Raw genomic sequence first — 72089 nt, forward strand, 5'->3', positions numbered from 1 at the left:
AGTACGAGTCCCTTTTAAGTGTTATTCTTTCATTCGCAATAATAATAGTTTCATGAACCACTATAACTGCGTTAACCGCGATCACAAGTCAGATCTCTTTTATGTATTCGTTATTACAAAATACATCGTTTGTAAAAGTCTTTGTTTGATAATTTATATTAGGTTTTATTGCTTTCAATTTCAGGCAAATACCAGGGGGATCCAGGGGACACACTCGGCGCACGCCCCCTCTAAATCCGTCCAAGTTTTACTTTTTATTTCAATATAGGAGAAAAAGGACTAACACACGTCCTAAACACTCCCCTGACAGCACTTCATAAAGTTTAAACCAAATAGAATTCGGTTCGGAGGGAGGGTTGCAAGTTAAAAGCTTACGCTCCTAAGTTACGCCAAATCCTGTATCAGCCTTTATAAATACTTAAATTTTATTGAACAGTTTTGTGCAAAGAACAAGCTTTTATAAGACAAATATCGCATTCTCATTTCGGCATGCACACTCGGCTCAAACCATTTGTCAAAAGTTAGTGTATCCAGTATGAACGGGCGTGCGACTATTTCTCAACTTTTAACCATATTTCCTTAGTCGAATATAGTTTCCATTCAAATAGTGAATAAATGAAATAGCTGCTGAGAGATTGACTTATACACGTTAAAATAAGAATTTCTAAGTCGAATAATAAACCCAAACTGCCCAAGAGCCATAATTAGCGTTCTATACAAAACAGTGATGTCTTAATTGATGGGATCTTAGTAGGTGGGATAGTTGGGAACACATGTCTAATGATTCAATGCAGTATATGATGTATCTGCTGAGCACATGCCTTTAACTTGCTTGCATGGAAAATGTTAACCAATGTGTAACTCCGTTATTGTACTTCATTAAGTAGGTTGGATAGTTGGGAAATCATGCACAACCTTAAAGGCCTAGTTTTAAGCCTTCTATAAGTGACCCCCCCCCCCTCAAAAAAAAAAAAAACAACAACAACAAACAAAACTGTGTATAATACACAACCTCTATTTATTGATCTTAATCTACTTGCCTTGATCCCTCTTATCAGATCTCCGATCTGAGTATCCTGCTGTGCAGTTTTATAAGTTTGATTATTGAAATGGACCCTAAATGGCCCTGAGCCAATTATCAAATGCACAGGAAATTGGCCCCTACTTTGACACCAGTGCAATTAGCAGGAGATGCACAGCAGGGGATTATCATGCCAAACATTCCTTAAACTAGGCCTTTAACTAGGTGGGACGCCGACGCTAGGGCGAGCAGTATAGCTCTCGTTATTCTAGGAATATTCGAGCTAAAAATTGACATGTCCCAACGGTATCCAGTGATGATTTAAAGAACAAACTCCAAACAGATGATACACGTTTATTGTTTTGCCCTGAAGACCTACACAAAGAATAAATGTACCCAAATTGGTAGAAAAACAGAAATAACATAAGCGTGTTAGACAATGTTTTTGCATAGAAGCCCGTGGGACAACCCACTAACGCTTACCCACAAATGTCAAAATCAAGTGTTCCAGCGATTAAAACATAACACCAAAGAAGAAAATGTAAGTATAATTTTCAAAGGATTTAGTTTTAAAGTGTTTTAATGCAGATTTCAGAAATTGACTAAAATACTAATTATAGATGTATCCAAAATAGCAACTAGTGTAACAATCTTCCTTTGCAGTCCACATACAAACAAAGGGGTCTCTGACTCCCAAACTGGTACTCGTCTATGCATTTACACAAATACAGTGTGAAAAAGACATGAAGTGTGATAAATATGATAAAAAGTCCACATTTCTAGGTATGATAATAAGTCAACATTACAATGTGAATGAGAAAGAAATGTTGGTTTATAGTTTGACTTTTTATCAAACTAAACCATGTCTTTATGAGAAATGAAATGTTGGTTCAGTATGATAAAAAGTCAACATTACTACGGTATGACAATAAGTCAACATTACAATGAGTTAATGAGAAATGAAATGTTGGTCTAGTATGATAAAAAGTCAACATTACTACGGTATGATAAAAAGTAAACAATACAATGTGTATGAGAAATGAAATGTTGGTACGGTATGATCAAGTCAACATTACTACGGTATGATAACAAGTCAACATTACAATGTGTATGAGAAATGAAATGTTGGTATGGTATGATAAAAAGTAAACATTAGAATGCGTTAATGAGAAATGAAATGTAGTACGGTATGATAAACAGTCAACATTACTACAGTATGACAATAAGTCAACATTACAATGTGTTTGAGAAATGAATGTTGGTATGGTATGATAAAAAAATGAACATTACAATGTGTATACATGAGAAATGAAATGTTGGTACAGTATGATAAAAATCCATACACTTTATAAGTACACACTTTCATTATCAATTAGCAATGAGCATGGAAGTAGACGATAAAAGAAGTGATGAAAAAATCTCAAACCATTACAACATAGAACAAGAGATGTTTGTCAAACATTATGCCCCCTGAGCGCCAAGTTGCCAGAAATATTTGGACAATTGAATGAAATATGCATGGACTGAAATGACAGCTGATTTGTCATTGGATGCATATGAGGCAGGTCATCTACTTATGATAACTTAAGAAGGCAAATAAATGCCCAACTAAAATAGTAACATAAAAGAAAATCATTTCTATACAAACATTTATACATCAATCCCAATCATCTGTGCATGCATTAAAAAAATATGGACAATCAGAAAACCTTTTTTCAGCTTACAGTCACACTGACCTTGACCTTTGACCCACTGACCTCAAAATCAATAGGGTTCATCTGCTGGTCATGACCAATAAGCCTACCTAGTATGAGGTCCCTGGGTCAAAGCGTTCTCAAGTTATTGATCGGAAACCGTTTTTCATGTTAAGGTCACACTGACCTTGACCTTTGACCCACTGACCTCAAAATCAATAGGGTTCATCTGCTGGTCATGACCAATACACCTACCAAGTATGAGGTCCCTGGGTCAAAGCGTTCTCAAGTTATTGATAAGAAACCGTTTTTCATGTAAAGGTCACACTGACCTTGACCTTTGACCCACTGACCTCAAAATCAATAGGGTTCATCTGCTGGTCATGACCAATAAGCCTACCTAGTATGAGGTCCCTGGGTCAAAGCGTTCTCAAGTTATTGATCGGAAACCGTTTTTCATGTTAAGGTCACACTGACCTTGACCTTTGACCCACTGACCTCAAAATCAATAGGGTTCATCTGCTGGTCATGACCAATACACCTACCAAGTATGAGGTTCCTGGGTCAAAGCGTTCTCAAGTTATTGATCGGAAACCGTTTTTCATGTAAAGGTCACACTGACCTTGACCTTTGACCCACTGACCTCAAAATCAATAGGGTTCATCTGCTGGTGATGACCAATACACATACCAAGTATGAGGTCCCTCGGTCAAAGCGTTCTCAAGTTATTGATCGGAAACCATTTGGTATTCCTACCGACCGACCGACCGACCGACAGACAGACAGACCGACCGACCGACCGACCGACCGACATGTGCAAAACAATATACCCCACTTTTTTCAAAAGGGGGCATAAAAAAATAATTACACTATGAAGTTTACAAATGTGAGAAAATGATAAAATTATGGCGAATGATGATTGAAGTAATATACAAGGAAATTATTTACAATGCAAAATGAAATGTCCTGTAGTCATTATGATGATAAAAATGTCCGAGATCATAAATACTAGTAATTTATGCTTGGGTAAAATATGAAGGATATAAACAAACTTGATGCATAAAAATAAAATATCAAATTAAAAGTGACGATAAAATGAAAATTCATACATAAGATCCAATTATTTCGTAAAAAAGCCATTGTTCATAAAAACTTATTACTTGTTACATACATAAGGTTTAATAGGATAATTTTGTTTGAAAAATACTAAAAACCGATTAAACTTAGTGTATGTACAGATGTAAAAGAATAAATACAGTCATCTCCTATGTTCATTTCATTTAATAATAAATAATTTTCTATAATGTTATTGTACTATACACATGTTCAGTTTGTACTGAACTATCGGCGTGCCCTTGTTACACGTTTTGTGGCCTTGATGGGTGTTTTCTTTGCTGCCTTCTTGGCTGGGGTAGGATCTGCTGTTGGTTCATCTGCAGTTTTCCTCTTGCGGGAAGCTGGTTTGGCCTTGATAGGAGTGGCGGCCTTCTTGGGACTGGCCTTGACCGTCCTCCTGTTGGAGCGACCCTTCACAGCTGGGGACACCACTGCAATGAAACATGAAGGCTAGGTGAACACTTCTAGGAGTTGAAATTACACTTTGGGTATATATGTAAGTGATCAAAATTCAGCATTGCTTATAACGAAAAAAAAAAAAATAATAACATTCCGGGGTTGTACCTTAATTCTATTATTTATACATATTGTATATTTTGGGTGACCAATATTTTAGTATATATTTAACAACATAATTGGTGAAGCGAAAGAATTTACGAGACATGAAAAGTAATGTATAAAATCCAGAATTTGAGTCAGTCAATCTTAAAGCACACAATAGTATTAAGTTAGGCAAAAAAAATAAAAAATGTCTGGTTCAGAAAACCCGACCGACCCTATTTTTTACCCGCCGACCATAAACTTTTTTTCGAAATCGCGGCCGAAAACCGCTAAACTGCGTATTGAAATATTTCTTTTCTGTAGTTATTGCTCTTTGGGTTAATAGAGCGCGTTTATATCGATCTTTGGGTTAATAGAGCGCACAACAATGGCGGCGCCCATGGCGTGTTCACCAGTGAACATGGAGCAAAGCGGCAGGTCATGAAAGCGGTCCAGCATGGTTGCACAGCTTCGGAAGTATTCGAGGAGCTCCATGGGCCAACCAACCCCAAACTGTTTGCCACCAAATATGAAGCCGCAAGTAGTTTAGGCCCGGGCGGTTACAATGACAGAATTCACAAAAGAGATGTATTAAAGTGACTTATCTTTACAAGATATTTTAAACAAAATTGTCGACAGAAATCTTTAAAAAATGGAATTTTTATAAAATACTAGGTTGTACATGAATCTCTTTTGTGAACTCTTTGTGCAGGTTAGCATTGTACAGAGGGTGACTAAAAGGCATAGGGTACATAAACAGCAAGCATAGAAAAGGAAAATAATGTGAATAAACAAAGATGATACATGGTTAGATAGATTAGATAGATTTATTTGACATAAAAATTGCATATAACATGACAAATACAAATTTAAACATGTATAAACATATATAACATTTATGTCAAGGATAACACAAAAAAGAGTTAAAATAAAACCTTATTTCCATTGTGGTCCTTACAGATAATACAGGGTTGAAATGCTCTGTTATTATGTGGTTAAATGACTGCATTGAAACAAGCACACATCACAATACCACATGCTGGGAGTTACAAAGTGATCTGACTGCTCTGTGCATCGTCTACACATAGACAACATACGTCCCAAAAAAAAAAAAAAAAATAAAAAAATAAAAAAATGGAAAAAATGCCTACCCTCCTAATTTTTTGGGACAACGTTTCCTGAACCAGACATTTTTTTTTTTTGGCCTTAATAAATTTCAGATCCAAGCTATTATTCAATCGAGTTAAACCTACCTGCTGCTACTTCTGGAACAGTTTCAGCACTGACTGGTGCAGCACGTTTTGAGCGGCCCTTCTTCAGGGTAGCAACTGGAGTAGCTGCTTTTGGAGCAGCACTTGTCGAGCGAACCTTTTTAGGTGTAGCGGCCTTTGCTGGTGTAGCTGCTTTTGGGCCAGCCCTTGTAGCACGGCCCTTTTTAGGTGTAAGTGCCTTTTTTAGTGTAGAACGACCTTTTTTAGGTGTAGGGGCCTTTGCTGGTGTAGCTGCTTTTGGGGCAGCACTTGTTGAGCGGACCTTTTTAGGTGTAAGGGCCTTTGCTGGTGTAGCTGCTTTTGGGGCAGCCCTTGTAGAGCGGCCCTTTTTAGGTGTAGAGGCCTTTGCTGGGGTAGCTGCTTTTGGGGCAGCCCTTGTAGAACGGCCCTTTTTAGGCATAAGGGCCTTTGCTGGTGTAGCTGCTTTTGTGGGAGTTCCGACCTTCTTCGGTGTGGCCGATTTTGGGGCAGTCCTTGTAGAGCGGCTCTTTTTGGGAGTAGCAGCCTTGACTGGGCTGGCTGCCCTTTTTCTCTTAGTACTTTTCACCTCCATAGTTGCTGGAGCTGATAGAAAACAACATTTGTTAAGTAAGAAAATTAAAATTTCACAGAATTAGAACAATACAGTATAACTTCCAATTCTGACACGGTTGAAATTCTTACAGGTTTTTCTCAAAATTGAACATATAAGCAATCATCGAATTTAGACTTTTGGATGAACAAGCCCAAATACTTATGGTCTTGTTTAATGTCAATTCATGAACAAGCCCTGCTATATAAAATCAAGAATCTGAGCAAGCCCAGAAAGCATTTTACCAGTGCAGGGCTTGTGCTTATTTCGACCACTGTATAAGGGCTTATAGTCTACATTCTACAGTATTTGTAATTTAATGCTAAGGCCTAAAAAAAAATACATTTGGTTCGGGTAACCCGACCCTACCTACGGAATAGGCGCCGACCCCACCATTTTTATAGTCAGTTTGAAAAAAAAATGAAAAACTAAAAAAAAAAAAAATCGTTTTTTTTTTAATTGCTTTTCAATATGTAGTTTAAACCTTAAATGCTTATACAGAAGATAGCTTTAACACCATTCTCCAATGATGAAAATGATATTCTTATATAAAGCCTAATAAAAAAAAATAAAAAAAGAAAGCCTACCTACTCTACCTATTTTTGAGAAGGATGTAACCCTAACCAAACAATTTTTTTTTTAGGCCTAAGCACAGTTTTAAGTTTTCAAGAATCACGAGTTAAAAACAGTTTTCACCCTTCGTATGAATCAAACAGAAAAGAAAGCAGGTTTACCTTCCGCAACAGTTTTTTCCTTTAAAGGGGCTGGGGAAGCCACCTTTGGAGCAGCTCGTGTAGAGCGGCCCTTTTTCGGAGTTGCAGCCTTAGCTGGAGAAGCTGCTTTAGGGGCAGCCCTTGTAGAACGGCCTTTTTTCGGAGTAGCAGCTTTAACTGGCGTAGCTGCCTTAGGTGCAGCCCTTGTAGCTCGGCCCTTTTTCGGAGTTGCAGCTTTAACTGGCGTAGCTGCTTTAGGGGCAGCCCTTATAGAACGGCCCTTTTTCGGAGTAGCAGCTTTAACTGGTGTAGCTGCTTTAGGGGCAGCCCTAGTTGAGCGGCCCTTTTTCGGAGTAGTGATTTTTGCAGGTTTGGCAATTTTTCCTCTCCTGGTGCTTTTCACGGCTGGTGAAGCAACTGGAACAGGCAAAAAAGCAGCCTTAAATTTCAAGATATAGAAAAAAAACCTTACTTCACATCAATTGATAACACCTACAACACTCATTATCAAATTTTATCTGTTAATCAAGAGCGATCACTGGGTAGGATAGTGAACCATAAGATGCATTTCTTACCTTCTGAAACAGTGTTTTCCTGCACAGTGGCTGGGGTAGCCACCTTTGGAGCAGCTTGTGTGGAACGACTCTTCTTCGGGGTGGCAGCTTTAATTGGAGTAGCTGCTTTAGGGGCTGCCTTTGTAGAGCGGCTCTTTTTAGGTGTAGGTGCCTTAGCTGGAGTAGCTGCCTTGGGAGCTGCTCTTGTAGATCGGCTCTTCTTCGGAGAAACAGCCTTAGCAGGTGATGTAGCTGGTTTTCTACTAGTAGATCTGCTGCTGGTTTTGGGTGTTTTTGCTGGTGTCTTAAGCTTCTTTAGTGCGCCTCTTCTCGTTCTAAAACAAAAGATAAGAACACTGATATGAATACCTGCAAACTTCTCGTTCTAAAAAGTTAAAAACTCTTATCATGAATACCTGCAATCAATCTTCTCAATTCAGTGTTGTAAAATCTGTGATAATAAAAGATTGATAACGTGATCTACTGATTCACTATACCTGGCTGGTTTTGGTGTAACTGGGGCAGGGGAGACAACTGCTGCTTGCTCCGGGACTGCCTCCACCTTCTGCTTCTTAGCTGCAGGAGACTTTGCTGGTGATGCAACACGCTTCCTTCTGTAGAACAAAACAACACCCTAATAACAATCATGTTACTCTTGTCGGGGAGAATTTCTTATCAATTTTTATTAATGAAGCAATTTTATGAAACATCAACCCCTTAGAGCAATATGTGATGCTTATATACATACTGCCAATCAGAGTTTTCTTTTCCACCACCTAAGGCTTCCCAATTGGGAAAAATTTCTGACTTTGGTCAAATACATCATGCAAAAATATCTGAACAAATATACATGTATTTACCTTATTGTATTAGAGCAAGCCTACATACATGTAGCTTTTAAAGAAATACAATTGCTTTTTTATTCATCCAGGGAACCTGTCTGACAAATTGGGGTAAGAAGACATTTTGGGAAAAGTTTTCACTATTTCCAGGAAAACAGCATTTGGAAATAAGTATGTTATTATTTATACCGAGCAAAAAGAATCCTAACAGTTAAAAAAAAAATTCTTTAATCAAAATAAGCACCCAGTGCACATTACAATCCATTTATATTTAAACCTTGAACAAACAAAAAATTACCTGTAATAGCAATTACAAAGATACTGTAATGTTATTAGTACTGTAAGTTTACCTTTCGGACATAGGTGACAAAACTTTCGGACTGGCTGCCTTCTTTGTTGTCTTTAATTTCTGAGCCGATGTCTTTTTCACAGACTTGGCTGGAGTGGATGCCTAGACAAAAAAGAAAAATTCATATGAAGAAAAAGATCACCTCATTCTTTGTATATGGCGAAATAAATATAATATTATTTGTTTAAACAGGGATCAAAACTTTAATAATCATATTTAAATGAAATCCATCACAGTAATAAGCAACAAGAGATGTTAGTGAAACATTTATGCCCCCTTGGGAGCCAAATTGTTAGTAGGATCTGCTGGTCATGACCAATAAGCCTACCTAGTATGAGGTCCCTGGGTCAAAGCGTTCTCAAGTTATTGATCGGAAACCGTTTTTCATGTTAAGGTCACACTGACCTTGACCTTTGACCCACTGACCTCAAAATCAATAGGGTTCATCTGCTGGTCATGACCAATACACCTACCAAGTATGAGGTTCCTGGGTCAAAGCGTTCTCAAGTTATTGATCGGAAACCGTTTTTCATGTAAAGGTCACACTGACCTTGACCTTTGACCCACTGACCTCAAAATCAATAGGGTTCATCTGCTGGTGATGACCAATACACATACCAAGTATGAGGTCCCTCGGTCAAAGCGTTCTCAAGTTATTGATCGGAAACCGTTTTTCATGTAAAGGTCACACTGACCTTGACCTTTGACCCACTGACCTCAAAATCAATAGGGTTCATCTGCTGGTGATGACCAATACACATACCAAGTATGAGGTCCCTCGGTCAAAGCGTTCTCAAGTTATTGATCGGAAACCGTTTTTCATGTAAAGGTCACACTGACCTTGACCTTTGACCCACTGACCTCAAAATCAATAGGGTTCATCTGCTGGTGATGACTAATACACATACCAAGTATGAGGTCCCTCGGTCAAAGCGTTCTCAAGTTATTGATCGGAAACCATTTGGTATTCCGACCGACCGACAGACAGACAGACCGACCGACATGTGCAAAACAATATACCCCACTTTTTTCAAAAGGGGGCATAAAAATAGCTTTTCCAAAGATGCTTTTCAGATCCAAGCTTAAATCTGGTTATGATTACAATGACAAAAGCTAGTAAAAAAATGTATGTGTACCTTTGGAGTGGCATACAGTCTTGCAACTCCTGAGGGACTGGCAGGGCTCGATTGTTTGTGGGTCTGCATCAGTCTCTTGACCCCAGTGGGCGTGGCAGGGGAACGACCCTTGCCTACTGCCTGGAATAGGTCACGGACACCCACCAGGTTGGTACTGCGCCTTGCAGACTTCTTGCCTGAAGAGAGTGGGGAAACAAACATCTCGCCAGGGCCGTTGGGTGTGTCTGGAATATCAGCATACAACACGGAGTCTGTGGTGGTGTTGCTGGAGGCAGACATGTTCAGGAGGGAGGCGGGAGACTTCTCCGGGGGAGAGTTAAACAGGTCACCGACACCGCCTAGACTTGTCCTTCCCATAGACTTCTTACGATCCTTCTGTAATGATAAGTAACAGACCATACTTCAGTCTCATTATTAATACAAATATAGAGTAAAACATAATTCCTTCATTATGTCAATAAAGTCACTAAAATGAACAGTCAATAAACAACCAATAACATGTTAGTACCTTCAACATATTTAGATGTCAAACCCATATGCAAATGTTTCTGAACAAGAGCATCAAAGAGCGAACACTAACGCTTGTCTGTTTTAATATTTTAAGCCATATTTATTGACGTTCAGCCCATATGCGACATTTCTCTTGCAACAAGTATACCAACTTTATTTGAATATCATAAATGTTTTTCAAGTTATGGCTCAGGTTTATGCACAACTATGACAAATTGACTTTCATTCTTTGAAAAACAAACAATATCAAGCTAATAATTTACCGTGATCACACTTTTCCTGCCCTTTTTAGGCAAAAGAGCCTTTGGTGTTTTCGAGAGAACCTTGTTTTTCTTGCCGATGATAATGGTAGCTGGAGAATCAGCGTGGCCTGTTGAGGGGGCAAGGGCAGCTGCCTTAGTTCTTGGTGTCTTCGGGAAAGCCTGGAGAAAAAACAGGTTAATAACATTCAACCAATTTCCCTTTTCACACAAATTTATATAATACATAAAATTTTGTATTATCAAACGCTCATTAAGCAAAGACATAAAAAACATGCACTGAAATGATTCTACTACCATGAAATGAAAATACCAGTAAATCTTGAAAAGCTGATGATAATAAATAACATGTGCACCACCAAATAATTCCAATGCTTTTTACAACATTTCAATTGTCCAGAATTTGTACCTTTTTAGCAGTAGGTGGCCGGGGTGTGGGGGGTTTCACTGTGTTGGCAGATGATGTTGCCTTGGGCTTCCTTGGTGTCTTCTTCAATGCCCCAGGTTTCTTGACAACATCTGCCCAAGTCTTTTTCCCATGCACAGCTCTAAACAAATCATAAGAATTGGTGGCATAAATATTTTTAACAACAAAATGAGTTACTCGAGTTTTAAGACTGAAAGTTGAATCTATATTCAAATGGTACATTAAAGGCAATGTAGTCAAAATTTGTTTTATGTGAGAGCCCTTATACCAACCTCAATGCAACAGCATTTTTGACGGCTGCTGATGGCAAGGGAACATCAGGGGAACCCAGCTTCATTCTTTTTGCTGCAACCGGTCCGACAGAGGAACGTTTCCTCTTCATTATCTTGCCTCCACGAGGCGTCTTGGGAGTCTTCTTGGCCGACTTCACAAGAACCTGATAAGCTGACAGCCGTTTTGCTTTTGGACTAGCCTTCTTAACAGACTTGGGAGTTTCAGGAAAGATAGCAGGTGATTTAGGGCTGGCTACTGGCAATGTAGCTGGTGATGAAGACTTTGCTTTTGATCTAGCTGAAGCAGCTGTTGACACGATCGGGGAGGCAAGCAGATCAGCTACACCTGTGAAGCTCAAATCAGCAGCATTGCTGTTATTCTTATTTTTCGGAGTTTTCATGAGTCTCTTGATTCCTGTGAGCTTGCCATCTCCCATAGACTTTTTGGAAGCCTTTGGAGATGATTTTCTGGCCTCCTTTGATGGCAGGGACTTCCTGGCTGACTTAGCAGGTGATGATTTTCTACCAGAGGATCCTGGGGTAGCTTTAGGCGACAATGACCTAGCTCTCGGGGTTGTCTTCTTAGAAGCTGAAGACTTTGCTGGAGCAGTTTTGGGAGTTGAAGGCCTAGATGATTTTGGTGTTGAACTAGGAGAGCGTTTAAATGGTGAGGTTGATTTTCTTGGAGAAGGGGTTCTAGCTGCCTTCTTTGCTGGACTGGATGATCTACCTCTGGAAGATTTTTTCGCAGAAACAGGAGATTTAGTTGGAGAAGCTGAACTTCTTCTGGGAGACTTTTTCGCAGATGCAGGCGATTTAGCTGGAGAAGCTGACCTACTTCTCGGAGACTTTTTAGCAGAAGCAGGAGATTTAGTTTGAGTTGCAGACACACTTTTAGGAGACTTTTTCGCAGAGGCAGGGGTTTTAGCTGGAGAAGCTGACCTACTTCTCGGAGAATTCTTAGCAGAAGCAGGGGATTTAGTTGGAGTAGCTGATCTACTTCTTGGTGTTGTCTTTGTAGAAGTAGGTGTAGCAAGCTTGCTTTTTGGAGACTTCTTAGCAGAAGCTGGGCTCCTTGCGGGGGATGTTGTTCCTTTCTTGGCAGGGGATGCAGATCTACTCCTTGGTGACTTGGGGCTTTTGGGTGCAGGAATAGCAGATGTTGGTGTCTGTGCAACAGCAACAGGTGAGGCAGGTTTAGTTGGTGTGGCCACTTTTACCTTAACTGGAGACTTGTTGCCAGCCGCCTTGCCAGCAGGCATGGATTTCCTCCCTCTTGCGACAGGGGATGTAGACTTCCTGGCTGGAGAAATGGATCTACTTCTTCCTGCAGACTTCTTTGTTGTCGACGATTTGGACCTTGGCGACTGTGCCTTTTGTACAGGAGTGGCAACTTTTTCAACCACATTCAAAGCTTTTTTCGGAGTTTGTTTAGGAGACCTTGGTGACTTCTTGGGTGACTTGGGAGATTTCTTTGAGCTCTTGGGAGTAGTTGTCTTTCCTGGTGTTTCCTCCCTAATGGGAGATCTCTGCGGTACAGCCATGGATCTCCTCTTCAGGAGAGGGGACTGGGAAGGTTTGGGAGACTCTGCCATTCTTGGCGGCAAAGCACCACGGCGAACAGGAGTCGACGGCGGCAACTTCTTTACAAACAGCTCTGGGCTAAGTTTTGGGCCGAATGAGACCCTCTTTCTCTTGGAGGATGGGGCCACACTGCTAGGCTCCATCTCTGAAGCCTTCCTCTTCTTTCCACTGCTTTTCGGTGTTGCCCCCTTTTTTGCAGACTTGGGTGTTCCTGAAACAGCGGAGAAAGTTGAGGCCAATCAATATTACATTGTCTTACATGAAAATGTAATACATGTAATTAAAAAAATAAGAATGGAAAGGTGCAAACACCAACGCTCACCTGTTTTGTTGTTTTTTTTCAGTTGAAATTGTTTTTTTATATGTGGCTCTGTACAAAGATTCATTTGAATTGCATAAAGGAAAAATGCATGAAAACACCACCAAGGCTTTCAGAAAAGTGTGATTTTTATATATTTATTTCAAACAAACAAGCTAAAAAAGAAAGGAAGTGTTTACCTTTATTAGCTTTTGGAGATTTTTTGGTTGCACTGTTGTTCGTATTGAACACCACCTAAAATACAAAATTCAAAATTATGATCAAATAAACCAACATTTTATACTCAATAGGATTGTCACCTGAACCATTTTTTTCAATAAATTTGATTTACAAGAAAAAAATATTTACTCTTGGTGAAGATGTCCAGGCCAAGGGAGTTGTAGCTTTTGTTGTCCTGGGTGTTGCACCTTTTGGGCTTGCAGCCCTGGGTGTGGCAACTTTGGGGCTTGCAGCTCTTGGTGTGGCTACCTTGGGGCTTGCAGCTCTTGGTGTTGCTACCTTGGGGCTTGCAGGTCTGGGTGTGGCTACCTTGGGGCTTGCAGCTCTTGGTGTGGCAACTTTGGGGCTTGCAGCTCTTGGTGTGGCTACCTTGGGGCTTACCGCTCTTGGTGTAGCAACCTTGGGGCTTGCCGCTCTTGGTGTTGCCACCTTGGGGCTCATGGCTCTTGGTGTTGCCACCTTGGGGCTCATAGCTCTTGGTGTAGCAACCTTTGGGCTCTTTGCTCTTGGTGTAGCTACCTTGGGGCTTGCCGCTCTTGGTGTGGCCACCTTGGGGCTCTTAGCTCTTGGTGTGGCAACCTTGGGGCTCTTAGCTCTTGGTGTAGCAACCTTGGGGCTATTTGCTCTTGGTGTGGCCACCTTGGGGCTTGCCACTCTAGGTGTAGCAACCTTGGGGCTCTTAGCTCGTGGTGTGGCTACCTTGGGGCTCTTAGCTCTTGGTGTAGCAACCTTGGGGCTCTTAGCTCTTGGTGTAGCAACCTTGGGGCTCTTAGCTCTTGGTGTGGCTACCTTGGGGCTCTTTGCTCTTGGTGTAGCAACCGTGGGGCTCCTAGCTCTTGGTGTGGCTACTTTGGGGCTTGCCGCTCTCGGGGTGGCAACTTTAGGGCTCTTAGCTCTTGGTGTAGCAACCTTGGGGCTCTTTGCTCTTGGTGTGGCCACCTTGGGGCTTGCAGTTCTTGGTGTGGCAACCTTGGGGCTCTTAGCCTTTTGTGTGGCTACCTTGGGGCTCTTAGCTCTTGGTGTTGCTACCTTAGGGCTCTTAGCTCTTGGTGTGGCAACCTTTGGGCTCTTAGCTCTTGGAGTGGAGTCTTTAGGGGTCTTAGGTACATTAGTGTTTTGTGGAGTAAATGGACCTTTTGGAGTTTTCTTGACGGCTGGAGTGGATGAAGGTCTTGGAGTTCCAGCTAACTTTGATACTGATTTCATGGAACCAGGAGTTGAAGCTCCTCTAGGTGTCTGAACGGAGGACTTCACTGCAATAGGAGTTTTCTGTTTAGGTGTCCTACCTCTAGGCTGATGACCCACGGCTGGGGAAGCATCCCGGACAGGGGAGCGCGACTGAGCTCTCTTTTTGCTTGAGGCAGAAGAGTTATTTGGGGTTTTAGACTTTACCTGAAAAAGAGAGAATGTCTAGAGTGCCAGGAAAGTCAGTTTAGGCCACAATTAAAAAATTCTTTGTTTGCCCTTTGCCGACCCTAAATTTTAGAGGTGGGTCGGTAGGTAGGAAAAATATTTTATTTTTTTCTAGAATTTGATCTTGAACACAAAAACTGGTGTTTGTATGTTTGAACTTCTTGCATGATTGTAGATCTAGACACAAATGTGTAATATTGGCATTTCTGGATGTGGTTTTTCAATCTTTTCACTGCTAGTCATTTTACACCCCATACATTATCATACTAGAAGAGTGCAAGACAGTCCCAAGTCTGTAGAAAAGGGGGAGGGAGGCATGTTTTAACTATATATGCAAAATAAATTAATTTTGATAGAACTCGTGTTGTTACTTTTAAATGTTAAACTCTGTCAGATGGCAGAGTATTATTGCTTGATTTGGAATTCTGACCTTGACAACATTCTAAGAGTGACATGTATGACCAAACATGTTGCAGCAGTGTTTGTATAAATGGCAGTGTAATTATTGTGAGGTAGAAAGAAACTTCCATTCTGATCATATAAATTTGGGGGAATATGTAAGAATTTCATATCAAGCATGGTCCATCAATGCATCACACCTGGAATATCTATACCATATTTACTTTAAAAAGCAGGGATTTTAAATGTTATTTATTCACAAAGCTAACAACTTTACCATTTATTTATAGCAGAAAACTGAGGCCTTAAAAAAAAAATATGTCTGTTTCCTGTAACATGCTGAAAAAAAGATGGGTCGGTAGGTAGGGATTTTTTTTTTTTTTTTTTTTTAAGTGTCAGAATGATCCAATATTCAAGTTTATTTCAGGTGAATTATTTTAATAAGAATTCAGTGTGATATATAGATTCAATCTTTCTGCCACTTATAAGCTAAAACTGCTAGCTTGACAGCCATCAAAACATAAAATACATCATCATTGTAATAAATCAAGACTAAGTGATTTTTTCACATCTATATATAGGTGAAGCTTGACAAAGAAACAACATTGTTTATCAGTTATTTTTAGCCATGGTACATGTATTTCAGTTGTAGAATGCATCCTGTTGAAGGGCAAGCCATGGGTTCGACTCCCAACTTTCAAAATGCATACATTTTCTAATAATAAAACATGATATTATTGCACAGACTATTTTAAGATAGACTGTGTAATAATATCAAGTTGTAATACAATTAAATGTACATGACAACTATTATAAAATAAAATGATGTTACAACAAGAACAGGCAAGAATCTCCACAAAACATAATTTTATATAAATCAATACTTCGATTGATAAATGACTAGAATCAATGACTAAACCATTTAACTCTTAGAGGCTGTCAGAATTGTACAGATCTTTGGGACCAGTGTAGACCCATGGTCTACGCTGTTCACTGCTTGGACACTTAAACCTTACCTGCTGACTCGACAGCGCACAGTGTAAAATAACAGATTGGACTGGAATATGTTTAAATAGACTAGAATCAGTATCAAAAAAGCTTAGACTGACTAATAAAAAGTAATACCATTTTCTTTTTTAAACAGTAAAACAGCAAAACTAGTACACATACAGTACCTTAAAAAGTTTCCACAACTTATTTTTTTTAACAATTTTCAGTGTTTTAAAAAGATCTGCTGTATTAGATCCACTGTTCATTCTGTAAAAATCTCAAGCACGATAATCAATGTAACTTTCAATAGAATACCTTGTTGTTTTTTCCTTTTTTGGACTTGACTGGACTACGGGGGTTAAAACATTCCCAGAGTCAAAACTTGGTAAAATATGTTCTGACTCTGACGAACATATTATTTAGTTAATGCATCTTCGTTATGTAATCCAGTGCATCCTTGTCAAATTCCAATATGCACCAGCGATTGTTTAGTTGCAACGACATCTTTCTTACTTTAACTTTCACTTTCAGGTTTATCTTTTTTTTCCGGAAGTAAACAAAAACATTTAACGTTCCTATTGCCAGTATTGCAACATCGTATTTTTCATAAATGGCAAAACCATAACATTTTTATTATAGAACCACGGACCTATAAACCAGGTCCGTGATAGAACTAAACTATAACACTGACAACGATCTACGTAGTTCTCCTTTCACTTTCATTAAAATTGACAGGAAGTTAGCGTGCACCTGTTTTCCGTGCTTTTTAGACCATGTGGTATGAACAATGTTTATTTTTCTGTTAACTCATTAAAAACTTATAAGAATATTTTTTAATTAACTGGAGATATAATAAAAAAAACTTAAAATAAATGAACAAAATATATCCTAGCATTGTTGTTTTTCAAAACCATTGCACTTAGCGAAAAAGCGGAAGGTATCCGTTAATTTGCATAATGGGCGGAGTTAATATTACGTCATTGAGTTTGAGTGCTGCTAATGGACAAGGTTACCGATCAGATTCCAGATCGATAATCACTTGTCACTTCGGGTTAAACAAACATTCAGATCATGCATTGAGGCTCCTTTCAGATGATACCGACTCTCACACCGAAATATCCCGTGTCAAAACTGATGCATATTACAAATGGATGATGCGTTGATTTCGGGTCATTTACGATTCCTGTGCGTCAAAACCCGGGAGCTCGGGTCAATTGAAAGCCCTGCAGTTTAATGTCACAGCCATTAAGGTTTTTGCCATTGTTTCAACTTGCCAAACCGGAAACGTTTGTAACTATGCAACGATTCGGACACTACCAAAATATTTAAATTATCGTTGTCATCATAGGCCAGAGATCGCTAAAAATCTGACTTTTCGAATTTTGGGGCATAAAAAAATTGCGGTCGGCGGTAAAAAATTACGGTCGGTCGGGTTACAGGAAACAGACATATTTTTTTTTTAGGCCTGATACACATGTATGGACAAGAATTGTGCACAGTTATAAAAATACTTGTGACATTCTTGGGACAATCCTTTAACAGATACAATTTCTTTAGTTACATGTGTAGAACACACAAAAATGTCTGACTAGAAGACTAGAAATGTCTGACTAGAAAACATACAGTGGCATAATTATCATGCTATTTACATCGAACTTGGTTTTGGAATGTTCACAACTCTTAAAAAAACAAGAACTGTATGGCCAAGAATTGTGCACAATTATTAAAATACTTGTGACATTCTTGGGACAATCCTTTAACAGATACAATTTCTTTAGTTACATGTGTAGAACACACAAAAATGTCCGACTAGAAGACTAAAAATGTCTGACTAGAAAACAAACAGTTGCATAATCATAATGCTATTTATATCGAAATTGGGTTTAAGAATGTTCACATTGAACTCTTAAACAAAGAACTGTCTTAAGAATGTTCACATTGAACTCTTAAACAAAGAACTGTCTTATTAGTACATTATATGTTAGGAGTCAAGTCACAATCCACTGTCTACTTGATAGGATTTCTTTTTGGAATGTCTTTTATCAGTTTGCAAGCTCTACAAACTGGCAGAACAGTCTTGTATTTTTGTAACAATGCAGCATCTCTCTCAGTGCCTCCTTCCCCGCAATGACAACATATGTCTCGAAAGAACTTATTTTATTTTTTGCAATTTGATTTAATTTACCATCAATATTAATAAAAACACTGTAACAAAATGTTAATATGGACGCCATGATGATGAACTGTTTTCTAGACGCTTGCAAATCGTTCACAAAACGTACAACAAGCGCTTCTTTTGTCTTGATTGATTTAAAGAACCCAATGATTGAGCGGAAATAAAATAAAATAAACTAACGGCGAAAAAACAGCGAAAACAAATCGTGACTGCAAAATTGAAAAAAAAATATTCTCACGAATTTTGCAATAAAATATTTTGGGTCGGCGGCTTTTTTTCGGGTCGGTCGGTAAAGGGCAAACAAACTTAATTTTAATTTAGGCCTTACGATGAGATCTGTTGACAGGCTATAATTTTAACTTAGAGCAAACCCAAAAGGCCTTTAACCAGTGAATGCAGGGCCCTGTTAGCTTGAGCTTATCAAGACTTCTGTACTTTTCTGACTTGTTTGTTAGAAATCACAATAAGCACAAATCAACAGATCTGGCCTTGCTTAAAAAAGACACGATAATTTTTTACACATTAATTTATTTGGGGAAATTGGCTATAAACTTAGAAAAACATAAGCATGTTTTCAGACTTGTTTATGAAAATGAAGTCGGAGTGACCTGTCAAGTGTAAATAATTTTTAATTTAGCTAATCTTCCTTTGAAGCCCACAGCAACTGGCTTGGTCAACCAAATATTAAGTCACAATTTACCTGTGGTGTAGAATTCTTTCTCTCTGGTGAAGACTTTTTGGGCGTCATCTTTTTCTGGGGAGTAAGCTGAGGAAATTCCAATCTGAATGATCGATCTATGATGGTGAAGACGTCCTTATTCTTAAGCTGAATTGAGTTTGCTACAGGAGTCCCGTTTACCTCTGCGGGATGTTCTTCATCAAAGTTCATGAGAAATATCTGAAAAAATGTCAAGTTTGATATGCTTTCAACTTTCTTTGATATTTGAAAAAAATACAGGAAGATTGTTTTTGTCCATATCTTAGGAAATTAGTGTACACATGCATTTTTCACTGATAAGGGCACAAATTCCATGTTCATTACTGCAGTTTAAGTTTCGAGGCCGAAATTTAATTGCTCTGTTAATTTTCCAGTTATTAATTTATAAAACTATTGATTACAGGATTCATCTATTGACAAGTTTTTAGCAAAAATATCTGAACAGAAAACTCTGAAAGGGTCAGTGAATGGAATACAGCATATGCAAGAGTACACTTCAAATTGAAGTCCTTGTAGATACCGTATTATACTATGTATAGGAGATACTTTTTTACCCAAGAATGTTGCGTCCTATCTATGCTAAAGTCTTGTACATAGTATAATATGGTATGTGTTCAATTTTTATGCAAATATAGACAATAAAATGAACAGACCGCAATCAAGAGTATTAAATCATAACTTGTTAATTGCAACCTTGTGATGTCAACAGATATGCTTTAATAAACATTATTTAGGTGTGCAAAAAATAAACATACCTCTTTATCTTCATTTACTACAAGTCGACAATGTTCCGGTCCTACTTGTGGCAACTGGATTCTGATGTCACATTCATTAGCTCTGAAACACACGATATATATTCATCATAAGTTTATCTAATTTTCTTTAGAACTTTTCTAATATTGTCTTCATTTCATACTATTTTGTAATCAGGTCTAGGTTGTATTACAAACCATATAGTCAAAAAATTATACACATACCAAATTAATTTCCACACAGCTTTTCCCAGATAGTTGCACATAATTATTATACACATCTTATAAAAATTAAACACCACTGTATTGCTTTGAAAATTGATGGTGTAACCAATGATTGGTTTCTAGATTGGAGAAGCAATTTACCTTCCAAACAAGCATGCGGCTGAAGTAAGAGGAAATGAAGCTCCGTCTGAACCGTTCCGTTTTATGACTACGACGTTGGCAAACAGCATACCTGAAATATTCATATGACTTTTTAAAACTTATCACATCTTTTTTAACAACTGCCACATCATGATTAAGAATAATTGTATCATTAGAAATAATGTAAGCTTGGGAGCAGATGTGACTGTTTACTAGACTGGTGCTTTTACTGAATATCGGGCAGGCGGTTCTTGCCCGCACTTCACTGTCTGCCCCATTTATCTTTTAAGCTCTTGTGTTTACTTCTCACACCGGTCAAAAATCCCTCAGGAGATCAGTCCTAAATGAGGATCTAACCCACAGCGCCCCAAATGTGCTCACCAGTCTTCAATATGACAAGCATTAAAATAAATGCCGCCGATGTAGGCTTCGAACAAGTCCATATGAACAGCCACCTCAGAGTATTTGACAATTTTTGTGACTCTATGCGGAACAAAATGAATGTCCAAATGTTACAAAAAAACATTGAAATTAGACTTTTGGATGAACAAGCCTGAATTCATATACTCAAGCTTGTCATCAAATTTTTTTAACAAGCCCGGAAGACGTTTTACCAGTGCATGGTTTGCGGGCTTGTGTTAATTTCGACCACTGCTATACATGAATTATCATGGCTAGGCTCGGACAAACAACTACCGGAATACAGGCATGGCACTCCCACACAACCATCTAAGCTAAAAAGGTGGCTGCTTCTTACACACCACATTCCTCCTCAATTTACCTAACAGGCAGACCAAATCACTTCTGCACCATTAGAGTAAATCTGGGGGGAAATATGCCCGGTCAAAGGTAGAACCCACTACCTCCGGAACACTTAAACTACGCTCTTATCAATTTAGCAAACCTGACGGTTAGTTCTTACGCACACACAACACAATTACGGCTTACCAAGACCGGGCTTACTATTATAATTGCTTCATAAAACGCCTGTCGACGCCCATTGTTTTCCAACCATTGCAAAGTTTGAAGATCTACGATTTCCTCAAAATATGAATGGATGAAGAACTTCGATGTTAATTTATGTCTAAATGCAATCAATTGTGAACGAGTCATCACAAGCATTGTTTTGTCTACGTTAAGAGTTTTAAGAAATCGAAAAAAGTTACCTTTTTATTCAATGGCAAAAAAATAACATAGTGTTGAAAATCGACGTCCTTCGGATTCCGCGCGCGTGGGTTCTATGGTTTATACTTCCGCGCTGTAAATGTGTCCCCTTTCTTTGCATTAATACCGACAATAAATATCTGTATAATTAGTCGATATTGGTCTTTAAATGATATTACCAGGTTAAATCTAGAAAAATAGTGTAGCCTAGAGTCTGATGTAGTTAAATGCAAAACTCTGAGTAATTATTTGTTTCGGTAATACGGCGGATGAATACGTCAACAAGCGTTGAATTTGAAATGCGCAGGTTCGTTTCTATTGGTCGAAATAAAAGTCACGCGGCGTCAACGACCTTTTCCGTGTTAACTCGGTTTATTCCGGACACTTGAAACAAAGAACAAATATTTACGTAGATGTTCGGGTTTATTCCGTTAAACGGTACGATATAATATATATATCGTAAACAAAGTGCGGGCTCGTCAAAAAAGGTAAATAAACATTCTATATTTAAATCATGAATTCCTTGTACATGTTTTACCAAAGAAAATAACCTGGAGTCGTAGATATAGTCATTAGTTTCAATATTAGAAACGGAAACCGTTTTATAAATAAATGATTTAAGCTTTAATGGTTTGTTCCGTACCCAAGTGTTGTCGTACCATTCTCTTTTAACTTTAAGAAATGTTTGAAGAAAAGTGTTGTTTTTGTTACAGTTCACTTGATGTTTCCGTCATATATTTCTGTCCCTTTTTATTAGTACATACTATCAACAAAATCGTCATTCCTCTAATCCTCTTACTGTATATAATGCCACGCCCACCTTTGCTCTACCGCCACTTTGTGGCTTTCGAGTTTGTAAAGTTAACATGCCTTATTTGTTCTCTCTTTTTCAGGGCAAAAATGAGGACAACTAAGCAAGCTAGGTAAGCTGCACATAACTGTATCAGGCTGCATCTGTTGAAACGTTAAAGACTAGAACATAGATCATCAAGCTATGGTAGAAAATAATGTGCACAGCTTTTAAAGCACCGAAACTATACATATTCCTAACAGCATATTAGGTTCTCATTCTGCACATGTACAGTCACTCTAGTTATAATAATTCATCAGAGCCTGGTTTAGAATCATGTCCTTGAAAAATCAGCTTTCAACGTAAAATACCATAAAATCACGTAACAATTATTCAGTTAAAGATTTTGCCAAAAATCTTCCACCATCCTTTATAACACAACCATACATAAATTTTTACATCTCAGCTTTTTAATGCCTAATTACAATGTAGCCTTATAGTTTTAGGCTGTTTTTGTGTTATTTAGAAGTGTTAGACAACTCGGAATTTGCAAGTATTTTATTGATATCAAAGATGAGTCTGTATGTGGCCGACAGAATTGGAAAGTGAGTAAATACAAACATTTATTCTTATCATTTAAATAACATTTTTTGTAAATGTCAATAATTTTGTTAACTAGATATTACCTAAGATTTACCAAAAAATCACTTCCATATATAATTGCTATTAATAATGGATCAAAAAATGACCCACATATTCTATATTCTTCTTTTTTGATATTTTTCCGTATTTAAGTAATACAATTTAAAATTAAAAAAACAAAACTTACCAGATATATATTATTCATTTCCTTATTGCATACAATACAACACTTTCATTCTCACTTTGGTGTCTGAGGGTTTATGCTGGGTGTAAAGTTTGGCATCACTTATTCAATGCCTGTGTTTTTATCACTTTTGACATCTGAATGTTCAGAGCTGTCATATTTTATTGGACACATCAGAATTTTCAAAGCTGTCAATTTCTTTATTCTTCTAAGATAAAGAGTTAATCAGATATGATAACAGTATTCACATTTTAAGAGTAACTGATGTTATCATATTTTTGTTTTACTTAAGCCAAGAAATACAATAAAAGTCAATTGAGACAGAAATACCTTCAAGCAAAATATATAGGTTTTTTTCATTACAACAAGTAATTTCTGTGCAAATGGATTGTTTAGAACTGTACAACAAAGAAAAGTGAGTTTTGTTTATTTTTGTAATGTTTATTTAAAGTGAGATTTGTTTTATGTTGTTGTTACTCAGACAATTTAAAGATATATACATATTTTCTCAAGGAGGATGAAATACAAATATCAATATGTGCCAAAAAACATCCTGATTTGATAAAAGTGATTTTTTGATAAACTAAAAGTTTCTTTAATGGGACTTCAATTATTATTCTGTTAATTGATTTGCTCAAATAGCTTCCATTTCTATAAATGTTTAAATATTATTATAAATATACCAACAATAGCTTTATCCATATTAAGGAAGATGAAATGTAAAATATCCGACTTAAAGCAATGTCTAGGCAAGCAGGAATAAATTTTACTTTGAACTAAGAACTTTTATATATCAAATCAATATTAATTTTGTTTAAAGTCTGAATCTCAAAATCAGTACAAAATATTTTTTAAGGCTTTTTTTAGGTAGAACCAAAACTATATACAGTACTGATAGAAAGAAGAGATATTAGATGGTAGAGCGTTTTCTCTTTTTTGTGTAAATCCTTGGTTCGGTGTGCCTGTCATGCCTATTTATAATGTCATGTATGTATTATGTTTTATTTACTATACATGTTTTTTTTTAAATGACCATGTATGTGCATTCCTTACTGAAATCAATCTATTTCCTCCTTTTTGATAATAAAAAAAAATGTTAATAGAAAGGTGATATTTCAAAAAATCTTGGTACATTTATTACATTTTGCAAAACCCACAATCAGTCATCCAAATTAGACCTTTGGATCAACAAGCCCAAGTTATTATACTATTGCTTGGCATCAAATTTTTTAACAAGCCCTGCTTTATAAAATTCAGAATTTGAGCAAGCCCGAAAGACATTTAACCAGTGCAGGGCTTGCTGGCTTGTGCTAATTTCAACCACTGCACAATTATATCAACGTTATTATGGATCATGTATAGCTTTGATAAAAGTGCTTTTCTGAGTCTGAGTCTTCACTTGTGTTCCTAAGCATGGCCCCAGAGGCCTTTACTAGTGCTTGCTCAAAATCAGGATCTACATAGAACACTAAGTGGCTTGTTGGTATATTTTTTAATTTTGTTGACTTGTTGTTCATGTACATTTTATATTACATTTCAGTGCCAGTCCAGGGTCACCAGGATGGATGTCTGCCAAGGATATGTTTAAGTCTCCAAAGTCACCCTCACCGGTTGCCTCTCGCACACGCAGGTATGCTGCAAATATTGTTTAAAGTCAACCAACAAGAGGTGGAAATTGGCGCAATCGACCACTACTGGTTGATGGAAAATTGTGTTTGTTTTTATTTAAATGCCTGGTTCTTAACAATGTTTATTACTTGGGCTGTGTTCTTAGAGAAAAAATCTACTTGACAGTGTTAAAGAGAATTACCATTGTTTTTACATTCAAAATATGAAAAAAAGCAAAACAAATCCAACATATAAATGCATGTATGAACAAATTTTTTAATAGCAGATGAATGTAAGATATTTGTTGTTAACTATATTTGTTTTATCTTGAATACATGTTGTTGAAAAAATTCATTCAGAGGATTTATAAATATGAGTGGTCACTCATGTGTTCTACCATGACGTAAATGTCTGAAAAAAAATAAATATAAGTTCTAAGGCAATATATGCACTCCAAAACAATGTGTTTGTGGAATTTTATTATTTTATAAAAAACATCGTTTTTTTCTTCTTTTTTCCAGTCTAACATAAATTTTGTTTGCAAGGAAAATTAAGTAAATGTAAGGCAGTGGTTGAAATAAGAATAAACTCTAGATAGTTGAAATGTTTTAAGGGGTGTTCAAATTAGATTTTATAAATAAGCCAGCTTGTTAGAATTTCATTGCCAGATTTATTTGTGTTACTCCTTATTGTTTTGTTACAAGAAATCAATATTTATTGCAGGACTTCTGTGTACCAGCCTAGGGGAGCTGTGAACTCCAATCCCTTTGACTTTCGTCGACCACCAGGGCTTAAGTCACCCCCAGGAGTGAAGACTCGAGCCACTAGGCGGTCGTCAATATACCAGCGCCGCGGGGGCCAGCTTGTATCTCCGCCCAAAACTCGAACAAGGCGCACATCCATGTATGTTGGGAATAAGAACAAGTCAGAGCAGGCAGAGTTCTTCTCCAAAGTCTGGGCCACTCCTGTGCGAAAACCAGAGCCAATCCAGGAATTGACAGATGCCAAAGTATCCGTCAGAGGTTCACCAAATAAATCTGTAACACCTGCCAAGAAACAAGCCAAGACACCCAAGTCGGCAACAAAATCAACAAGCAAGTCACAAAATACCTCAAAAGTCACAAAAACTCCAATCGAAATAAAAGAACCAGTGCCAAGTCCAGTCAAGCTGAGGGCAAAGAAAACTCCAGGAAAAAGCGTGTCGCAAGCCAGCTCTGCCAAGCCCCCGATGCCGAAGAAAAATTCTCCTGGGTCAAAATCGTCGTCTAAAAAGAAGACACCACCCAAAATGAAGCTTGCTGTTATTACATCCACACCAACAAAATCTCTGGAGGTATTTGCCACTTTAAGTAATTGAGTTTTCAATTTGTTGATGTGCTTTCTATTTGATAGAACTCATTATTGTTTATTTTGACATTGTCCAGCAGGAGCTTCAAAGCCAGACTTTCGGTTTTCTACCAAAAACATTTCGCTCAACAACATTAGATTTTTTGATAAAACAAGCCCAAATTCTTATACCATTGGTTGGCATCAAAATTGTAAACAAGTCCTACTATATAAAACACAGAATTTGAGTAAGAAAGGAAGACATTTTACCAGTGCAGGGCTTGCAGACTTGTTTTAATTTCGTCCACTGCTCTAACAACATGGTTTAGTGATTTCAAACTTGGTAGGCACATTGGTCATAGTCAGAAGATGACCTTTTGGCCACATATTTGATTCACAATTTTCGCAGTCTCAGACATTCTGGAGTTATGGCCTAAATATATTTTTGTAATTGGCATATATATATATATATATATAATTATGTGTGTGTACTGATAGTTCATGTTATTGTGACAGGTGTATATCGCTCTATCTAGTATCTCTAGATCTGTATCTGTATCTGTATTAAAAAAATGAAAGTGAAAATTACTGTATAAATTTGTATACAATTTTTTTTCCTTCCAAATATCAAATACTGTTTTATGGTTTGACAACGTTTTATATCCTGATCATCTTAAAGAGTTTAGCCACACGAGTTTCATGTTATTTCTATTACCTTGTATAAAATTTGCTACTTAAAAATCATTGTTTGTTGCAGGATATCACTGGGAAATCATTCTATGGCACGCCTGGTGAAACGCCCATACAAAATAGGAGAACAGATGAAGTTTTTATATTCTCTGCCATAAAATCAGCAAAAAAGTCTGCAAAAAAGGCCCAATTTTCAACACCCCCATCGACACCAGTGAAAGAATCTGTACAGAAAATGCCCACGACAAAAACGCCTGCAGTAAACAAGATCACATCTGACAAGAAGACTCCCGCAGTAAAACGTAAACGCAACTCCACCGGCGGAGAGTCTGTTCCAGTGGCTAAGAAATCAAGGCAGAGCCCAGCAGTTACCCCGACTGAAAAACGTCTGATCAAGTCTGCAAGGAGAACAGCTAAGAGTCCATCAGGAACCCCAGCCGAAAAGCGTGTGGTCAAGTCTGCTAAGAAAACTGCTAAGAGCCCACCAGAAACCCCAGCTGAAAAACGTGTAGTGAAGTCTGCTAAGAATACTGCTAAGAGCCCACCAGAAACCCCAGCTGAAAAACGTGTGGTCAAGTCTGCTAAGAGCCCATCAGAAACCCCAGCTGTAAAACGTGTGGTCAAGTCTGCTAAGAAAACTGCTAAGAGCCCACCAGAAACCCCGGCTGAGAAACGTGTGGTGAAGTCTGCTAAGAAAACTGCTAAGAGCCCCCCAGAAACCCCAGCTGAAAAACGTGTGGTGAAGTCTGCTAAGAAAACTGCTAAGAGCCCACCAGAAACCCCAGCTGAAAAACGTGTGGTGAAGTCTGCTAAGAGCCCATCAGAAACCGCAGCTGAAAAACGTGTGGTGAAGTCTGCTAAGAAAACTGCTAAGAGCCCACCAGAAACCCCAGCTGAAAAACGTGTGGTGAAGTCTGCTCGGAGAACTACGAAGAAACCTGATGTCAAGACAAACCTTACAGACGTGAAAGCGACTCTCTCTAATATAGAAATTTCCACTATTTCACAGTCAACTAGGAAGATTAGCAAGAGGAAGGCAGAGGATTCAGAATCCCAACGGCCAGCCAAGCTAGCTAAGGTTGAGGCTACCCCTAGGATCATCAAAACAGCCAAAAGAGCTTCTCCAAAAAAGTTGGCAGACTTTGAGAACACAAACAATTCACAAAGTGACAATAACCAGGGTGATTCCAGCATGCTCAACGAAACATTTAACACAGACAGTCGCAGTGGGCGATGTGTTATTTTGTAAATATGATTGGAAATTTGGTTGGAAATCGGGTGCATTTGCCATAATTATAATACACATGTATGATATGAACATATTCATCTTCCTTTTTGTTAATTCTGTTTCAATTTTTACTTTCTTTTCTGTATCTTAACTTTCTCTGTTTTTATCTCACTATGTAGTCATTTCTTGTTGTTTATATATATTTTTTTTAAATCTTATTTACAATGAATTCTCTTTTCTTCGTTTTGGGGTCTGACTTTTTGACATTGATCATTTTAGGTGACTTTGATCTGAAAATATTTTTAACCATCAGTTTTAATAATTATTATTTTATTGCTTTTTATTGCATGTTCATATTTAATTTATTTCATACTGAAGTATATATATAATTATTTATATATATATATATATATATATATAAGGGCATCAGATGTTATGGCAGCTATAACCATGATCTCATGCTATTAAATAAGTTTACTGCATAAAACATCAGTTGAAGTAATGCATCAAGATTTATCCTTTTATTTATTTACTGATTAAGGTAGTGTTAAGTATATTTTAATTTTTTAAACATTGTTGAAGTGAAATTTAGTAAAATGACTAGGTGCACTTTTTTAGTGACAATTTAATGAAATTCATTATTAATTCAATTAAGTTTTGTCATTTAGTTTGATTTTCTTTTGTGGTGACAAGATCAAACCAATTAAAATTGCATTATATTTTGTTTGATTTTGTTTATTTATTGCAAGTCTGTCACAAGCACTTTGAGTGATGGTTGTTTGGGTGAGGTACTGGTTAACTCATACATGTAGAAAAACTGGAGTGTTAGTGAGGATTTTGCAAAATAAAATATTTCATGATTGTTTACAACTTGCTGTTTTTATTTGAAACTTGTTGTATCCCCTTAAAATTAAATTTTAATCAATTTTAATTTAGATGTTATCAAATACATAGCAATTTTGTCACAAATGTGACAAATGCCCCCGGATGGCCTTGTTGAACAGATAGCCATTATTATTTTGACCTGTCTGTACAGAAAGTGTTAAGGGCTAACATACAGGTTGATTACTTTAATGACACCATTAATTTAATCCGGGGAAACTTAATAAATCTATTATTGCATTCATCACTGATATACTCAAAGTATATTGAAAAACATTAACCAGATATGCTCTTCTCAAACACCATAAACAGGGGACATGTCAAAATCATATTTTGGGTACAACTCGACGATGTAAACCATTGAACACATCGGTTCTTTAGCAATCAAAGCAGCATTCAATCACCTGCTAGTCATGACCAACCTTCCTACTAAGTTTGAGATCCCTGGGCCCAAGGTCCTTCAGTTATTGATCGGAAACATACTTTCAGCATAGGGTCACGAAAACCTTGACATATTGACCTCAAACTTAATAGGGTTCATCGGTTGGTAATGTCCGATCTACCTCCCAAATTTGAGGTTCTTATCATAAAGCGTCCATAAGTTATTGATCGGATTAAGATAATCATTACCATGACCTTTGATTCACTGACCCAAAAATCGAACGGTTTTTCCTGCTGAGCATGACCAACCTGCGTACCAAGATTGACGTCCCTGTGGCAAAGCGGCTTCAGTTATTAACCTGAATTGAATTTCTGTTTAAGGTCACAACGACCTTGACCTTTGACACACTGACCTCAAAATCGATAGGGTTTATCGGCTGGTCATTACCAAAACGTTTTCTAGTTTGGGGTCCCATGGTCTAAGCGGTCTTGAGATATTGATCTGAAACCGTGTGCACGGACGGTTTAATTACTATTTGCCTCCCTTCCAGATCATACAAATGAAAAACACAATTGAGTTTTCTTGAGACAAGAAACATGAATAAAATTATATAGTGATAAAACAGAATTAAAAAAAATGATCTGGTAGCAGGATTTGAACCTAGATACTCAAGGTTTACAGATGGACTTCATAATTCCGGAGCTATGTCTGCACAATATTATAGAAGAACACAACCAACTATACTCTGTGCATTTATGAAGCATTCGATAATGTTTTGTGGCACAGTGTTAGGTAGAGCCATAGGGCCTACCATCATCACCACGGACCCTACTATCATAACCACGGTCCATACCATCATAACCACCGTCCCGACCACCATCACCACGGTCCCTACCATCATCACCACGGTCCCTACAATCATCACCACGGTCCCTAATATCATCACCTCGGTCCCTACCATCATCAACACGGTCCCTACTATCATAACCACGGTCCCGACCATCATCACCACAATCCCTACCATCTTCACCTCGGTCCCGCACCTCGGTCCCGACCATTATCACCACAGTCCCGACCATCATCACCTTGGTCCCGCACCTCGGTCCCGACCATTTATATCACCACAATCCCGACCATGATCACCTCGGCCCAGCACCTCCGTCCCTACCATCATCACCATGGTCCCAACCATCATCACCACGGTCCCGCACCTCGGTCCCTACAATCATCACCACGGTCCCTACCATCATCACCACGGTCCCAAAAATCATCACCACTGTCCCTATCATCATCACTACGGTCCCGAACATCATCACCACAGTCCCGACCATCATCACCACGGTCCCGCACCTCGGTCCCTACAATCATCACCACGGTCCCTACCATCATCACCACGGTCCCGACCATCATCATCACGGTCCCTACCATCATCACCACGGTCCCTACCATCACCACCACGGTCCCGACCATCATCACCACGGTCCCGACCATCATCACCGCTGTCCCGACCATCATCACCACGGTCCCTACCATCATCAACACGGTCCCGAACCTCATCACCAAGGTCACAACCATTATCACCACGGTCCCTACCATCATAACCACGGTTCGACCATCATCACCACGGTCCCGACCATCATCATCACGGTCCCTACCATCATCATCACGGACCCTACCATCATCACCACGGTCGCTACTATCATCACCACGGACCCTACCATCTTCACCACGGTCCCTACCATCATCACCACGGTCCCTACCATCATCACCACGGTCCCTACCATCATCACCACGGTCCTTACCATCATCACCACGGTCTCTACCATCATCACCACGGTCTCTACCATCATCACCACGGTCTCTACCATCATCACCACGGACCCTACCATCATCACCACGGTCCCTACCATCATCACCACGGTATCTACCATCATCACCACGGACCCTACCATCATCACCACGGTCCCTACCATCATCACCACGGTATCTACCATCATCACCACGGTCCTTACCATCATCACCACGGTCCTTACCATCATCACCACGGTCCCTACCATCATCAACACGGTCTCTACTATCACTCACCACGGTCCCTGCCATCATCATCACGTACGGTCTCTACTAGCATCACCACGGTCCCGACCATCATCACCACGGTCCCTACCATCACCACCAATTCTACCAGCACAATGGACCCTTCCATCAACACGGACCCTACCATCACCACCACTGTCCCGACCATCATCACCACGGTCTCTACGTACCATCATCATCACCACGGTCCCGACAATCATCACCAAGGTCCCTACTTTCACCACGGTCCCTACCATCATCACCACGATCCCTACCAACAAGACAACGGTCTCTACCATCATCACCACGGTCCCTTTCACGACCACCACGGTCCCTACCATCACAACCGTGGTTCCTACCATCATCATCATCATCACGGTCCCTACCATCATCACGACGGTCCCTACCATTATTACTACGGTCCCGACCATCATCATGACGGTCCCGACCATCATCACCACGGTCCCTATCATCATCATCACGGTCCCGACCATCATCACCACGGTCTATACCATCATCACCACGGTCCCTACCATCATTACCACGGTCTCTACCGCCACCACCTACACCACCACCACGGTCCCTACCATCATAACCACAGTCCCTGCCATCATCACCACGGTCCTGCCATTATTACCACGGTTCCTTCTATCATAAGTTCATAACCACTCCCTTTGCTATCGCCGACACGGTCTCTTCCATAATAACCACGGTCCCTACCATCATCAGCACACTCCCTAAGTCATGACCACGGTTAATACCATCATCACCACGGTCCCTGTCGCCTTCACTACGGACCCTACCATCATCATCACTGCGGCCCCTACCATCATCATCATCATCATCATCATCATCATCATCACTGGAGCCCCTACCATCATCAACACGGCCCCTACCATCATCACCACGGTCCCTACCGTCGTCACCACGGTCCCGCTTCCAACACAACCACCGGTCCCTACCATCATCAACACACTCCCTAAAATCATGACCACGGTTCATACCATCATCACCACGGTCCCTGTCGCCATCACTACGGCCCCTACTATTATCATCACTGCGGCCCCTACCATCATCATCATCACTGCAGCCCCTACCATCATCAACACGGTCCGTACCATCATCACCACGGTCCCTACCGTCACTCACCACGGTCCCTATCAAAGCCAACACGGTCTTGATAAACACCACCACAGTCTCGACAAACGCCACCATTGTCCCTACCATAATCACCACGTTTGTACCATCACATACACAATCACTGTCATCACTGCATTATCAGGCTATACCCTTAATTCCGACTCGTGCGCGCCCCATCATGTCCTCGGTTCAGTGATCAACATAGTTTTCGTAAACATCACTGTTGTCCCCGTCATCATCACCACTGTCCTTACCATTATCACTGCGTTACCCGCCTTAATCCAGGCAATGATGCTCAATCCAGTGATCATCACTGTGGTTTTCGTAAACATCACCGAGGTCCCCGTCTTCAATTACTTTTTTATTGTTTATCTAGAAGTAGACCTACAATTTTTCAACTTTGTATTTGTAATCCTACCGATTTCTTCTTATTAAAAATATATGTTGTGGGCCGAAACCACTTACAAACCACATTCGAAATGATAGATTTGAGCTTTTCATTCTTATTGTTGTTTGGTACCAGCGTGACCGAACCAGCACTCACCGTTTTGTCTGATCGTACATCCGGGTATCTGAAAAACATGGCAGCCGCTTGTAGCATTGGAGAAGGTCGAAATTTATTCCAAATCAAACCAACCCCTATTTTTTTGTTTTCCATATTTTTTATAATAAATATATTAATATATTATGCAATGTTATGAATCGACTTCTATTGAATTCTTATTCTTATTATTCCGAATGTAAGTGGCTTCTGGCCCACCACATCCATTTACAATAAGAAATCGGTAAAATAACAAACACCAAGTTGAAAAAGTGTAGGTCTGCATCTTGCTAGATAAACAATGAAAAGGTAATTGACTTTTCAAAGCTGTAAAATCGGTAGGATAAGGTGTTGAAAAAGCAAAACCCACTGTTAGTCCAAATAAACAGCTGCAGAGTCTGACAATTTTGTTTTAGTAACTCTTATGCACCAGTCAACTGTTAACACCCTATCCCCAGATCCGAGGGTATGCCAGGGAAATGGACCATATTTTAACCTTCCTGGTGGTTCCGCAGTGCTTGGTGAATGCGGTGTTTTTTTCCTCGCGCCAAATAATGCTGGGAATAAGCATTACTTAGGGTCCCTCGGTTGTGGGGGCATTTGGGTGGGATTTTACCATCAGTTCATTCTTGCCAAACAGAGATTTTACCCGGGTTGGCTGGATCAAAAGTCAAAGTCCTTGCTATTCCCCAGACCTGTGTTGGGTGGGGGGAGCATTAAAAGTCCATATTCAACTGTGTTATTGCATACATGTGAACTCTACCGGTGGTAGGTAAAATATACCACTTTTGAGACCCTTCAAACGCCCTACTGCTTTCCCGTCAAAATCTACTGTTATTTAAATCTTTTTAAAAAAAATCCCAAAATTATATCAAATGGGCCTTAAATTTTATTTTAAAAACCTCAAAATTAAATCAACCATGCTAAAATACCATATTAATCTGTCACTTTAAGAAACATGGTGCAATAAGCAACTTGTCAAATCACTTCACACATCGGCCGAGATCGTTGCTAAGTTAAGGGTACGGTACAAAAGACCACTAATCAGCATTCTTTGTTAATTGGCATCTAATCTAAAATAATAGACGTATTATACGGGATTCTTCCAATCCCTAACGTCTAAACGGGAATGTGCAAAAAACGGGGGTGTTTTAAAAATATTGAAATTGTTTTAAGTGAAGTATTTTATGGTTGAAATTGATCATAAAGAGTTATATTCATATTTTACCATGTAAGTGAAATGTTATTTTGCACTAAACAAGCATTTAATGCATTAAATGCATCTACAGTGGGTCAACATTCAACAGATACTCTTGAATAATAATATATATCTAGATTTATAATCAGGGCTTCAAGCTATAAGTTTGATATTGACAATTTTTTTTTCATTATTGCGAATTAAAATGATGTAAGAGGCGCACACACAAAAATTATTGTAATTTGAATGTATTTCTGTATTTATTCTTATATTATAAATGCAGATATTGCGCAAATTTTCGTCGCGTAAAAATCCCCTGGTGTTATATCAAAATCCCCTGGAATTCAGTCCAAAATCCCATGGGAAGCCTCTCAGAAATATGGCATGTATGCTACCCCATTTCGTTTTTAGTAGTTCCAGGTTTTCTGATAAAAGGTCCTGGGTACCCGTATATTCACCTGCTCGGTAATGGGAATGGTTTATTGACAGAAGCTGATATAAATAAGTTTTTCATGGAAAACTATAAATAATTGTAATTAGTGAAAGGTATTGGCTAAAAGACCATTTATATGTAATGTATTTATAGAATAATTCAGAGTTATTTTGGTGTAACAGTCAGTTGACTTGTGGCATTTAGGGGAACATGATGAATGTCCAAATGCTAAAAAGTTCCCTTAGCTCGAATTCTTGTGGCTACTGTTAGCCCCTTTATTTGGGTCTGTATCACTATTACTGGGAGTACAGTTTCATATAACTGTGAATGTCAATACTGTACAATGTACTGGTCATCAAAATTAGACTTTTGGATGAACAAGCCCGAATTCTTATACTATTGCTTGGCATCAAATTTTTAAACAAGCCCTGCTATAAAAATTCAGAATTTGTGCAAGCCCGGAAGACATTTTACCAGTGCAGGGCATGTGGGCTTGTGCTAATTTCGACCACTGATGTACACATTCATAGTTGGTTCTTGGTCATTTTCGGTGCATTTGTTTAATTTCTCTCTGTTTTCAAACGCGTCAAATATAAAGCTTTGGGGTATGGTGACTTTTCTGTCCAATGCGTTTAAGCAGAATCATAAATTGCCTCTAATATTCTGCATCACAGGGACAGGGTGCGTTGTTATGCTGCACCCTTATGGCCTCGCTCCCCCTATTCAATTACCAAAAAGGCCAACATTTTCTCAGTTTAATAAATAATGATAGTGAACTGTAACTTGTACTAAGTCACATTTGGGTATGATATTCAATACTCACAGTAATCAAAATTTATTCATTAGCACAGGCCCTGCACTGGTAAAGTGCTGTCAGGGCTTGCTGAAATCCTAGATTTTATATAGCAGGGCTTGTTTATTTATTTTTTTTCCAAGCACAAGTGTAAGAACTCGGTGAGGCTTGTTCATCCAGTCTAATTTTGAAGACTGTTCCCCAGTCAACCCATCAGAAAATGGTTTTGCAGAAATTTGTGACGAAATCTGCAGTTGTAGTGAAAGCAGGATCCTTCAATTGTCACATTAGAGCACAGGTCTACTTCTCTCAAAAGTCGTGACAGACTGCTGAATTGATCATGGGAAGGATTGTTAGGACATCTCTGTGACATATAAACTATAATAATTAAGGCATTTGTCACCACATGAAAATGTTCACATGCCAACTTCTGCAACCAAGCTGTTGAATGAATGTGTCATACCGGTGTATATATCTAAGATATGACAGACAGGTTAAAAACCCAAACTTTTATTCAAAAGCTATTGTTTCAATAATAATCACATTAGTTTTGGTAAACTGTTGTTTTTATGACATTTTGCAGGATATTGGCAAATAAGTGTTTCCTGATAAAAAACGGTTCTCATGTTTGTTTTAAGTGTTGTTTAGTGAATGAAGTTTTATTAGACATTATAGTTGCTTTCTCACAGAGGTTTTGACACATTTTTATTATTTTGTCTTGGAATGAACCAATTTTTGTGAGATGTCTGCAAACCAGTCAAACAAGACTGCTGACAAATGATCAGATTGCAGTTTTTCCTATTTCACTTTCAAAAATTCATGTTTATTGGCTACCAAAGCTGTAAGAAAAATGAAATTTTCCGCAGTTTGTATATCAATTGAGATTTGTTCTATTGTGAGTTATCTTTTTTTTTTTGTCGTAATTGAAAGCATTGATACTAAAATCAGCTGATTCAGAGACAAAAATTCACAAAAATGTCAAAATCTCAATCTGTGAAAGTGCAGCTTTAACATTGTTAACTTTGTAGTAGATTAAAAGAAGTGAATTCCTTCGGATGATATATGGTATAGAGGAAATGTTCGTATTTTTTGTAGTGAAACACTCATTTAAACTTAAAAATATTCTGCACTTTAAATTATTTTCTTTTATTTGACTTAAATTGAGATTTTTTTTAATGAGTCTGACTCCATACATTAAAGATCAATGTTGTTATATTCATAATTATTACATGTATTTTTTATTGTAATATTCATAAATAAAATTTATTATGTTCTATTAATAGTAGAAAATCATATATTTATAGCAATGAACAGCAAGTATACTGCTTAAAAGATGATTATTGCTACACATTAAACAATTCTCCTGCTACACATTAAACAAATTCTCCCCTCTTGGGCTTATCAGCCCATGCATTGAAAGGTCAGACAGAAAGCTTCATGTAGAGTTTTATCTTAGCCAATCAGCATCAGGTTAACATTCATCTGTGTAGGCAAATTCTTCAGAAACCGCCATTGTTTCATTTCTCATACATTAACTTTCTTATTTTTGGGGGGATAAACCATTTCCTAATAATTTAAAAGGTAAGAACAGCTTAAACATGTATCTTTGATAATATGACACAGTAAAAAGAATATAAATACAATACTGTTAGTCATTAAGTATAATGTAGTTGCAATTCTTTATCTGGCAGGATTTAAACATGCTGTGTAATGCTCTTGAACCTCCATTCACACAATGTCTCATGGGGATGCTTTGATTAGCCTCGTGATTGTATTGCATTGTTTGTAGTTATATGAATACATGCACAAGTTCTATTACATGAAGTTTAAATTGCTCTTGACTTCATATATATACTCCACTTAATACTACTTTCACAATTTTACATCTGAGCCATTGTTCTTTATCATTGGTGATTATAAGGGTTTGTATGTATGTGTATAATTTTAGGTCTTTATTTCCAGAATCATGATAGTTATAAATATCATAGGCCTGAACATTAGATATATGATTCTGCACAGGAAATGCAATATGCTGTCCATAACAGTGAAATATTTGTACACAAGTTTTTATTCAATAGAATTCATTGTTATTTAACATTTTGCATCATTCTGTTTAATGCTGTTTTAAGCATACACCTTATATATTGATAGTTTGTGGTATAATTCAATCCATGGGTACAGTTTTTACGCTTTGTTTCATTTTTATGCTTAGACTTGATTTTTATGCCTGGATTTATTTTTACGCCTGATTTCATCAAATTCATGCCTGGTTTTAAAACCAGCTCATTTGCATTATTCATGTGTTATGCCAACATTCAGCCTGGTTTTCTATCCAAAACTAATTGGTTTTTGGTAAAAATCAGCTGGTTTCCTGCTCTGATCAGCCTGGCTTAAGTGTCTAGTTTTCTGGTATTTTCCCATTTATTCAATGACAGTAAAAAATTTTTCTCCTATTTAAGACTGTTGACTATAGTGCCCTGTTTCTTTGTTACAATCAGGTGGGGAGAAAGTGACGGAGGAAAATGAACCGGTGAAGGTGGAAAGGGCACCGGTGAACAAAGAGCAACTGGAGGCCCATATTGTGGCCCAGGCCATCACTGAACTACAAGAGATACAGGCTCCCACATCACAGGTAAGCTGGCAATCTCAGTCACATTGGGCCATCACTGAACTACAAGAGATACAGGCTCCCACATCACAGGTAAGCTGGCAATCTAGGTCACTTTGGGCCATCACTGAACTACAAGAGATACAGGCTCCCACATCACAGGTAAGCTGGCAATCTAGGTCACTTTGGGCCATCACTGAACTACAAGAGATACAGGCTCCCACATCACAGGTAAGCTGGCAATCTAGGTCACTTTGGGCCATCACTGAACTACAAGAGATACAGGCTCCCACATCACAGGTAAGCTGGCAATCTCAGTCACATTGGACCATTACTGAACTACAAGAGATACAGGCTCCCACATCACAGGTAAGCTGGCAATCTCAGTCACATTGCTCATTTTATTCAACAGTGATTTTTCGAGGTCAAAATGAGGGGCAATAATCTTAGATTGAATAATTGGCCAATATATTTTTGATTTTATTGAAAATAACGAACAAACTTTCAAACTTTTTTCCAACAAGGTTTCTTGCGGACATGTATATAATGATAGCCATTTTTATATTAAGTCACTTTTTCATTATTTTGACATTTCTTATGTCTGTCTGCAATAGTTATAAAATCATCATAAGACTTGTTGACGGCCATTTAGGTGGACTAGACTGTCTAAGTAGAAAAATAAGAATTTGCTTTTGTTTTAACAACAGTAGTACGGTACCATTCGATTTTAGGTGATAGATTTAAGTATTTAAGCAAGATATTGACAAGTTTAATATTGTGTTCCATATTCATAAGTTTATCAAAATGTAACATAATGACAGGTGATCGAATCTGAGCCACTGTCGAAGCTGCTGTCATCACTATCAGGTGCGGGGGAATCATGTATGGTCGAAGGAGAACTAACTGAATCAGCACAGCATGTCATATACTATATAGAAGATGGCTCGGGAGACATTTCAAGGTCAGTGGCTAGAGGTCATCATCATCTAACTCTCATTCCAGGGGAAGAGTATTACCGGTATAGCCATACCAGTTGTAGGTGGTATTATAATTGGATCATGGAGATATTAATTCAACATAATTTTTAATAAATGTGAATATACCACAAATAGTCAGGTTTAATTCTTATCAAATTTGATAAAAGAGTAATCATGTTTACTTCAGATTAATTCTTGTTAAATTTGATAGGAGTAAGTTTTTTTCTGATTTTTTTTTCAAAAATTAATAACTGCATTGCTGTTAGCTTCGTCATTATTGTGCGTTGATCATTCACTTGTACAGCACCTAATAAATATTTGCTTCTCTGTTGCCAGGAGTGATGGCAAGGTGCTTGTGGACTCGTCCGTACAGGCCAACGATTATGAGATTGAAAGACGTTCTGGCCGTCTGCCTGCCAGGAAGAGACTTATCCCGGCAAAATTCAGGTTTGCTGTTTGTGTTTTGCTTGTTATACTGTTTCCATGTGGCTAAAAAATTAATGAATATGCATGAGGCATGGGAGACAACTCTTCTTCTTCCAATGAATTTTCATGTTTCATTTAAAATTTAATGTTCTCTAATATTAAAAACCTAGTCTTGTGTCAGTAGCCACCAAATTGTCTGCTGTCAAAAATTACTGTACTGAAAAGGCAGACCATGCTCAATTCTGGCTTTTCACAGAATATGTTTCCATGGGAATGCATTGGTACCATGCAGGATCAATAAAACTGTGTCATTAATAATTCATGATTACAATATTTTCCCTAGTCAAATTGCCCACAAAACACAACAAACCATAGTGTAGTAGTGTATCAGGTTTTTGCATCAACGATCATTCCTGTGAATATGAGAACACTTTCCTTTTGGACTTCAGGGATTACAAGAATGCGTCAGATCCTGATTCCAGTGACACAGATTTTGACCCCCACGAGTACACAGCCAGGGTGAAAAGGCCATCATTGCGCAGGGCACCGACCACAAAACAAACTGACCCATTCAAGACTGGCTCTGGGAAGAAAACTAGTAGGTCCTCTTTTGTTTTAGAAACACTCTGATGTGTTGTCAAGGGCTTGACATTATAAAATGTATATATATATTATTTTATATTTGCTTGTTTAACTGAACAAGTTCTTAGAAAATTAATAGTACGAAAAAAGCATGCGTTATATTTCCCTGTAAAACAATGCATATTTTGCGCACTCTTTCCTTATCAAGCCAATTTGATTTAATTTTTTGGCAGAAAAAAAGGCTGTCGTATGCTAAATGAGAAAACAATTATAAATGAATTAATAGTTATGTTTATTTTTACAAAGAGCACATTTTCTAAACAAGCAACATTTATATATGACGGTACATATTATGGCCTTTTATGGTCAGATTTAAGTTTCGCAAAATCAAGGATTGATGATTGGCGCATCTTGTCTGTCTTGTGAAACTGTTCAAACTCATAATTATCTTCTCAAATGCCCTTATCAACTATTAGCGGTCATGCCTAAACAGTGATAAACAGTTTTTCACTCTTTATGAAATTTCCTTTCAACTCTCATCCAAATTTTTACAAATTTGCGAAAATTTTAACACCTGCAATTGTTTGTTCATTTTTTAAAAAAAGTATGAAATTATGACCTCGAGGGATCCATAAGGATTTGAGCATGATTTGTGCATTTGGGACCGGATATTGTGCTCGACTCATTGACGTATTTCTGTTTCGATGCAGCGTCAGTATATTTTTTATGAAAATAGAAGGGAAAATGTTCGGGACCAAGCTCCGACCTCGAGGGACCGCCGGTTCTCGAACGACAGCCTGTTCGAACGACTGCAGTTTTACTGTTTATGCAATTTCGCCTGCTACAGTATATGTTATGTGAATGGTACTGTCCATATGACACACACTTTAAGTTGCAATTCATTTTATTGATAACTAAGTTGCAAAATTCCCCTTTCTAGAAAAAGCACTGGCCCAGGTCCCCTTGATCTAAGAGACAGCCCTGGTGGCTGATTATGTAGGGATGGTCGTTAATGGTTGATAGTCTAAGTTGAATGACTATTTTTAAAGTTGATTAGCAAACAATACCTTGCAAAAAAGAATTTCAATCAATTTCATAGCATCAAAATCAAAGGCGGTGAGCAAAAATGATCTTTCACAAAAGTATTCTAATCTATGTTATAGCATCAAATTCTACGTCGGTGAGCAAAAATGATCTTTCACAATGTATTCTAATCTGTGTTATAGCATCAAAGTCTACAATGGTCCAGAGTACTGCCGACACAGAGGAATACTCCTACGACCACTCCGAGACGAGCCACACTCTCGATACACTCATAGAGGAAAAATACCAGCTTGCTCTGAAACTGGCACGAGAGAAGGCTCAACTAAAAAATATTCCCCAGTCAAAGTCTGTTGATGGAATGAGATTGGAGACAGATGATAGTTTTGATGGTGAAAGAGGGCAGAATGTGACAGATGACGGGATGGAGGGACAACCTGAAGGGGAAACTGCCTCGCAGCCAGATAAAGAGGTGTCATCCCAGGATAGTACACCAGCGCAGCAATCTGTTTATGTGAAAGAGGAGATAAGAGGTATATTAGTTAAAGTTTATACTTACGGTCGAAACCCGTTGGCTCGATATCCCAGGGATTAGCCAAAATACTTCCAGGCTCGCGAATATCAGGCCAAGCAGAATTGCTAACACAGAGTAAACTAAAAATGGTCCTTCACATCATAATCCAGCCAACAAGGATATCGAACCAAGCAATATTGAGCCAACTTGTTTCGACTGTTGCTATTTAAGCTTGATTGTGAAGGCAGCTGCAAACCAGTATGAGTCACTCTTGAATCTGTACTAGTACTGTTGTTTGAATGGCCATGAGAACTTTTCCTCTGTTGTAAGGGGCTGATACCTATAACACTGGTCCACTCAAACCCTTATAGGTAAATTGATATTTGAAAAAAACAGAACAATATTAAATTGTATTTGCTTTATTGTATACAAGTGTCTATGTGGAATTTGCTTTATAAATATGTTTTTTGTTCAAACATAAAACTTTATATAGTTTATTTTCAAGTATATCTGCAAAAATGATTGATGCCATGCTGCTCATTAGAAGGAGTACAAGTTGACCATAATGCAACAACTGTGCATAGACTTTACATAACTATGCTTTATATCTGCAGACATGGCTGAGGCCACAATGATAAGGAGGGGAAGGGGTCGACCACGAGGCCAGGATTGGGGGACAGACTTCCCCTGCCCAGACTGTGGCAAGGTCTTTAAGGTCAAAGGTAAAAACACAAGGAGTTTTACTTTATGTCATCATGATGAGTGTCTGTGTCAGTTAACAAGAAAGTCATTACTTTTAACCTCAATGAGTGCTCTGATTCAAATCATACATGTCATTTTCAATATTTTTGAAAAAATTAGTATGATCAAATTTAAAGTAAAATGGATGTTGAATGAATTTTTTATGTTGATTAAATTCAGCATTTTAGAAGGTATTTCTTTTTCTATTATCTATTTCTATTATAAGTTAATCAAAAAACAAATAACTGTAATTGATCTTCAGGTAATCTGCGTATCCATTTGAAGACGCATCTGGATTTGAAGCTTTTCTCCTGCAGCCAGGAGGGCTGTGAAAAGACGTACAGTACGAACGAGGGACTCAAACGACACCTGCTTACACACCAGGGTACTTTTTTCTCACTCATTAAAATTTTAAGCAACTACTTTCAATGCGTACCAATTTTTATGGCTTGTGAAAAGTCTGTTTATAAACTTTAAATGAAAGTTTTGCTCAACAAACCCTGTAGGGTAATTTGTTAGATTTATCACAAGACATTGCCTGTGTTATGCAACAATGGTTTATTACATTCCAAAAGTTTAGATTTTTCAGTGAATTAAAATATGATATTTCACTGTTTCAAACAGTGAAAATATCAATTTGATATTTTACACTGTTTTAAAAGCGAAGCCTGTTTTGCTATCAAAATCGAACACATGTCAAGGACACAATATCATCATCGTCATTTCAAAAATGACAATGGGATTGCATATGGTGTGGCGAGTTTTTCTGATTAAATACAGTAAAATGCCTTTCAATACCATTTCTAGGCATTCTAAAATGAGCAATATGTGTAGGATCACAATACATTTCACCTCATGAATACGAAAATTAAATATTTCACTCGTGGTTGTGCCACTTGTGAAATAAATATTTGATACTCCCTCTATGAAAAAGATTGTATCTTACACCGAAAGCTCTATTTATTAAAGGGTCAAGCATTTAACCTATCCAACAAATGAAGTCTTTATTTTTGGTGATGTATGTGTCATGATAAAAAGAAACTTACATTTGTTGCCATATAATAAAAATTGTATGAAAAAGTTATAAAACTCATCATAGCCTTTATATCTTTTGATAAACTTTTGCATAAAATGGAAACTGTAAGATCCTTATCATATATTGTATTTGCTTGGATAGCAGGTTTGTGCTGATTTCGAAAACAAATTAATTTATTAAGAGTAAAGTACATGTGCTGTATTTTATCACTGCAAGCAGGACTAGTGAATTTCAAATATTCCTGACAATTTGTAAAGTTTACCATATGGCCGATATCAAAGTAACTGCCATATATTGTTTAGTGTGATTTTAAACATTTGCCGACATTTGTGTATTAACAAGACCCTAGGCCATGTTTACAAACAATCTCAAGTCAAAGTCTAGTGTCAGAAAATTTTATTTAATAAGAAAGAATCATATTTTTTCATTTGTTTTACATATATAAATGTGAATAATTGTACAATTTGGAATGGTATAATTAATTCAGCAAATTTCATCATAAAAACTAAACTAGAAAGAAAGTTACTATTAGATAAAGATTGGCAGTTATGCCACTTGAGTCTGAACTTAGACTTGAGACAATTTGTCATAATGGCCCCTGTTCTAATTGACAGGTTATAATTCCCCCACTTTACGTGTAGGTATCAAGCCGTTCCAGTGTGATGTATGCCAGCAGTATTTCTCCAGCAGTGTTGCTTTGACAGAGCACCGGACGCTCCACTTTGACGAGAAGATGCATCAGTGCCCAAGCTGTGAGCGCCGGTTCCGACATGTGTCGAGTTTCCGCCGTCACCTGACCACCCACACATCTGCCATGCCGTACATCTGCACCGTCTGTAACCGCCAGTTTGCCCAACCCTCCTACCTCCGATCACATATGAGAACTCATACAGGTACTTCACAAAGGTTTCATGGTGTCTGTTTAGTTTAAACATTATATCTTTTAATGATTGTGAAGAAAGTTATGATAACTAATACTAAGTCAATCTCGTTGGCACATTGTTCTGTGAGAGGGTGGTCTTGTGATGTGTGGGGAAACCATAGTACCAGGAAATAACTCCAACCGTCTGTCTTGATGACCACGAACCAAACTCACCTGTGCATTGGCTGTGAATCGAACTCTGGTCGCCTTGGTGAGAAGCTTACCAGCCAACCAATAACTGGTGTCATTCTATAACCTAATAAGATTGTCTAAATGTTGTTGAAACATTAGTGATTCTAAAGTCAGCTTTTCTGGCCAAATTTTCAATTGGAGTTGGCCAGGTCCCATTCCCCATAGATAAAAAAACTGCTGATAGTGGTTTATATTGCAATCTTGCAAAACATTACTGTTGGCAATGTTTCAAGAACTGTAAGTGTTGGGAATCGGTTCTAGTTGGACTATCTATAATCTGTTTCACTTAAGTAACCGATTGATAGTTCAATCGTTTTTTGACAATATCTTAATTGTAAATTTGTTCTTATTTAATAACTTGTTTATCCTTAACTATGCTTATGCTATGTTTATGTTTGGAATGCAAATATCAATGAGAAAAAAAGGAAAACAAGCAATTTTGTTTTTGGCCTTGCTGAAAATCAGTCCCATTTCAGCACATTTGTCAATAGCAAACTAAGCTTGAAGATGAACATTTTGCTCATGTCACATCTTTATTGTGTTATTTTGTGACAGGTGAAAAGCCATTCAAGTGTCCAATATGTGGGAAAATGTTTGCTCACCAGTCAGATGTCAAACGTCACCGCACTACACACACAGGTACTGTGTCTACAATTAAAAAGAATTATCAGGAAGGTAGAAAGCCTAGATAGATGCCTCAAAGAAATTCATTAAATTTAGAATACAACCTACATTTTCAGCCAATGAAATTGCAGATAGACAATAATGAAGTATTAGGCCTAAGGCCTAAAAAATAAATACATTTGGTTCGGGTTACCCGACCCTACCTACGGAATAGGCGCCGACCCTACCGTTTTTATAGTCAGTTTGAAAAAAAAAAAATGAAAAACTAAAAAAAAAAAAAAAAAAAAAAAAAAAAATCCGTTTTTTTTTTAATTGCTTTTCAATATTTAGTTTAAACCTTAAACGCTTATACAGAAGATAGCTTTAACACCATTCTCCAATGATGAAAATGATATTCTTATATAAAGCCTAATAAAAAAAAAAAAAAAAGCCTACCTACCCTACCTATTTTTGAAAAGGATGTAACCCTAACCAAACAATTTTTTTTTTAGGCCTAATCATTAAGAATTTCAACTTTCCTCGAGTGCTTAAAGGTCCACCCACTGTCTATTATCTGATACCAGTTTACATTGACTAAGTGTCAACCAAATTATTCTAGACAGTAAGATGACCTGAAGTAATATTTTAATGATTAAGAAAGGCTATTTCACCATGCTCAGTCCACCTATTCTTGATCATTAAAATGTTATCTCATGTCATCTAACTATTGCTAAATGAATTATAAAAGTAAAACTCATTTGACTTTCTGAACAAAATATTAGTGATATCATGGCGCTTTTTTAACTGGACATGTAGCTTATATAAATATAATTGAAAACCTCATTAATACAGGTTAATATTTTTTTATCTGTAGACAAATCATATATGCTTTAGTTTTGATTGATTATTTTATGATTGTAAATATAACTATTATGTTGCCAGTGATTAGAAACAGGAAAGCAACATTATATTTCAAATACATGATTTTTTAGTTGTCTGTTTTTCGAAGAAAAAAATAAATGTTATAAAGATTTTATCTTGGTGTCTTGGTTAATGGTAACATCAGAGCTTTGTTCAAAAACTTTTTTACCTTGGTCATAACTCAAAAATGTTATGTAGATTTTCAAATGCAACTTGGTTTAGATGTTCCCTGAGACAATACACACATTTAATGGCATTGTCCATAATCCAAGCTTTAATAATTGTAGAGTTATGACCCTTGTTTATGTGAGAAAAAAATGTTCCAGAACGGCTCTCTTTTTTAGAAGGAAGAAACCCTATATATACTTTTCTGCAATTTATACTAGGCATGGAAATTATCCAAGCTGTGTAAGAAGACCCACATGCATATATACGCGCCATTTCCGAATAATTTCATGGGTTTTGATCCTAAATTAGAAATAGAATGCAGTTTTCCCGAAATTAAAAAAATTCTGCCTGTCCACCAGGCACTTCAGAAGTTTTTGCCTGTCCGAAAAAATATTTGCCTGTTCGAACAAATATGTCATAGTATACATAAAGAGTAAAAAAAATGAATGTCAACTGTTTTAATGCTTTACTGATTTAGTTCACAAAAAACAACAACATATAAACACTACATTGACATGTCATTTAGTAAAAATAAACACACTTGGTCTCGCAAAAAATATTTAAACACTGCTGCCATTAAGGTTTTTTTCTGGTTTTTCGGTCGTCCGGTTATTCAACCAACCGCCGCCATTTTGACTGCAGACGAAGTAAATTGAGTGTACTTTGTTGCAAACCAAGAACCAATCAAAACTGTTGTAATAAAATGCCTTTACTGATGAATTGTATTTACTCATTTATTCCCGGGAATCAACATCATGATAGCATATTGGAACTCCTAAATGGCCGACTTTTGACGATGTTATGTGATGACAATATCAGTATGGGATCGACTAACTGCGGCAAAGGCAAATAATCAGCGAAATTTTTTATAGACATTTCGCTTTCAAATACCTTTTTGCTATTTAGTCGTCTCAAAATATGTCGGTCATCCGGATCGCCATTTTCAGAAGATCTGCCGGACCCGTACAAAATTTGCTGGACATGTCTGGCGGATTGGCAGATTTCGGGAAGACTGAGAATGGTTTTGAAGAGCAGCGTATGATAAATGTACATGACCAAATGTACATGACCAAAGAAATTATTAATACAAAATAAAATGAAAACTTCAAAACAGCGACATCAATCGAGAACTATTTAACTTTAAATAGTGCGCCTCATGATGTTGAAGTTAATAAACATCTTCTTACGCGCAATTTGGTGGAGCATCTTTTAAGGGCTTTTACACCGTCAAAAATGCACTTTAATACCGCTTCCGCATGTGCGCGCCAGTCAAATTTTTCCATCAGCCCTACATACATGTGAAAGATACTGAAATTCTTCAGAATTTTTAAAAGCCTGTCCTTAAAATGATTTAAAACCTCACAAAATTAAACCTTTCTTATGAAATTCAGTCAGAGACCTGAAAAACAGCAACTTTGGCAGTGTTATTCATGAACATTTCCATTAAGTAAGATAAAAGATAAATTAACAACACCTTATCATTTTATAGGTGAGAAGCCGTACCAATGTTCCAAGTGTATAGCCAGATTTAGCGATGTGTCCAGTAAAAATCGTCATGAGAAGGAACATGAGAACAACAAAAGGTTCACGTGCAATCTATGTAATGACACATTCAAGCGCACGGGGCAGCTGCGCTCCCACATAAACAATAAGCACCATGCCATTGTAGGAGGGGGAGTACCCATTAAAGTAGATCGTAACCCTACGACAGGGGAAACCGTGCTCAGGCTGGAAAACGGGTCAGATATTGCTCGGGAAATCTACTCTGGTGACCAACAACAGAGGATTGTGTCATTGATAAAGAGTCTTCAAACCAAGACGGGCTCCAATACGCAGACATTTGTTGATGGAGATAACATTTTTGAGATAACTCAACCAGGTAACCAATCAGCAAGTGGTCAGGTGACTGATATTAGCCAATTAGGAAAGGAGGAAGATTCCACTAACTTGGAGGGGGATGTTCCCATTGAGTTACAGGGAGTGGAGATACCTGCTGGTGAAAATGGACCCACCTACATCGCAATAATGAATGACACTGATAGTGATTCCAACAAGCTAACATTGGTTCCTGTAAGTTAAAAATATTTCTTACTAGTATTGTTAGCTTTGCCTAAGTTGTCAGTTCAATTGCTGGGTCAGTTACATTAGTTTCTATAATAAAAATGTTAACATTGACAGTTGTTCCATTTTCCAGAAAAATTGATGTAGTAATACTTCGTAATTCATGTTATGCTTTGTAAAAAAAACCTTTCATATAGAATTTTTAATTATTTAGTTTGAGTATAAAATACATATTTGCATGACATCTGATGATAATTTATAAGATTTTTTTTAAGAAAGTGTATATTTATTATTTTAACTATATTATTATTTTAAACTATAGTTTTAAAGTGATCTAAAGAAAGTTAGTTTAAATTATGCTGAGTCACTCTTGCTGGTACGTTGTTGCGCAAGAGTTTTGTCTTGTGTTGTGGGGCTAAACTCGCATAAGCCTCGGATAGGAATCTGACCCTCAATGTCTGAGTGAGAAGCGAGTGTTCCATGTGCCATCTACTGCGCTATCTGTAAAAAAGTTGAATACATGTGTGTATATTTCAAAACATAAAGTTCCAAGTCACAAGAACACATAAAACACTTGTTGTAAGCGTATACTTCAGAACATGAAGTTCCAGGTCACAAAAACACATTAAACACGTGTGTATATTTCAGAACATGAAGTTCCAAGTCACAAGAACAAATTAAACATGTGTGTATATTTCAGAACATGAAGTTCCAAGTCACAAGAACACATTAAACACGTGTGTATATTTCAGAACATGAAGTTCCAAGTCACAAGAACAAATTAAACACGTGTGTATATTTCAGAACATGAAAGTTCCAAGTCACAGGAACACATTAAACACGTGTGTATATTTCAGAACATGAAGTTCCAGGTCACAGGACCACATTAAACACGTGTGTATACTTTAGAACATGACGTTCCAGGTCACAGGAACACATTAAACACGTGTGTATACTTCAGAACATGAAGTTCCAGGTCACAGGAACACATTAAACACGTGTGTATATTTCAGAACATGAAGTTCTAAGTCACAGGAACACATTAAACACGTGTGTATACTTCAGAACATGGAAGTTCCAAGTCACAGGAACACATTAAACACGTGTGTATAGTTCAGAACATGAAGTTCCAAGTCACAAGAACACATTAAACACGTGTGTATATTTCAGAACATGAAGTTCCAAGTCACAAGAACACATTAAACACGTGTGTATATTTCAGAACATGAAGTTCCAAGTCACAAGAACACATTAAACACGTGTGTATATTTCAGAACATGAAGTTCCAAGTCACAAGAACACATTAAACACGTGTGTATATTTCAGAACATGAAGTTCCAAGTCACAAGAACACATTAAACACGTGTGTATATTTCAGAACATGAAGTTCCAAGTCACAAGAACACATTAAACACGTGTGTATATTTCAGAACATGAAGTTTCAAGTCTTGAGAACATGTTTAACACATGTGTATATCTCGAAAAATATGGAGTTCCAAGTCACAAGAATACATTTAACACATGTATGTGTATATTTCAGAACATAAAGTTCCAAGTCACAAGAACACATTTAACACATGTATATGTATATTTAAGACCATAATGCTCCAAGTCACAAGAATACATTTAAGAAATGTATGTGTATATTTCAGAAGATGGAAGTTCCAAGCCTCAAGAACACATTTAACACATGTGTTTATTTCAGAACATGAAGTTCCATGTCACAACAACGCTTTAAACACATGAAGTATCACGTCACAAAAATATGTTCAACACATGTTTATATTTCAGAACATGAACTATCATGTGATCTACGAGACTGATGAGGCTGGTGGGGAACGACAGTTGCTGGTTCCCTTCATGGAGGATGGCACGCCAGTGGGAACCGAAAATCTTGAACTTGAATACGACCCCACGGCAATACCAGTACGTAACTTCTTGTACATTCTTTTTGTTTGGGTGGAGTAAGAAAATAGTGGTGGTATTGGGATGTCCTTGATGTCTTTGATAGCATCATTGTCGTTGGCTTCATTGTCGTTGGAATGTAAACCTTTAACCTTGGCCATACCCAAAAGACTGTTCAAAAAGTACATATGGAACTTTTTTTAGAGAGAATATGCAGATGCAAATGAAGGTGTTTAAATCTGGCTTTACTCATTGTTGAGCTATCCCCCTTGTTTGACTGAAAAAACAACAGACGTCTTTTGATGTCCGCTGCATGGCACTCCTGTTTATAACAGTGGCAGCATTTTAAATTTGTACATTTTTGATTCTAATTAAAAATACTGAATATAATCTAGCTTTCTTGATCGTGTTTTGAAAGAGATTTCAAATGTTACAGGTCAATGAGACAGCTGAAGCTTCTAGAGCGATAGCAATGGAGCCAGTTCCTGAGACAGATGAAGAGGTAACCCATCCAGTTGTGGAAAATGACGGCAATATGATTAACCACGAGGAACGTATGGAGTGTGACACTGTTGTGACAGCTGAAGACACAACCAAACAATCAGATAATGTACAAGGTTTAGTGGATAGTTACAAAGACAACACTGTGCATTCAGTGGCTATGACCGAACTAGAAAATAGCTTTATCAACGCAGATTCTCACCCTGAGATGTGTGTCGATGATACATCGAGCCAGCCTGAAGAAGCAGGTGATGTTAAAAGTAACAATCAAGCTGACCTCACAGAGGGGCCAGGCCTTGAGTTCATCAACAATCCCGACTTTGCTAATCAGGAGTACTATGATTGGCTCACAAACTTCACCGAATGGTGCAAACTAGTTTCCATGCCCTTAGACACCTCGTTGTTTCAGAAAATCTCGCAGGTGCACAAAACTGTGTCGGATGTAATGGCCTCACCTTCTGGAGTTGTGGCCGAGAAGCAGAACTTTATTGTGCTGATGACGATCACGAAAGAGCTGAGTAGTATCGTGAATGAGCACCTTTTGTGTGTTATGCAGAGTCTGGATGAGAAGGCTGACACGGTGTAGACAGGTAGACGTCTCTCTCCCTCCTGTACAGGTGTTGTAAATGGCAATGCTAGGGTATGCCAGTGCACTGTGGTATGTTTGTATTTACATATGACATGTATGGGCCTTACACCAAGAAAAAATAGTGAAAATGTAAGTTATTTGTATTGTGTTTATCAAAAATATGTTTGGAATGAATATATGTTAATAAGGGCTATTCCAGTAAAACATATCACCCCCAGTTAGTGTCTTTATTTGTAAATTTGGACCCCACAAGGGTAAATTTGCTTCTGTAGGGTGGTGGCATAATTTAAAAGTGCCTTCCCCCCCAGGGGATTATATGTTTAAATGGAATAGCCCTAACATTGAAAGTATCCATGACCTTGAGATCATGCATAATCAAGCAGGGCAACCATGTTATTTCTATTACAGAAATTTTCAAATTAAAGTTCTTGCTCATTAAGGCTGCACTTTCAGATTGACAATTTTGACATGTTTTTGTCTTAAAATCAGTCGATTTTGAGTTCAATGCCCTCAACTCAGTCCTATAAGAATACATTAGAACACATCCCAGTCTTTGTAAAAGTGACAATAATGTTTGAGAAAATGCCAAACATTTCATTTGTCTTAAAGTGTTAGTAATTTTTTAGCCATAAAACATCAAATATCGAACCGATATGTGAAAAACTGTGACATGATCTTGCGCCATCAGTCTTTTTTCACTGGTTTCAAGACATTTATCCATAAATTGGCACAATCCTAAGGCCTAAAAAACAACATTTGGTTCGGGTTACCCGACCCTACCTTCCGAATAGGCGCCAACCCTACCATTTTTATGGTCAGTTTGAAAAAAAAATGAAAAACTAAAAAAAAAAAAAAAAAAATATTTTTTTTTCGTTTTTTTTTTAATTGCTTTTCAATATGTAGTTTAAACCTTAAATGCTTATACAGAAGATAGCTTTAACACCATTCTCCAATGATGAAAATGATATTCTTATATAAAGCCTAATAAAAAAAAAAAAAATAAAAAAAAAAAGCCTACCTACCCTACCTATTTTTGAGAAGGATGTAACCCTAACCAAACAATTTTTTTTTTTAGGCCTAAGTAGTTGTCAAAACGGTCTATCTGTGGGAGTGCAGCTTTGAGGACTAATTTTGCTTAACTTAGTACTTTGTATGATTATCCAAGAGTTCTGTAATGATCAAATCAATTTTATATATACTTAAACATGGTAGCTATTTTATGTAGTACCTGTCTAGGTGTTTGACCGGTCTGTTATTTATATTGGTATAGTTTACTTGTCTTTTTAAAGTTAAAAGTTCATGCTTTAAGGCCACAATAACAATTAAACTGCAAAATAATACAGGAAGATGTAATATGTGTAACGCTCTTACTCCCATTTACATCCTATACACTATGCCGTTCAATCTATATTTACAAAGTCAAAAAAATCAGGTCTGATGAAACATAGGTTATTTTTAGCAATTATTTTTTTTAATTGTCAATTATTTGTGTTCTATTATATGAGAGCAAAGCTGACTCACAAATCTTAACCAGGTAGACTATCAGAATCCTAACCAGAAGCAGACTACTGATCAAACTGAGATTTTATGATGTTCTCATTGGCCCTAATTTATTTTGACCATTCAAAAGTGTTTCCTTGTTCCCCCTTAAGTTTAACAACATCATGTGATACCTTTAACATCATTTTGTGACAATAATCACCACCTAGTTGCTAAATCTAGGAATGACCTTAATCAAGTTGAATTAACATTGGCGGTGGCTGTTGTGTTACATTCCTCCCTTTCCAAAATAAATATTTCCTAAAATATTTTAAATCCATAGAATTGAAGTGAATAAGTATGGGATAAATATGTGAATATACAAAATTAAACCTGCATGAAAGTCAAATATGTACACAAATAAATGGAGAATACACAGCAAACCAAATCACAGCACACAATTCAATACAAATATAATACAGAAAAACAACGCATAATAAGTCCTTTCATGTCCTCAAAATTAAAACTTTAAAGAATTGTTATATCACACTGAAGATTTCCTCACCATCGAATCCCTCTCTGTCATGGCGTTGTTGTTGCTCGTCGTCCCATCGTCACTAAAAGACGTTTGTTTTGATTTGTTAGGTTCATTAGCGTCCCCCCCCCCCAAACACCGCACAAGAAGTCCCTTTATGTTCTCAAAATTAAAATGTTAAAGAATTGTTATGTCACAATGAAGATTTCGTCACCATCGATTCCCTCTCCGTCGTTGGGTTCGCTGTCGTCGTTACTTGTTGACCCATCAACACCAACGTTGGGTTCATTAGCGTCCGTGTAACCATGGTCCCTATTCGTCCCGATGATGTTGAATGGCCTTGAGCCTGCGTCCAGTAGTGGCTGGTAAGAGTCACAGTTGCCCTCTGGCTCATTGTGAAAGCAAATTTCAGCTTTCTCAGGATCAGGCAGTTGTTATCAATACTGTACAGATGTACTGCTGCATTTCCATTTTGAATTCTGGAAAAATCGATATTGATTATGATTAATTCTTTAATTCTGTTTGTTATTCTGTGTTATGTCCTGCTTCTCACTAAAAATATTTTCAATGTTTATTTTAGTTTTTTGTGGACTCATGGCGTTTTTTATCCTTATACTTCTTTCCTCCACTTTTTGTTTCGGAAGTGGACCCATTTGGCTATCTCTGTGTCGAAGTCTGACTCGACCACTGGTGTTGGCAGTGTTCCTTTGCTCAATATTAGCATAAGTCACCAGTCCATGTACTTAGCTGTATATACCTCGGAAGTTATGCTTTCCATGTGGGTGTTATGTAAATGTCCGATTTACCCATTATGAAATGTTTTTTCATTTTGACACAATTGTCTAAAGTCGCACTTATAGTTAGCAATTATTTATTTCTTTATTGTCAAATTATTTTGTTCTGTCATAACCTAATGGAAACTTGTCAGTAACGGTTATGTCACTCCAATGAAAATGAACGCTATCACATTTTGACCACTAAATAGCTAAAGATAGGAATGATGACCTTAACAGAGATGAATTGGCAGGGGTCATTGTGTTACATATATAATTGCAATTAATTTATTTGACTATTGCGATTGCATTTTTTGCCAGAGTCCCTAAATGTAGACTGTAGAAGGCATTGTGTAATGGAACAGTATTGGTCCCAAGGGGAATTACTTCCGGAAGCATGGAGAAACATTTCCGGTTCCCTGGACAATGAAGCATTGAAAAAATCAATGTACATTTTCAGTATACATATATTTTTTCTTTCTATTTTAAAGAGCCAGAGTCTCTTAATGTTGAGTGTAGAAGGCTTTGCCGCACGAGGCATAGTGAAATAGTTAGTGTTGGTCCCAAGGAGAATCACTCCCAGCTGCAGTTAGGGACATGTCCGGTTCCTTGGACACTGAAGCATTCAACAAATGCGTGCACTATTTAAAAATATATTTTTCTCCTCCACACAAGGCATAGTGAAATGATACAGTGTTGGTTCCAAGGGGAATCACTCCAAGCTCCAGTTAGGGACACGTCCGGTTCAACGGACACTGAAGCATTGAACAAATGCATGTACTATTTTAATATATATATATATTTTTTCCTTTTATAAGACCCAGAGTCCCTAAATGTAGGCTGTAAAAGGCATAGTGAAAAGGAACAGTGTTGATTTCAAGGGGAATTACTTCCAGATGCATGGAGAAAAATTTCAGGTTCCCTGGACAATGAAGCATTGAAAAAATACATGTAGAAAATGTAGCAACTCATTACCTGTCACTGTGGCACCCTGAGCCACTTCATCGGGAAATCCTGGTCCCGATGTAGGACCCTCGATCAGGGCCTTATAACCGGCAAACCTATCTGATGGCCCTCAAGCGTAACCTCTGTGCTGACCATAGTGGATGATGCTGTTGCCAATGGCCGGGGAGTTGTCAGCGTTGCCCTCGCAATTGGTGCCTCCTGAGCCGTCTGCGATGCTTTCCCACATAATTTGGCCGCCAGATGACTCGCTCTCTTCGCCTTGGGTGCGTCTGCATTATACGGGTCCCTGGGTCTTTTCCCATAGCCTAGCATGGCCGACATATTTGTTCTTGTATGGTTTCTCAATGAGTATAATAAGTATAAATCAGCAGGAATTTGACAAATGATTTTACATTTAACCTAAAAATATTCATGAGGTTTGATATCCCAACAAGGCGTGGTGTGCATATTCAAAGGATTACCTATGCCGAAAAAATGATAATTAACGATAATTGCTTATGATATACAGGTAATGTTTTGTTTAACGATTTCATTTACCAATACACAAGAACTTTAGAGAAGATTGATTGCATGAATGATTCAAAAGAATCATTTTTGGAGGAAAAAATGTGTTACCATTTGAGTGAATTTTAGAAAGGCAAAGGAGGTTACATCATTATTTCTTTCGGTACATTATGCGTAGGTCACACACAACTAATAGTTGATGTGTGATTAGTAAATGATGCAGCGATAAAACGAGTTACTGAGAGCCATAACCCTAAATATATTTCTTTCTCTTTTTCCTCCTTGTAAGAGTCTATAAATGTAGACTGAGAAGGCATTGTGAAATGGAACAGTGTTGGTCCCAAGGGGAATTACTTCCGGAAGCTTGGAGGAACATTTCTGGTTCCCTGGACACTGAAGCAATAAAAAAATACATATACAATTTCAATATATATATATATTTTTTTTATTTTTTTTTTCTTCCTCCTTGTAAGGGCCAGAGTATTTATATGTTGAGTGCAGAAGGCTCTGCCCGACAAGGTAAAGTAAAATGGTACAGTGTTGTTCGCAAGGAGAATCACTCCCAGCTGCAGTTAGGGACATGTCCGGTTCCTTGGACACTGAAGCATTCAACAAATGCATGTACTATTTCAATTTTTTTTTTTCTTCTTCCCCCTAGTTAGAGGGGTAGTCCCATAATGTAGACTGTAGAGGGCTCTGACAGACAAGGCATAGTGTTTGTACCAAGGGGAAGGGGAATCACTCCCAGCTGCAGTTAGGAACATGTCCGGTTCCTTGGACACTGAAGCATTCAACAAATGCATGCACTATTTAAAGATATATTTTCTTCCTCCTAGTAAGAGGAGGTTAGGAACATGTCCAGTTCCTTGGACACTTAATCATTGAAAAAAATGCTTTAACAATTTCATATTATACTTTTTTTTCTTCCTCTTTGTTAGAGGGGGAGTCACATAATGTAGATTGTAGAAGGCATAGTGAAATGGAACAGTGTTGGTCCCAAGGGGATTTACTTCCGGAAGCCTGGATGAACATTTCCGGTTCCCTGGACACTGAAGCATTGAACAAATGCATGTACTATTTCAGTATAGAATTACTACTTCTTTCCCCTGGATGCTTGTGACAAGAGTTGAGGATCAGGTTGGAACAGTTTGCGCATTTCATAGCCACTGCTTTGTTTGATCACAACCCCTGCCATGCAATAATATGCCACTTGTGTAAGAGAACTGGCCGATTTTAATTTTAAAGCACTACCCTAAATTTTTATAATCATATGTAAAGCATCAAAGTTCATACTTGCTCGACAATATATAAATAATAGAAAGTAGATGACCAAGCCAACTATTCCAGATATTTTCTTTTAATGTGATCAGTTTCCTTTTCGTGACTGGTATTTTGTAATTTCCACCAGGATCTCCTATATATAGGACTTCCCTCTCTGATGTTTTTGGTTGATTTACATTCTCATTCCAGTCCAAAACAGCAAGGTTGATCTGTAAGTTGTAATTATCAAATCCAAAACAAATTCTTTTGTCCACATAGTTTACTGTAATAATGCATTACTGAATTATGCCATATAATATGTATCCATAAAATATTTGTATTTTTCAGCCTCCTTGTAAACTGTCATTGACTTTAAAAAATCTGTCAAGATGGGAATAGCCTTTTTATCTATCACAATATGTTTCGAACACTCATACTTTGGGTCTGTTTTGCACCTTGATGTTGATAAGCATTGATTATGGTTGTCCTGGTACTGATCAATTCAATTCAAAATATATTTTTTCCCAAGATCAAGACATTGTTTTCAAAATTGTTCATTGAATGAAATACATGGTTGTTTTTGCAGCCGCCATGTCTGGCAGTTCTTCATGCCATACAACTTCTCTTGTTGACTTAAAACTTGATGTTTTTGGGGGGCTGCCTAAGCAACCCCTTTAGCCATATGCCAGGTGTCGTTGGCATTTTTTGTTGGACTTTGCTCTTCCAGTATGTATTTTTGTGATCTGGTTTTTATTGCCATGGGCATGTATAGAGTGTTTCAAGTCAATTTCAAGGTCAAATTAAGTTATCGCCCCATTTAGTTCTGTTTCTGTTGGTGCCTCCAGGTCATTCTTTCTGCACAATCTGCGAACGCTATATGTTAAAATAAATTTAAATGTATTAATTCATCAACTTGGCAGTACTAACATTCCTGAATGTATATTTGCCGTCAGAACAAAGCCTTAAAGAAAAGCAAACATTTGCAAAAAGTGGTGTATAAAGGTATAGATCTCACTGATACACACTTTTTAAAAACGTTGATAATTGCATGCAAAATGATCTTTACCAATAAATATATAAAACATTAGAGAGCGTGAACAGCATACGTTACAACAGACCAATGGTATTGGCAATTTTTGGCTTGTTGAGGGGCTCTCAGTAATTTCCATATTAAGGTTTTGTCAATTTGCGATATTTTCTGCATGGAAAAGACTGCCTTCAGTAGCAGGTAGCACATCTTGTATCCAGGCTTTTGGGCTTTTCTCGCAGCTGTACAAGCCTTGGCAAGCTGCTCCTGGTCAACAGTGTCATCTGGTAATGTGTACCTCTGTAAAGAAACAAGGGTTATAGATTATTTAACATAACAATAAGGAGATGTATTTGGACGAGACCACTGCCGGGAAAACCATATTGGACAAGCTGCTGAGGAGGGTTCGAGTTAATTGGCTCATACAGCAGTACAAGCCTTCAACAGTCCTTTATCCAGCCCTAACCCTAATTAGGGCATGTTGTGCTTTTTTTTGCACTGACTTCTTTGTTTGCTTAAAAAAAATTGGAGGTTAGTGGGGTTTTGATTTTTTTGGGTGGTAAACCCAAGTGGGGGTATGCCTAGGAGGGGAACACACTTTTTTTTAACCTAAGTCCGATAACTTGGGGGGTATAGTTTCGCATCCCATCTCACCGGCTCCGCTGTCCACGGAGGAGGACGAGGAAGCGGTGGCTGCTGTGGAAGTTGACGGCCTCAAAGTAGGAGTACATGTCTCGTTCAGAGCGCTGAACCCTACCACCTCCACGGTCCCCACGCCAACCTCCTCCTTGGAACGGCTAAACGGCGGACCACTGACTACTTGCTGCTCATGCGTGTTAATCACTGGTGGCGCGGCATGGACCTCGGCCTGTACAACAAACATGTTCGGCTTTTGGCTGCTTGCCTTTGGCTGTTGGAAGAGCCAGGAAAATGTCTCCACGCTCAACTGCCTCTGATCTGTCCTATCATAGTATCGATCTGCCGTACTTTCCTGATGGCACATCATGTATGCCATCATTCCTTTCTTTGACGGATCCTGTCTCCGCGACGATGTTGTCATAAACTTGCGGTTCGCCATCGTGCTGGCCCGCTGATTTGGGTAAACCTAGGCCAGGCCGGACTTTACCCAAGCATTCTGCATCCAGCTGTTTATGCTCGTGGCTAAGACCGGCTGGTCCGGTGTGCACTCGTCCGCGGGAAAAACGTACATATCCTTAACGTTCTAACACTTTGCCAAATGCAGCTTTGCAAACTTACAGTACTCTTTTAGTAGTTCAAACACATCGTTTGGCATATGAAACATGGCCACATAGTTGGCGATTGTTTCATGGTGATCCAGGGTCACTGTCAATGTGACCCATCACTGAATAGTCGGGCCTGGTCCACGTGCTGAAACTTTAGGTTAGTGAACTCTCCAGCACGCTAGGCATTCATGAGTGACAGGAGTTGTATTAGAATTCCTCTCACTGGCGTCCAGCCCAAATGATCACCGTTCATAAAGACTTTAATATTTCCACTGACATACACTGATTCCAGAAATTGTTTCACAACAGTCTGATTGTCCTCCTTGGGTAAGCTTGTCTCATCTTCCGCAAGCATCTCCACTCGTTGCTTAGTAAATCTTTCCGCAATGAAGAGATCAGGTCACATTTATGACTGTATCATCGGGAATCTTGGTCAGAATGTTTATATTGATTACCTCTAGGCCAAGTTCGAATCTGGGTCATGTGCAGTCAAAAACTAGGTCACCAGGTCAAATTTAAGAAAAAGCTTGTTAACACTCTAGAGGTCACATTTATAACTGTATCTTAATGACAGTTGGTCAGAATGTTTATATTAGTAATCTCCAAGTCAAGTTTAAATCAAGGTCAGTTGTGGTCAAAAACTAGGTCATTAGGTCAGATCATAGGAAAAGCTTGTTAGCACTCTAGAGGTGACATTTATGACTGTATGTTCATGAAACTTAGTCAGAATGTTAATATTGATTAGCTAAAGGCCAAGTTTGAATCTGGATCATATGCGGTCAAAAACTAGGTCACCAGGTCAAATTAAGGAAAAGCTTGTTATCACTCGAGAGGTCACATTTATAAATGTTTCTTTATGAAAGTTGGTCAGAATGTTTATATTAATAATCTCTTAAGTCAAATTTAAATCTGGGTCATGTGCAGTCAAAACTATGTCATGACTCTGAGTTTAGCATCAAATCTAACACCAAAAAACCCACCTTTGTCGATTTTTTTTTTGCCCAACCCCTGAACTTTTGCCAGGCCTAATCAGGAAAAATTCTGGGGTTAAACAATTTTTTACTTTTTCATCTTTTTGGTTATTTGGTGGTTTTAACGCTGAATTCAAATCTGAAAACCGTTTTTTGATATCTGTCTCCGTTGCACCGGAACCTGTGGGCAGGTGGTTTTCACAAAGTGGTTAATTTCGCCCTGACCCATATAACTTTTTTTTTTTTTAAGATATGAAAAAACAGACTTCATATTCTTTCTCAGAGTTGTCAATTACCATATACATCAAACTTTTAGGCAATATTTTTGTCAAAAGAGGAAGACATTTTTCAAAAACATGAACTAGGGGTTTCTAATGTGTTTTATTGTCTTTAGAGACATGAAATACCTGTAACTAGAGTATTTTGTGGCTTCTTTAGTAATTGACTATCTCATGCATTAGGGCTTATCAGTTCAGGGCGATAATAACCATATCCCAAAAAGTGCACATTTTCGCGAATTTCTTTTTTATTATTTGAGATATCGCAAAACAGTTTTTAGATTCTAGTTTAGAACTAAAACTAACACCAAAATAACCACCTTTGTCGATTTTTTTTTTTTTGGCCTAACCCCAGAATTTTAAACAAACGAAACAACAATATGTAAGGGGATACTGATAGCTTTATTGCTACCATCAACTAACTACAGCTCCAAACTAATTAGAAGCGCGCACATTACAATAATGAACCTGATCGGCGCAACTAATCAATAAATCATTATTGAAGCATTCACAATAGCATTTTACAACACACATAACACATTAATAGTAAATAATCAAAACAATATGAATCCGAATTTTTGCCAGGCTTATTTATAGATCAGGAAAAATTCTAGGGTTAAACGTTTTTTTTTAACTTTTTCATCTATTTGGTTATTTCATAGTTGAATTTCACGCTGAATTCAGATCTGAAAACCGTTTTGTGATATCTGCATCCTTTCCACCTGAACTTATGAGGTCAGTGGTGTCAGAAAAGTGGTTATTTTTGCTCTAAACCTTAATTACTTTTTTATACTATTTGTGTCGCTAATGTTAACCAAATTGAACCCTTAGTACCACGTTTCCAGACGGCAGCAGTCCATTTCACATTGCCAGAAGTTTTCATTCTCATACAAATGGTCAGAACCACACAATATTTGATTCGTATAATTTAATTGGTACAATAAAATAAATAAACATAAAAACATACATACAGACATACAAACATATTAAAAGTATTTACACACACACATACACATATACAAACATAATTAAAAAGGAAAGTTAAGAAAAAAGTCACAACAATAAATCAAAAGCAATGTCTATAGCAGCTTTTGTATGTGCAGGGCTCTGCTCTTCCCGCGTCCAACATCACTGAAATATAAAAGGAAACATACAGTCAACAACGAGCATGAGATGTACATGTTATATAAGTATAAGTGTAACACACACTCATAGCCAAATAATGAAACAAATGATTTCAACTTACTCGCTTGCCTTGGCCCACGGATGGGTACAGGGAGATGGTCATCGTCGGCAAACTGAATGTTTGTTACCCTCCGTCCCCGGAGTTCCGGCACTGGTGGAGGTGCTGCCATAACCCTATACTCCAGGTGCTTTGTGGGTTAAACGTAGGCGCTTTGAACTGGAACACCAGTCCCGGGCTAGTGGTGGGGTGGCTGGGGGGACTGAGCCGGCGGACGTGGCCATGTCTGCAGGGGGCGGGCTATCGTCCTCCATTTTATCTTTCTTGCTCTCCAGGTTGGTCACATGTACGTGATCTTTTTCTGAAGAACTCTCCAAAGTCATGAAGTCAACGGCAGCAGTCCGTTTCACACATACACACATACAATCATAATTAAAAAGGAAAGTTAAGAAAAAAATCACAACAATAAATCAAAAGCAATGTCTGTAGCAGCTTCACTCTGTATCCAGGCGCTGGGCTCTGTGCAGGGCTCTGCTCTTCCTGCGTCCAACATCACTGAAATATAAAAGGAAACATACAGTCAACAACGAGCATGAGATGTACATGTTATATAAGTATAAGTGTAACACGCACTCATAGCCAAATAATGAAACAAATGATTTCAACTTACTCGCTTGCCTTGGCCCACGGATGGGTACAGGGAGATGGTCATCGTCAGCAAACTGAATGTTTGTTACCCTCCGTCCCCGGAGTTCCGGCACTGGTGGAGGTGCTGCCATAACCCTATACTCCAGGTGCTTTGTGGGTTAAACGTAGGCGCTTTGAACTGGAACACGGGTCCCGGGCTAGTGGTGGGGTGGCTGGGGGGACTGGGCCGGCGGACGTGGCAATGTCTGCAGGGGGCGGGCTATTGTCCTCCATTTTATCTTTCTTGCTCTCCAGGTTGGTCACATGTACGTGATCTTCTTCTGAGGAACTCTCCGAAGTCATGAAGTCAACGGCAGCAGTCCGTTTCACATTGCCAGAAGTTTTCATTCTCATACAAATGGTCAGAACCACACAATATTTGATTCGTATAATTTAATTGGTACAATAAAATAAATAAACATGCAAACATACATACAAACATACAAACATATTAAAAGTATTTACACACACAAACATACAAACAGAATTAAAAAGGAAAGTTAAGAAAAAAATCACAACAATAAATCAAAAGCAATGTCTATAGCAGCTTCACTCTGTATCCGGGCGCTGGGCTCTGTGCAGGGCTCTGCCCACATCTAACACCACTGAAATATAAAAGGAAACATACAGTCAGCAACGAGCATGAGATGTACATGTTATATAAGTATAAGTGTAACACACACTCATAGCATGATAATGAAACAAATGATTTCAACTTACTCGCTTGCCTTGGCCCAGGGTTTGGTGGTGGATGTGCTAGCAGTACCCTGAACCCCAGGTGTTTTTGCGGGTTAAAGTTCAGTGCTTTAAAAGGGAACACTGGTCCCCGTGGCCGGGCTAGTGGTGGGGCGACTGGGCCGGCTGGCGTGGCCATGGCTGCAGGGGGCGGGGTCACATGTACGTTATCTTCGTCGTCGGATCTCTCCGAAGTCATGATTTGAGTTGAAAAGACACATACACTTACGACAAACCTATAAATATATCGGGGTTACGGTATATAAACAAATCAGTAACCATCTAACCTTTACTTAAAATATGATTTTTATAGAAGATCTCTTTAAAATGATGTTTTACAGAGGTAAATTAGGGTAAGGGTTAGGGTTGTGGGCTATCACATTCGCTTGCAGGGAACTGTTTTCCTTTCTCACACCTGGTGTCACAAGTTGTCCATCTATCCCAGTTTCCACATTGTCCATCCACTAGCAGAAGATGATTTATTGAAATCTGTTACTGCGTTATTTATGATGAATGATGGTACAAGTGTCAGCGTGTGTTCTTATAAACTAAGCGCTGTGAAAAGAGAATTCTGTCCTTGGAAATTTGTGGTTACGGCAAGTATCATGATGAAAAAAAATCATGATGAATATTGTAGAGAATGGCAAGTCTACTGCTGTTTTGGAAACGTTCAACCTAGGTTCTGAAGTATGTGTGACACAGCCAGGTTTCAGAAATACAAATTTTAAATAAAATTCAAAACTATCAAAGACCATTACCAGGGAAAAATGAGACTAACATAAATGTGCAAGATAAATCACAGGTTAAATTATTTATGTAATGTTACTTAGATCAAACACAAGTCTTACCCCTGATTTCTGTTCCATCTCAGGAACAACTGGCTCAGCCCTTAAGGGTTGTGGGTTGTTGCTAACTTGTTCACGGAACTGTTTTCCTTTCTCACACTGGGTGTCACACTTAGTTGTCCATCTTTCCTAGTTTCCCCATTGTCCATCTACTGGCAGAAGATTACTATCATTACTATCAAAGACCATTACAAGGGCAAAATATGCTAACATAAAATAATATTAATGTGCAAGATAAATCACAAGTTAAATTATTTATGTCATGTTACTTAGATCGAACACGATTCTTAGCTCGGATTTCTGTTCCATCTCCAGAACAACTTGCTCTGCTGTTTAGGGTTGTGGGTTGTTTCACACTCGTTCACGGAACTATTTTCCTTTCATACACCTGGTGTCACAAGTTGTTCATCTATCCCAGTCAGTCCCATGCTTTGATCACTTATTAGCTGAAGATTAATTATTGATATCTGTAATTGGGTAATTATTGAAAAATAATGGGACAAGTGTCATGGTGTGTTCTGATAAACTAGTTGAAACCCCCAGTGAACTTCTATGTCATTTACCATTCAAAGGTGGAATTTAACCCCAATGTATTTTGAGGCATGTGTAGTCAGTCTTTGTTATTTAATACTGATTTAAATGATTTATAGCAAAATAAGTTCCATTTCTCACTCTATGCAAGATGAATCTTGAGTTAAATTATTTATGTCATGTCACTAAGATTCTGAGCTCTGATTTCTATTCCATCTCCAAAACAACTTGCTCTGCCGTTTAGGGTTGTGGGTTGTCACATTCTCTTGCAGGAAACTGTTTTCCTTTCTCACACCTAGTGTCGCAAGTTGTCCATCTTTCCCAGTTTCCCTATTGTCCATCTACTGGCAGAAGATTACTATCATTACTATCAAAGACCATTACCAGGGCAAAATATGCTAACATAAATGTGCAAGATAAATCACAAGTTAAATTATTTATGTCATGTTACTTAGATCGAACACGATTCTTAGCTCGGATTTCTGTTCCATCTCCAGAACAATTTGCTCTGCTGTTTAGGGGTCAACCCGGGTGTGGGTTGTTTTACACTCGTTCACGGAACTATTTTCCTTTCTTACACCTGGTGTCACAAGTTGTCCATCTATCTCAGTCCCTCCATTGATCACTTAGGAAGGATTTGAGTTGAAAAGACACATACACTTACGACAAACCTATAAATATATCGGGGTTACGGTATATAAACAAATCAGTAACCATCTAACCTTTACTTAAAATATGATTTTTATAGAAGATCTCTTTAAAATGATGTTTTACAGAGGTAAATTAGGGAAACTGTTTTCCTTTCTCACACCTAGTGTCGCAAGTTGTCCATCTTTCCCAGTTTCCCTATTGTCCATCTACTGGCAGAAGATTACTATCATTACTATCAAAGACCATTACCAGGGCAAAATATGCTAACATAAATGTGCAAGATAAATCACAAGTTAAATTATTTATGTCATGTTACTTAGATCGAACACGATTCTTAGCTCGGATTTCTGTTCCATCTCCAGAACAATTTGCTCTGCTGTTTAGGGGTCAACCCGGGTGTGGGTTGTTTTACACTCGTTCACGGAACTATTTTCCTTTCTTACACCTGGTGTCACAAGTTGTCCATCTATCTCAGTCCCTCCATTGATCACTTATTAATTATCGATATCTGTGATTGGGTTATTATTGATAAATCTTGGGACAAGTGTCCGTGTGTGTTCTTATAAACTAGTTTTAACTCTAAGGGAACTCCTGTGTCATTTATAATTCAAAGTAAGAAACCCTCAATGTATTTTGAAAGGAGAATAGTCGGTCTTTGTTATTTGATGATGATGAAAATGATTAACTAGCAAAATATGTTTCATTTTTGACACAACGCAAGATGAAACTTTAGTTAAATTGTTTATGTCATGTCACTAAGATTCTTAGCTCTGATTTCTATTCCATCTCCAGAACAACTGGCTCTGCCATTTAGGGTTGTGGGCTATCACATTCTTTAGCAGGGAACTGCTTGTTTCTCACACTTGGTGTCACAAGTTGTCCATTTATCCCAGTCTCCCCATTGTCTGTTCACCAGCAGATGAAGATGAATTATTTATATCTATATTTTTTACAAATTTGCAAACATACACAAACACAGAAAAATCACATATGAGGACAAAATAGATTTACCCTGGTAATGAATGTTTCTTTTCTTTTGCCTACTGGCTCATCTGAGTCACTAAAATTGGTCATTATTTAGGCATTTTTTGTGAGGTCAATGGCAATGCAGAGTGAGTTAATTTTAAATGTGACATAAAATTAGAGATATATTGTATACAACTTTTACTTACAAAGGCATTTAAGATATTCCAAACAATCCTAGTACGCTACTTGCATCACCTGAGAAGACATTTGTTCCAAAATAACGGCTGTATGAAAGATTTTTACGCCTCTGGAACCCTCCATGTCTCTGCAGCCGCAATGTTCCACTGTAAATAAAATATCTAAGTTAGAAAAAATGGATGCCTTGATAATGGTGTTTGAAATATTATTATGTATACAAATTACATGAATATTCAGTATTTCATACAATAAAATGTGAGAGATGCAATTACCAGTATAACATTCTTTTCTTTGCAAGACTGGACACAAGTTTTCCATGGTGATCTGCGTCAACATTTCTCACACACTATATAGCTACTGTTTACTGTTCTTACCTTATATTCAGGAAACTTAATAATATATCTCATCAGGATGAAAGCCGGGTAATTTCGTTTATGAGTAGGCTATACAAGTTTCCTTCCCTTTTCTTCATAGGGTTATCGGCTGTGACACAATGGTCCATGGTCACAATATGTTTTTTAGTAAGTTCGCAAAGTTTCTACATCTTATTTACACGCAACACAATGGTGGAATTTTAAAACCATATTTCAACTCAGAAGCAAATGTCCGACTTCATAGCTTGAAAGTGTGAACCAGACTCCCAGGCTACGGGCAGACAGCCCAAAGCACAACATTTTGCTTACGTCATATACACGTGACCTCACCTGGCTAGCTTCGTAGCTCACGTATTTCCCCAATATGTGCTCACGTGAATATGCAAGACCGCATTGTGTTACATCGGCCTTAAAGATTAAAAGAGTTTCAGCTTATTTACTTTTCATCAGGCTGCACAACACTATATGGACATATATCAGGTTCATGTGACCAGAGGTGACTGCACCTACTGGGCTTAAAGCTGCACTTTCAAAGATTTACAGTTTTGACAACTTTTTTTATTTTTGTCTTGGAACGAGCCAATTTTGCGAAAATGCATGGAGACCAGTGATTTAAGACTGCTGACAAAGATCAGATCGCAGGTTTTCATATTTATGATGTTTTATGCATTTTTCTTAAAGCGTAAGTAAAGGTTTTAGCCTTAAATCATTAATATTTAAATGTAAATATGAAAAACTGCGATCTGATCTTTTGTCAGCAGTCTTATATCACTGATTTTCTGATTTTTACACAAATGTTCAATCTGTGAGAGTGCAGCTTTAAGAGACCAATTTATACAATTTTACCAGTGCATTATGTCTTTAAAAGTGCATAACAGATGTAAAATGTTCAAAGAAGACAAACATTTATCTTTACACTTATCTTTTTTTCTGTGCCTTTTTATGGGTTTTTTACTTATTAAAAAAAACACCGCACTTTGTGAGTTCGTTTATTTTCAAATCATTCACATTCTATATTAAAAGTTAATAGATAGAATTTATAGGACAAATATAATGTCTTTCAACGAGTAACTCGGTTTGTATTAATATATAAACTGCAATGTAGAGCTCATCCTGAAACATTTTCCATGCATATCAACTGTTATTTTAGCAAATAAACAATACGCATATACTCCAAAATCCTTGTTAAAAATACACATTACTTTTAACACCGGATGTACGCATGACACCTGATGTACACATGACACCTTAAATATTTACAAATAACACATTATATAATCCCAGTACAAATGTCTGTTCATTCGCATTTCATTGACTGTCCATTCACATTTTCTTGAACTTACAAACAAAGTCTTGTTTGTCAGTCTTTGCACAATAATATTAAATGCCAAACAGTGTGGTTCCAACACTTAAAATATGATAAACAAACATACAAACACTTACAGAATATGTGGTATTCTAGACAAACATCTCTGCCATATATGATATATCACACGACCCGCTCACTGCAACGGCAGCCTGTTAAAACGACCATGCAAATAACAGTACCTGGGGCGAGTAGTATAGCCCACCTATTCTTCAAATAGTCAAGCTAAAAACCCTCACTTTTAAAAAGAAGATTGGAATACATAGAAGTGCATTTAGCAGATCTACTTGACATCACAATGGAAGAGATCTGGACCAATGCTTAACATTTCATATAGAGCACCAGTTGACAGTGATTTTTTTCAGAGAGCTACAAAACCCAGTTGTAAATGCTCTTTTTGGCAACAATTTCACATACTCTAGAGAGGTATTCACCTTATACTCGGGAAACCTGACGATATATCGCAGCATGATGAACGCAGGGCAATTCCGTTTGTGGCTAGGCTGGACAAGCTTACTTCCCTTTTCTTCGTAAGGGTGATCAACCTTAAAGATGAAAACAGTTGTTACTTTATTAACTTTTAATCAGCCTCCAAAACACTGATCATATGCATGTCAGTCTTACCTATGCCCTGACAGAAAATATGTGATAGTTGTTCACAATGATATAAATCATATAAATTTCAATTTACACTGGAAGCATGGCCTATCGTGAAACTAGGTTTTCAACTTGTTTTGGAAATCAAGGAGGGGCAAAATTGTTTAAATAATAAAGCACAAGTAAACCTGATTGATATTGGTATTGAAATCTTTGTATTATTCCGATATTTACAAAAAAAAAACAAAAAACAGCTTAACACAAATATTCATTTAGTTTAACTATAAATATTGAGATATTGCGTGACATTTTTAATATTAGATTGACCAATTTTATACAAATAATAGGCAATGTAATCAGTTAAATTCATTATTGTATTTCTTCCCATGGTAAGTGTTACTTAATCTGTTTTGTGACACAATACCCCTTCTATCCAACACAGACATGTATACAGGTTTATCGGTTAACTTTAGCTTCATTTAATTGAGTATTCAGGGTTACTTTTTATTATTTTGTTATCTCTTTGCCATAGTCATAAAATCGTCAACACCTACCTTTTGTCTGTCTTCATTCTTTTTCTTTTTACCCCGATTTCTATCCGGCCCATGAAAACATTAACGTCGCTGCTTCCCAACAATTATAAAAGGAACTCCATCGTAGGAAATTGGGTTCGAGTCACAAGAATGCTCCCTCCAAAAAAATGAATGCTTGATGGATCCAGCTGAATAACAAAAGTAAAGACTGTCAGCAATTTGGCCCCTGTAAGCATTTCCTACAACCCTATTTTCATTCTGGATGGATGGGTGAATAATCATTTTTTACTTCCAAATATGGCCATTTACCTATTACAATTTATGTCGTAACAGATCTAGTACACCATGGCATGCAAAATGTTGCAGTCAATTGTAACCATGTCCAAAACAGATCCAGGATAAACCGGGGTAAATGTGCTTTGTTTTTAAAAGTGCCAAGTAAATGCAGTGGTTTAATTTCGAACCAAAATAAAGCGGGAAATGCCCCATGGCTTTGTGCCAGGAAATATATTTTCAGTGAATTTATACATGTTTCAGCAAAGCTTTTCTAGAGATTGATGAGGTTGGCTGGACCGAAAGTCAAAGTCCCGGCTATTCCCCAGACCTGTGGGGGCCATGGTTACAATTGACTGTTGCATTTTTTAAGATCACATTCACCCAGAACTGTGGGGCCACCTGGAAGGTAAAAACACTGCCCATTTTTCCACTGTCCCTGTACCTTGGGAGGGCTGTGCCGGTGGTTACAATTGTGTGGTGCATAAAAACACATACAGAATTGTTTTATTAAGAGGTACATCTGAATCTCTTACACTCTAATAAAGAGCAGACAGTCCAAGTGGTCAAATTTGTCAATACATTCTCCATACAGAAGGCAACACGATTTTAATCTAAGGAATGTATCTAAAAATTCAGAGTAAAAAACCGCGGGCAACAAATCATTCTATTCTTTTAATAGCGGGAGGGGTAAATTAAAATATTACCGAACAATTTGAAATTATCGGATTTTACAACAGTAAATTTGTCATATGAATTTGCTTTGAAGTCATTGATGTAGTTTTCGGCTCTTTGGATAGCATCTGTGCCCTCAAAGTAACCATTCACGCCAGTTCTTACAAACCCACAAGTTGAGTTTTCCGCCATTTGAAGAGTTATCAAGGGAACTCACTCTTAGTTACCTGAGTGACGTAAATAATAAGCCATGCCTACGACCCGCCTTCGCCAGATACTGGATGTTCTTTAGACTTAACCCTTGGAAATTGTGCGTGATATTTTTTGTTGTTGTGAAATTAACGTTAGGTTAAATAACACTAATTTTTATTTCCTATCGGAGATTGAAGAAACGGGCGGCGGAAAAAATAAAAATAAAGTTAGGAATTTGAATCTTTTTCTTATTTGGGTTTTGCAATATTTAGGTATGGCGCTCCCGTAAAACGATCATAAAAAACTCTGGCATGAATGATTTTGTGTGTGCCCTTGTAAGTTGGCGTACACATGTTACAATCTCCTTTTGGAAAAATCATTTGATATATCTCATGTGCTAAATTTGGAACAAAATCTGTTCCAGTGTTATGACTTGAAATTGCATGAACTTTTAGCTTTAAAGTGACACTCTTATTCAAAATCAATACATACACATGTAAAACAAACATAACTTTTGAGTGATACCCCCTCAACTACTTACTAAATAATGCATTTATGGAAAATATTAATTACTATTAACAGTATTATTACTGTGTATTTAATAGCTGAAAAAATGCAATAATATTAAATGATTGCTGAATGCTAAAAGATTTACTGCGATTTACTATGGTCTCATAAGGTAGAAAGACCATGTTTTCTGCAGATTTCTCGTAAATTAAACTCGGTATCCTTCATAAAAAACATTTTTTTCAACATTTGTTCATCCTTTGGGGTATATTAAAACATTTGTATTAAATGTGTTAAATCTTATTTTGGAGTAATAGTGCATCTTTAATGCAAAACCCAAAATGCTACCAGTTTAAACACAATCTTTAAATATTGGGGAAATTTCACTGTTTTTTTCTTGTGACCTGTGGTGACATAGAGGTTACACACAAGTGTTATTTTTTATCTGGTTAAAATGATGTTCGTATTTCTTTAAAATGACTAAGTAACTCGTTTGAACAGCTTACGTATCTCATTTAAACGACTTGCGTTCTTTTAAAAGACTTGAGAATGTCGTTAAAACGACCAAGTATCTTGTTAAAACAACTTTCTGTATCTCTTTACAAAATAAAAAAAAAACATTCGTCACCACTATGTCACCATGCTCTAAGTGAAAGATATAAGATGTTCAAGACCTATTTTTAATTTTCAATGAATGTTGTAACAGTAAAATACCACATATTTATGCATACATGTACAGTCGAAACCTGTTACCTCGATATCCCAGGGACTGGCAAAATACCTCGAGCCTCGCAAATATCGAACCAAGCGGGAATGCTTGCATAGGGTAAACTTAAATCGTTCTTCAAGTCAACGGGTTTAAGTCAACGGGTTTCAACTGTAATTATGTACTAAAAATCTCTTGCACTGTGATATGTACGATGGACCTGTGTATTGCTTTAGATCTTTATTGATCTGTTCCCTTGTTGCTGAGGCTGAACCATGTTAAAAGTGATCAAATCCCTTTAATTATGTACATTTTTGTTTTGTTCTTTGATATGATTCCATATTTGTATACATGCTACATAAAATATTTGTTAATGCCATTGTATCATGTTCGAATTTGTGTAATAGTTGAATTTCACGTTATACTTTGTGCTCCGGTCCAACTTACTCCTTGTCAGGGACTTCACATGAGACGATTTCTAGTCTAAATGTATGACAAATACTTTTTACCAAATGAATTGTTCGTTATTTAAAAAAAAATAATAATTGTATGTGAGCTATGAAACAATTATTTTGTTGATTATGAAATAAAATTTAGAAAATTACCCAGATTTTATAGTTTGTCTTGTTCCTCACCTATGATGGGACATTGTTACCACATGTGGTAGCTCAACATAGCTGTCGCAATTGCTGTTCGATGTATGGGCATACGGGCATCCTATGTTGGCTTGTACTGGCATTAACTTGGCAATGCATTGGACGATTTTAAAATAACTTGGTACACTTGCTCACCACATGAAGACAGAGTGCCATGTGCAAGACTATTATGTCTACAGGTCAAAGTATGTATTTAATGTATAATAGCTTGTATTGGTGGTAACATGACCATGCTACCAAGTTATTAGATTTGGGTATGTAGGGGATGTTCTCCCTGACAAGAGGCTGTGTCCCGTAAAACCCC

The 72089-nt window shown here is 37.6% G+C and overlaps 4 protein-coding genes across 7 annotated transcripts; 2 read left to right on the forward strand and 2 right to left on the reverse strand.

The window, feature by feature from the left end:
* Window positions 1-1361: 1361 nt before the first annotated feature.
* LOC128211388 (serine/arginine repetitive matrix protein 2-like) lies at window positions 1362-21467 on the reverse strand. Of its 2 annotated transcripts, XR_008257277.1 has the most exons (17): window positions 21379-21467; window positions 20213-20303; window positions 19850-19931; window positions 19077-19274; window positions 13528-14790; window positions 13359-13413; window positions 11277-13071; window positions 10987-11125; window positions 10581-10739; window positions 9808-10182; window positions 8673-8773; window positions 7978-8094; window positions 7502-7815; window positions 6948-7343; window positions 5625-6206; window positions 3069-4262; window positions 1362-2902 (listed from the first exon to the last, which is right to left on the reverse strand). XR_008257277.1 is itself a non-coding variant. In XM_052916124.1 (16 exons), the coding sequence occupies exons 2-16, from the start codon at window positions 20299-20301 to the stop codon at window positions 4057-4059; spliced, it is 5871 nt and encodes a 1956-aa protein (XP_052772084.1). In that variant the 5' UTR covers window positions 20302-20303; window positions 21379-21467; the 3' UTR covers window positions 1362-4056. The 2 variants fall into 2 exon arrangements, 1 of the variants encoding a protein (XP_052772084.1); XM_052916124.1 differs by having other exon boundaries at window positions 1362-4262.
* A 307-nt stretch (window positions 21468-21774) lies between these two features.
* Window positions 21775-28708, forward strand: LOC128211049 (sialidase-like). The gene is made up of 5 exons (XM_052915439.1): window positions 21775-21864; window positions 22270-22299; window positions 24533-24622; window positions 25324-25933; window positions 26684-28708. Exons 2-5 carry the CDS (start codon window positions 22277-22279, stop codon window positions 27863-27865), a joined length of 1905 nt encoding a protein of 634 aa, XP_052771399.1. The 5' UTR covers window positions 21775-21864; window positions 22270-22276; the 3' UTR covers window positions 27866-28708.
* Window positions 28709-31364: 2656 nt separating this feature from the next.
* LOC128210571 (U1 small nuclear ribonucleoprotein 70 kDa-like) lies at window positions 31365-32396 on the reverse strand. The gene is made up of 2 exons (XM_052914923.1): window positions 31902-32396; window positions 31365-31805 (listed from the first exon to the last, which is right to left on the reverse strand). The coding sequence occupies exons 1-2, from the start codon at window positions 32394-32396 to the stop codon at window positions 31365-31367; spliced, it is 936 nt and encodes a 311-aa protein (XP_052770883.1).
* Window positions 32397-32901: 505 nt separating this feature from the next.
* Window positions 32902-52155, forward strand: LOC128212268 (zinc finger and BTB domain-containing protein 24-like). Of its 3 annotated transcripts, none has more exons than XM_052917636.1 (13): window positions 32902-32930; window positions 37785-37918; window positions 38716-38855; window positions 39208-39318; window positions 39747-39895; window positions 41106-41453; window positions 42049-42156; window positions 42438-42560; window positions 43853-44104; window positions 44881-44964; window positions 47507-48087; window positions 49870-50004; window positions 50420-52155. In XM_052917636.1, the coding sequence occupies exons 1-13, from the start codon at window positions 32903-32905 to the stop codon at window positions 51068-51070; spliced, it is 2844 nt and encodes a 947-aa protein (XP_052773596.1). In that variant the 5' UTR covers window position 32902; the 3' UTR covers window positions 51071-52155. The 3 variants fall into 3 exon arrangements, with proteins under 3 accessions (XP_052773596.1, XP_052773597.1, XP_052773598.1); XM_052917637.1 differs by lacking the exon at window positions 32902-32930 and adding an exon at window positions 33116-33171; XM_052917638.1 differs by lacking the exon at window positions 32902-32930 and adding an exon at window positions 37116-37208.
* The last annotated feature ends 19934 nt before the right edge of the window (window positions 52156-72089 follow it).

Source organism: Mya arenaria, chromosome 12, assembly GCF_026914265.1.
Source record: "Mya arenaria isolate MELC-2E11 chromosome 12, ASM2691426v1".
Taxonomy (NCBI): domain Eukaryota; kingdom Metazoa; phylum Mollusca; class Bivalvia; order Myida; family Myidae; genus Mya; species Mya arenaria.

Coding starts and splice junctions, on each gene's coding strand:
- LOC128211049 (XM_052915439.1), top strand. CDS start 22,277: ATGAGGACAACTAAGCAAGCTAG. Junction 22,300..24,532: donor AGGACAACTAAGCAAGCTAG/GTAAGCTGCACA, acceptor ATTACATTTCAG/TGCCAGTCCAGGGTCACCAG. Junction 25,934..26,683: donor CACCAACAAAATCTCTGGAG/GTATTTGCCACT, acceptor TGTTTGTTGCAG/GATATCACTGGGAAATCATT.
- LOC128210571 (XM_052914923.1), bottom strand. CDS start 32,396: ATGGTGGCGTTTGTCGAGACTGTGGTGGTGTTTATCAAGACCGTGTTG. Junction 31,806..31,901: donor TAGGGAGTGTGCTGATGATG/GTAGGGACCGTG, acceptor TAATAATGGCAG/GACCGTGGTGATGATGGCAG.
- LOC128211388 (XM_052916124.1), bottom strand. CDS start 20,301: ATGCTGTTTGCCAACGTCGTAGTCATAAAACGGAACGGTTCAGACGGA. Junction 13,072..13,358: donor ATCTCCAAAAGCTAATAAAG/GTAAACACTTCC, acceptor CCGCTGTTTCAG/GAACACCCAAGTCTGCAAAA. Junction 7,816..7,977: donor GTTACACCAAAACCAGCCAG/GTATAGTGAATC, acceptor CTTTTGTTTTAG/AACGAGAAGAGGCGCACTAA.
- LOC128212268 (XM_052917636.1), top strand. CDS start 32,903: ATGGCAGCCGCTTGTAGCATTGGAGAAG. Junction 44,965..47,506: donor TCACCGCACTACACACACAG/GTACTGTGTCTA, acceptor ATCATTTTATAG/GTGAGAAGCCGTACCAATGT. Junction 48,088..49,869: donor ACAAGCTAACATTGGTTCCT/GTAAGTTAAAAA, acceptor TTTATATTTCAG/AACATGAACTATCATGTGAT.